Source organism: Zingiber officinale, chromosome 9A (assembly GCF_018446385.1).
Source record: "Zingiber officinale cultivar Zhangliang chromosome 9A, Zo_v1.1, whole genome shotgun sequence".
In the NCBI taxonomy this organism is placed as follows: domain Eukaryota; kingdom Viridiplantae; phylum Streptophyta; class Magnoliopsida; order Zingiberales; family Zingiberaceae; genus Zingiber; species Zingiber officinale.
The window spans coordinates 98,910,261-98,981,708 of record NC_056002.1 but is presented as its reverse complement, the minus strand read 5'-3'; the positions used below and the strand labels follow the sequence as shown (position 1 = coordinate 98,981,708).

At 37.4% G+C, this 71,448-nt stretch overlaps 4 protein-coding genes across 11 annotated transcripts; all 4 read left to right on the top strand.

Annotated features, from left to right (window-relative positions):
* The first annotated feature begins 13,513 nt into the window (after positions 1–13,513).
* On the top strand, positions 13,514–40,854 carry LOC122020164 (protein ALWAYS EARLY 2-like). Of its 3 annotated transcripts, none has more exons than XM_042577948.1 (20): positions 13,514–13,722; positions 15,072–15,188; positions 18,877–19,009; positions 19,138–19,200; positions 20,319–20,396; positions 21,622–21,811; positions 23,079–23,362; positions 23,442–23,793; positions 24,658–24,741; positions 26,296–26,582; positions 26,712–26,768; positions 27,155–27,472; positions 27,554–27,732; positions 27,798–28,080; positions 29,424–29,660; positions 29,742–29,906; positions 38,490–38,630; positions 38,716–38,931; positions 39,184–39,447; positions 40,469–40,854. In XM_042577948.1, the coding sequence occupies exons 2-20, from the start codon at positions 15,157–15,159 to the stop codon at positions 40,664–40,666; spliced, it is 3,561 nt and encodes a 1,186-aa protein (XP_042433882.1). In that variant the 5' UTR covers positions 13,514–13,722; positions 15,072–15,156; the 3' UTR covers positions 40,667–40,854. The 3 variants fall into 3 exon arrangements, with proteins under 3 accessions (XP_042433882.1, XP_042433881.1, XP_042433883.1); XM_042577947.1 differs by having other exon boundaries at positions 13,515–13,722; positions 18,911–19,009; XM_042577949.1 differs by lacking the exons at positions 13,514–13,722; positions 15,072–15,188; positions 18,877–19,009; ... (1 more) ...; positions 20,319–20,396; positions 21,622–21,811 and adding an exon at positions 22,093–22,164.
* Positions 40,855–43,169: 2,315 nt separating this feature from the next.
* LOC122020166 (fanconi-associated nuclease 1 homolog) lies at positions 43,170–45,879 on the top strand. Of its 2 annotated transcripts, none has more exons than XM_042577955.1 (4): positions 43,170–43,526; positions 43,614–43,800; positions 44,730–45,241; positions 45,313–45,878. In XM_042577955.1, exons 1-4 carry the CDS (start codon positions 43,311–43,313, stop codon positions 45,430–45,432), a joined length of 1,035 nt encoding a protein of 344 aa, XP_042433889.1. In that variant the 5' UTR covers positions 43,170–43,310; the 3' UTR covers positions 45,433–45,878. The 2 variants fall into 2 exon arrangements, with proteins under 2 accessions (XP_042433889.1, XP_042433890.1); XM_042577956.1 differs by having other exon boundaries at positions 43,174–43,526; positions 45,326–45,879.
* Positions 45,880–46,446: 567 nt separating this feature from the next.
* Positions 46,447–54,979, top strand: LOC122020165 (fanconi-associated nuclease 1 homolog). Of its 5 annotated transcripts, none has more exons than XM_042577952.1 (13): positions 46,447–46,983; positions 47,068–47,159; positions 47,847–48,117; positions 48,212–48,274; positions 48,886–48,960; positions 49,040–49,161; positions 52,002–52,072; positions 52,145–52,229; positions 52,355–52,495; positions 52,579–52,802; positions 53,667–53,940; positions 54,044–54,274; positions 54,354–54,979. In XM_042577952.1, the coding sequence occupies exons 2-13, from the start codon at positions 47,085–47,087 to the stop codon at positions 54,795–54,797; spliced, it is 2,076 nt and encodes a 691-aa protein (XP_042433886.1). In that variant the 5' UTR covers positions 46,447–46,983; positions 47,068–47,084; the 3' UTR covers positions 54,798–54,979. The 5 variants fall into 5 exon arrangements, with proteins under 5 accessions (XP_042433886.1, XP_042433885.1, XP_042433884.1 ...); XM_042577951.1 differs by having other exon boundaries at positions 47,055–47,159; positions 49,046–49,161; XM_042577950.1 differs by having other exon boundaries at positions 47,055–47,159.
* A 13,390-nt stretch (positions 54,980–68,369) lies between these two features.
* Positions 68,370–71,338, top strand: LOC122021961 (cation/H(+) antiporter 15-like). The gene is made up of 3 exons (XM_042580148.1): positions 68,370–68,864; positions 68,940–69,944; positions 70,017–71,338. The coding sequence occupies exons 1-3, from the start codon at positions 68,634–68,636 to the stop codon at positions 71,298–71,300; spliced, it is 2,520 nt and encodes an 839-aa protein (XP_042436082.1). The 5' UTR covers positions 68,370–68,633; the 3' UTR covers positions 71,301–71,338.
* The last annotated feature ends 110 nt before the right edge of the window (positions 71,339–71,448 follow it).

Below are 71,448 nucleotides of genomic sequence, written 5' to 3'. Positions count from 1 at the left end.
AAGATGTCTCAGGCTGAATGCAGGGCTAGCAAAGAATTTCTGGACAGAAACAGTTAATATGACATGTTATCTCATTAATATATCGCCAAGGGCAACACTAAAAGGCAAAGTATCAGAAGAAGTATGGATAGAGAATCAAGTAGATTACTCTTATCTTCGAATTTTTGGATATCCAACATATGTGCACATATCTAGTGAGGAAAGATCAAAGTTAGATGCAAAATCAAAGCAGTGCATTTTTTGGGGTATAAGAAAGGAGTTAAAGACTTTAAATTTTGGGATCCTAAAGCAAACAAAGTGATGATCAACAAAGATATGATGTTTAATGAGAAAGCTATGCTACAATATACTCAGGAAGAAGGAAAGAAAATACCACGGAATAACATGAAGTAAGATGTTGTGCAGGTGGAGCTAGTGTAAGATACAACAATTAAATAATAAGAGTAATTAGAGAAATAACCTTACAAAATTTTTTGAAAATTTTTAAAAATTTATTGAGAGTTCAACGGAGTTCGTATGATATGTTAAGAGGATGAATCAAATAGGCTTTGTGAAAGCTGTTTAGAATTTCAATTAAGTGGGAGCTGATTATAATTAATTAACTTAAGTTGGAATATAAAAACCCAACTTTACTTTCTTCCATTCTTATTTTTGCACTTATGCCCTAACATCAATCCACGCCGCCAACCCCTCTCCCTAGCTTCATTGTTGATCGTCGGTGCTGCATCCACAAAGTGTTGTCCATCATCGGAGCAGCCTTGGCGATCGCTGCCATCGCTAGATTACCGTCACACCACCACCCTTTTAGTGGGAATCCAGCGTAGCGACACTGCAATGCTACCCTCTTCGCCCGTTCCGTCTAGTAGCCATTGCTACGAGGTCGTAGCCACAGCCAGCTTCATGGTTACCACGGTTGGTCAATAACCTACCTGAACTTAGTTGCGAATAGTGCCTTCTTGATGCCAACCTCTTCATCGTCGGAAGCCCGATCGACCATCAAGAATCACCGTCATCAACCTTCCTCTGGTGCTAAGTCTAGCCGACTATCTTTGCGACCTTTCCCATTGTCATAACTAGTACAGTCGACTGTCTTGTGTCGAGTCTCGCCATAGTTGATGCCACACTCAACCAACCAGCGCTGCCCAACCTGCCAACGTTGCCCCACGCACATGCGACCACACTGGTTGGAGTTTCTGCCAACAGCTTAGCCACAACCTTATTTTTTCCTACTCAGCCATTGCCGATTGGAGTTTGCTCCGGTTACGTGTAGACACCGATAGCCCTCTCACCGTCGCTGACCACTTGCTGCCAAGAGATGTCGTAGGAATGGGAAGTTGTTTATTGGATCTCTTGGTTGATTTGGATTGATTAATCTATTGCTAAACTTCACTCAATTGAGTATCCGATGAGTTGAATCCCATTACTAATCAAATTTATGATCAAATTGAGCTAAGTACAGATTTATTAGATATGTAGAATGGTAAATGAAATAGTTGGATAATTGAGGCATGTTAACGGAAATGGTTAGTTAATTGGAATTGGATTGTTAAAATAGGTTGATCAACCTTCAAGTAATGGATAGATTGGGTGGATTAATTAGGGTTGATAATGTGGATAACTCTAATTTGATCAATGAAGTAGATTAATTGAAGTTAACCAATTATTAGGGTAAACTAATGATTATTTCGATTAAGGTTTCCTAATTAGATTTGGGATATTGGTTAGTTAATTAATGTATGATAGAAATAGCTAAATTGTACAATTTATTATAGGACTCTAATTCAAGATGAGCACTTCGACATGGAGATTATTTAGCTCGATTTACATTTAAGGCAAGTACTTCCTGCCTTGTTCCTTTAGTACTTTGACCTTAGTATATGATCTATATTTAGATAGTTGCTATATTTATCTTGACTCTATTCATTTTTACTTCTTGAGTTTGATAAAAATCTTGTATGTTGATTTATTTTGATATTCATGCAGTCTTATTGTTATCCATGCTATTTATGACCATTTATACTCGTACTATTATGCTACTGATACGATACCATAGAATAGCTGTAGAATATTGAACTAAGTTACCGGCTTAATATTTATTCATGCGTGTGTATTTGTAAGATCATATTGTAGTGTAGGATATCGAGTATCCTACTTGACCTTATCTGTTATTTAGGCTCATGCCTAAACACTAGTGAGGTTAGGCCCTTCTATGTACTGTTACATTGTTATACCTTGTCGACTATTGTCTCCCACTCTTGGTTGAGAGAGGCATCGACCATTGTTGTTATATCCTATCGACTATTGTTTCCCACTCTTGGTTGAGAGAGTCGTTAGCGATCTTTGGAATATCCTATCGACTATTGTCTCTCACTCTTGATTGCGAGAGTTGTTAGCGATTGTTGGAATATCCTGTCGACCATTATCTCTCACTTATGGTTGAGAGAGTTGTCAACAATCATGATATATAGGACTGCCCATGAGACCATTCGTGGTAGTGAGTTCGTGTGTGGTCCATAGCTAGACAACTACGTATATACCCTGTGTTGAAGCAATCCCAATAGTCCGTGTGACCATGTGTTTTGGTGTTTGGGCAAAGGGTTTAAGTTAGGTTCATCCTTATATTTGATATGTGTACTTGAGTTGTGTAGGACTGCAGGATACACATGAGACTCAGGTTGACGGCTTCGGGTCCGGTGAAGGATGTCATTGGGGATGAGCCGCGGGCTTGTATGCATTTGAGGGACCGTGGACAAGGCAGCAAGGACAAGGGCCGAGGGAAGCAACTTCGAGGTATATGCGAAGGATGACATTGGGGACGAGCCGTGGGCTTGCATGCATCCGAGGGATGAGAGTCAAAGAGGAAGTAGGCTTGAAGGCAAAAGGTCAAGGCTGCGAAGGAAGCGTCAAATGAGTCGTAAGGGTGAGGGTCTGAGTGCTGTGAGAGAATATACTCGGTACCAGTCGATTGCATGTCTCATCTATCAACTGGGCAGTCGACTGGGAGCGAACAAAATACTTCTGTTCGCTTAACCAGTGTGGAGCAGTCGACTGCTAGTTTTAGCAGTCGACTGGTATCGAGCCGTTGAGATGTAACGGTCGAATTTCCACAGAGGGCAGTTAACTGCATGTTTTGGAAGTCGACTGGTAGGCGGGGTTTTCAACCCGCGACCTATATAACCAAAGCTTGAAAGCTTGGTTATAGCTGACGAAATAGAGGTGGTTAATCTCTATTAGTAGTCTACCTGTGCCCTAGCTTGTAAAGAGTCCTTGGTGACGGTTGTGGTGAGGTTTCTCCACCCACAAGGAGCTACGTGAGCTAGCCGGAGGTCTTCCGGGGAGTAATCCACCGACGGATAGGGATCACCCACCTCAAGGACACGCCGTGGAGTAGGAGCTTTATCTCCTAACCACGTAAATAATCGTGTAGCTTGATTTGCATTCTTTCTTGTCTTTAGTTTAATTTCCTTTAGCTTGTTTGTTTTGTATATTCCGCTGCGCATACTAACAAGTGTAGGAAGATCAATCGATTTGGGGGCGCCGTCTATCCAACCCCCCTTCAAGCCGGCCATACGATCCCTTACAAGTGGTATCAGAGCTAAGGTCGCACTTCACCGGACTAATCGCTGAGAAGAGCAAATACAAGAAGATGACCGACTTGATTCAACCTTCAAAGTTTGAAGGAGGAAGCCTTGGGGGCATCACCTATTGAATGATGAAGATGGAGGTCTTCTTCGACACGGATTGGGACACCGTGATGGTGGTAAATGAACCGTTCGAAGTCCCGAAGGATAAGAAAGGAAAGAAACTCCGACCACGATATTGGATGGAAGAGCAAACCTCACGGTGAAAGGCAAATTTAAAGGTAATATCGATTTTAATTGATATTTTGCCTAATAACTTGATGAGTCCTGTATGTGACTATGAGAACACCCACGATTTGTGGAGCAAGATAAAGAAGGTTCCATGGGAAGAACCTTTGTCTACACAAGAGGAGGAAAAATCCGAAGAAACGGATGAAGAAGCTCAAGTAGAGAAGAACCAATCAGATGTGGAGACCAATTTAACATCAAAAGAAGAAGAGGAAGTGAATTTGGTCACATTTGAGGAAAAGGATAAAGAAAAGTCATCCACAAGTGTTGATGAGGAAGATATAGCATCTACATCCTCAAAGGTTGAAGAAGAATCCAAGACAAGTGAAGAAGAATCCAAGACAAGTGAAGAAGAAATCTTGGAAGAAGTCAACCTAGTGAGCACCTCCACCGAAGAAAAGTCAAAAAATCACATTGTGTGATTCAGATGTAATGAAAGGGGGCACTACAAAAGTAGATGTCCAATGGGTAAGAAGGTAACTCCTAAACCTACTCAAATTATTTTAGATACTAATTTGGGTTGTAGGAATGATGGTGACAAGAAGAAGAAGAAGAAGCACATTAGATGCTTCACGTGTGGTGAAATAGGCACTACCACACTAAATGCCCAAGGAAGAGAGAGCTCAAAAAGTTGGGGCATTTAAGGATGTGGGAAAAGAAGTGGAAGAAGAATAGAGGCTCATGTCAAGGGGGAGCTCCAAAGGTAAAGGGTAAGGTAAATCCTAATTTAAATTTGAAGCCAAATTTAAATTCTCCATGCATGTTAGGAAAAATGATGTTAATCATTATACGGCCATGCAAAAATTTTATTTCAAATATCATGATAGGAGTAGGGTAATTGTAGATCAAAACTCTAGGAGACTCATTCATGAAAAATCTAGAAATGGTAGACCTAAGGAGACCCAAGGCATTAATCCCAAGAAGGAGAGATATATGCCTAGAAAGGGTAGGTCTAGGAATGTCCAATTTGGATAAATTAACTCTAGGGTTAGGAACCTAGAGAAGGAGAATCAAGCCTTAAGGGGAAATCTTGATAAGTTAGAACAATTCCTTAAGAGATTCAATGTTTGATCTAAGGAATTAAATATGGTGTTGGGTAGCCAAAGACTCAACCATGATAAATCGGGCTTGGGATACTGATCTAGTCCCTCCAAGGCTAATGAGACATCATATGCTAGGGTGGCAAATGATCATGGCAAGGGAGAGTCCTCTAAAGCTAAGGGACAGTCTTATGCTAGGGTTGCATATGACTATAACAAGGAGAAGCCAATAAATGGCAAGGGAAAGTCATTTAAAGGTAAGAAAAAATTAACCAAGGACAAAGTGTCCAAGGTTAAGAAAGTTAGGTTTGTAGGCCAAGTGTCATCGGAGGTGCACCGATGTGGCCTAGCCATTATGGATGAGACACCTAGGGAGGTGGCTAAGGTTAAGAGCTCTAGGGGAGCTCTAAGAGTCAAGTTGGGACCCATGGAAAATGGATCTCAAGTGGATACTACTTGGGAGTCTAGATTGGGTCATGAAATGTGCCAAGTGATTTGGAGATGGACTTGAGTCTCAAACCTAGGGTTTTGGCACAATTGAGTTGTGTTTCATGCTTGAAAATATGACATTGGGATTATATAGCATGATAATTAGTTTTGGATGTATAGATGTCATATAAGTCAATGCTAGGGATGCATTATGGGTTATATGGGTAAATACATCAAGAGAAAGACAAAACTAGGACTTTAGGTCAAGATTCAATTGAATCATTTAGCTAATTTTAAATTTTGTGTCAATCTTGGGATTGGTAATAAATACATTTTTGAATGTATTTTTCCCAAGTAGAAATGGGTAAAACAGACCTCTCCACAAAATTTGAGGATTTTTGGAGGTCTCTGGATTTAATAGTGTATTTTTGAAATTGGGTCAAAAATGTTGAAAAGGGTCGGAACAGTGTGCCAATCGATTGGTACAGTTACCAGTCGACTGGTAACAGTGAAAATTGAGCACAGAATGGTTCTGTGTGCTGTTTCGATGAGGCCAGTCGACTGGGGCAGTCGATTGATACCAAGCTGATTCTGTTTTCAGCCTTGGTTTCTGACCGAGTCAGCTCATATATGTGTATAAGATTCATGGGGATGAATACACGAGTTTATGGTCAATTTGGATGACAAGTTTTCAACAATTGGGATATTATTAAAGAACCTTTTGGATGTTAGGCAAAAGGGGAGAAGTAAGGTTTAGTTGGGAAAACCTTAGTGCCTTTACGTAGGGGGAGCCTTATAGGTTCTTAAATAGCCCTGTGGTAAAATTCCTAGCTCAATGGGGAGCTTAGATGTAGGGGGAGCCTTGTGATATGTTCAAATACATGTTGCATTGTTTTTGATTCGGCGGTGTAAATCCAAATGTGTAGCCTTGGCAACGTAAGTCCATTCTGTGTTATAAGTCCAAGTGTGTAGCCCTGGCATCGTAAGTCCATTCGGCGTTGTAAGTCCAAGTGTGTAGCCTTGGCATCGTAAGTCCATTCGACAGTGTAAGTCCAAGTGTGTAGCCTTGGCAACGTAAGTCCATTTGCTGTAGCATGTTTATTTGCTATTATGTTTTCCCTAACTTAAACGTATTGCCAAACACCAAAAAGGGGGAGATTGTTGGAGCAATCCCAATGATCCGTGAGATCATGTGTTTTGGTGTTTGGGCAAAGGGTTTAAGTTAGGTTCATCCTTGTATTTGATATGTATACTTGAGTTGTGTAGGACTGCAGGATACACATGAGACTCAAGTTGACGGCTTCGGGTCCGGTGAATGATGACATTGGGGACGAGCCACGGGCTTGTATGCATCTGAGGGACCGTCGACAAGGCAGCAAGGACAAGGACCGAGGGAAGCAACTTCGAGGCATACGCGAAGGATGACATTGGGGACGAGCCGCGAGCTTGCATGCATCTGAGGGACGAGAGCTAAAGAGGAAGTAGGCTTGAAGGCAAAAGGTCAAGGCTGTGAAGGAAGCGTCAAAATGAGTCGTAAGGGTGAGGGTCCGAGTGTTGTGAGAGAATGTACTCGGTACCAGTCGACTGCATGTTTCATCAGTCGACTGGGCAGTCGATTGGGAGCGAACAGAATACTTCTGTTCGCTCAACCAGTGTGGAGTAGTCGACTGCTAGTTTTAGCAGCCAACTAGTATCGAGCCGTTGGGATGTAACGGTCTAATTTTCACAGAGGGCAGTCAACTGCATGTTTTGGCAGTCGACTGGTAGGCGAGGTTTTCAACTCATGGCCTATATAACCAAGCTTGGAAGCTTGGTTATAGTTGATGAAATAGAGGTGGTTAATCTCTATTAGTAGTCTACCTGTACCCTAGCTTGTAAAGAGTCCTTGGTGAGGGTTGTGGTGAGGTTTCTCCACCCACAAGGAGCTACGTAAGCTAGCCGGAGGTCTTCCGGGGAGTAATCCACCGACGGATAGGGATCGTCCACCTCAAGGACACGCCGTGGAGTAGGAGCTTTATCTCCGAACTACATAAATGATCGTGTAGCATGGTTTGCATTATTTCTTGTCTTTAGTTTAATTTCCTTTAGCTTGTTTGTTTTGTATATTCCGCTGCGCATACTAACAAGTGTAGGAAGATCAATCGATTTGGGGCGCCATCTATCCAACCCCCCTTCAAGTCGGCCGTGCGATCCCTTACACCTTGTCTACCCATAAGACCATTTGTGGTAGCGAGTTCACCCGTAGATAGTGACTATTTACTTACCATGTCTGCCCATGAGACTATTCGTGGTAGCGAGTTCGTCCGCAGATAGTGACTATTTACTTACCCTGTTTGCCCACGAGACCATTCGTGGTAGCGAGTTCGCAAGAAGACAGTGACTATTTGTTTACTTTGATTGCCCATGCGACCATCTGTGGTAGAGCATTCTCCTACAGTTAGTGCTTGTTATATACTTGTTATATGCCAATCATGTGTTTATTCATGCAAGTTGGGATGTATTGTATGTACTCCCGATTTATTAGTCACATCTTGCTGAGCAAGTTAGTGGAGGATTATTATTATTATTGGTTATACTTTAGTTAGCAGACGATTATTATAACACACTTACTTTTGTAATAAGTATTTTCCTGACATTGTATACCTTGTTTCTCCTTATATTATTATCATGCACTATCATCTATTACCTGTGGAGTCATTTGGACTCACTATCTGTTGTATTTTTCTTCTTTCAGGTTGCAAGTAGATGATATATGTATAGAGTTGCTTAGAGGATCTTGCCTGCCAGTCCCACATCGCATTGAGAGTTTTGGTTCTTACTTTTTCTCATATTTTGGTTTTTCGAACATGTTCATGTAATAATTAACTTAAGTACGAGTTTTTGTCTTGTGTTGGCCTTTTGTTTGGTTTGATGTTTGTCATGTCAAGCCGGGCTAGCTCGCAATCCGTTATTTTGTTCATATAGTTTACCTTATATCTTTCCTTATAGTTGTTTTCAGCCATCTAGGCTAATGTTATTATTCTTGTGTAGTCGTATGACTTTGTATCCAGATTTTATTTGTTATTGTTACAGGGGAGGTGTTGTCCAATTTTCTTCGGACAACCTTACCCTTGGGGCGTGACAGCTAGAGACTCATGACTCCAATGATTCTAGCTCAGAGCACACAGAGCATCACACTGTAACTAGTGGTAGAACGAGACGAGTCATAAAACCACCCACTAGATACGGATTTGAAGACTTGATATCTTATGTACTTATTACTAGTAGTAGATAGCCTATATTTTTAGAGAGGTGATACATAGTTTTGAGAATGACAAGTGGACGGGTGCTATGGCAGAGGAGATGGAGTCGTTGCATAAGAACCAAACGTGGGATCTAGTGGAACTTCATGAAGAAAAGAAAAGTTATAGGCTGTAAGTAGATATTTAAAAAGAAATAAGCAATGTCAGAGGGAGAAGAAGTGAAGTTCAAGGCTCGGTTAATAGCAAAGAGATATTCACATAAAAAGAGGATTGATTATAAAGAAATTTTCTCTCTAGTAGTAAGATATATATCAATTAGAGCGGTGTTGGCTTTTGTGGTACATCATGATTTATAACTTGAGCAAATGAATGTGAAGACTGTATTTCTTCATGAAAATTTGGAGGAGCAGATTTTTATGTCACAACCTAAGGGATTTAGTCAACCCGGATAAGAGCGGTTGGTTTACAAGTTGAAGAAATCATTCTATGGATTAAAACAATCTCCTAGACAATGGTACAAATGTTTTGATTCATACATGATTCAAAACGGATATAGGAGATGTGAGTAAGATTGTTGCATATATGTGAAGAGTCTTGAAGATAAATCACTAGTTTTCTTACTACCATAAGTAGATGGCATGCTCATTATTGCGAAGAAGATGAAAGAGGTCAACAAATTGAAGAGGCTACTGAGCAAGGAATTTGACATGAAAGATTTGGGAGAGACCAAAATGATTCTTGGGATGGAGATTCATAGAAATAGAACAACAGGGAGTGGTTGTCTCAACGTAGGTATGTGGAGAAAGTGTTGGATAGGTTCAACATGAAGAATACAAAGTCAGTGAGCACACTTTTGGCGCATCACTTAAAGTTATCCAGTACACAATGTCTAAAGATGGATGACGAGATCCAAGAGATGTCAAAGGTTCTTTATGCCAGTGTAGTTGATTGTCTGATATATGTCATGTTTTGCACAATACCAAATTTCGTGCAAGCAGTGAGTAAGTTTCTCCCAAATCCTGGTCGACCGCAATGGGATGCAGTGAAGTGAATTTTCAGATACTTGAGAAATACAACTGATTATGACATCATGTTCAGTAGGCAATCAGAAGATCCTTTAATTGTTGGGTACGTAGATGCAGACTATGGAAGAGATTTAGATGACAGGAGGTCTACTATAGGAGACGCTCTCACTATGAGAGGAGGACCTATTTAGTGGAATTCTATAATCCAATCTATTGTTCCATTGTCTACTACGGAGTCGGAGTACATGGCAGCAACTAAAGTAGCAAAGGAAACTTTATGACTTACAAGGTTGGTCAAAGAACTGGACATTCAGCAAGGTAGAGTCAAGTTGTTATGCAATAGTTAGAATGTTATCTATTTGACGAAGAATCAGGTATATGTGCGAGAACCAAGCACATTGATATTAGATTTCACAAGATCATTGAGCTGATTGTTTCGGGGAAATTCAACTTGAGAAAGTTCATACTATAGACAATGTTGTAGACATACTAATAAAGTCAGTGACCATAGAGAAGTTCAAGCATTGTTTGAATTTGATACATATCTCTAGATGCTAGAGGAAGGAAGCTCAAACCCAAAGATTCAGGTGGAGTTTTGTTTAGATACTCATATTCTTTGAAGGAGATTGTTTTATTAGATTGTTTAGATGAAGGTCAATGCGATGGATGTCATGGAAGAAAAATATGTTAAGATTTTTCGTAATAAAATTCTGTTACGATTTTATATAATAGAATTTTGTTACAGTTTTTCATAACAAAATTATGTTATGATTTTACCGGGTCTGGGGTTTATGTATTATTTATAGGGATTATTGTAAACCTATTATATAATCACAAGAATCATGGAATATAATTCAATTGTGTAGAGAGAATTCTAATAAAGCTTCCACCATTTTTATGGAGTAGGCAAGTTGTTGAACCACAATAACTCTTCTTCTTTTTCTTTTTATTCTCCTTCCTCGTGTTTGCCCTTTTTGTGTGTCTTTGTCTCGTTGCTCCGTGCGATCTCTTTCTCTCTTCCTTTTCTTCCGCATTAGAGGTTGAGAGGTGTAGCCCCCTCTTTGCGCAACAATATCCATCAAGAGGGTGAGGACTCCTAGGAAGAGGCCCAACTAGACATACAACAAGGCCACCGCCATCCATTCTGCCACATACCCCGTCGTCTTCTTTGTCGGCAAGACTACAAGGCCTTCCTTTTCCATCCCCACTAATCCATTCCATCATTTCTCAAAACCCCGCCATTGTTTCCAAGGATTCCACCAAGAGCCCAACGAGCAAAGTGTCTTGGAAGCTGAATTCATCGATGCACCACATCGGAGAGGAATTCGATGCAGAGTCCATTTCTCGAAGAAGAGCTAAAATGAGGCATTGATAGCATCGTTGGAACCCTGGCCTTCAACACTCCAATCACCAACGTCATCAATTCCTTGTTCCATAGCTTCGTTGAACGTAGAATCCCCAATAGTTTCGAAAGGAGAGGCCCTGATGAAATAGGACCCTAGGCATAAGTCTTATTGGCCTGCCTTGAGTGGGCTAACTTGAGCCCAACAAAATCTTCTTATTTAATTTAGAATAAAAAATAAATGACCACCTCTAGTTTTATCGGAATCATCATCAGAAACACATCCCTCTTTCATTTGTTATATATAAAAAAAAACACTCTATTCCATCATTGTATATTTTTATTTTGAGAAACTATCTTTATTTTTATATTTCTGTAACAATTAGTAGCTTTTTAATTATAATAACTATAATTTTTATAACTTGTGCAAGTAAATAGTTAATAGCTATAACATAATCAAATATTATTTGATTCAACTTAGGTAATATAATAAAAATTTATTTGTTTGAAAGTTTTAATGAATAATCTAATTTAATATTTTACTATATTACCCTTAGTTACAAAATCAATCATTTCTTTTCGTTTTTTATTTTTTTTCCATTTTATTATTTTTTAATTTTTTAAAAAGTTTTTTAGTTTTTTCTATTTTTATTTTTTGATGTTTTTCCTATTTTTTAATATATTTTTTTTTTACGTTTTTTTTTAAATTTTTTATGTTTTTTTTATTTTTTATTTTTTTATTTTATATTATATATATATTTTTTATAATTTCCTTTTTATCACATTTTTCTCTTATTCGAGAGTATTTCTGTTAAAAAATTTTGTTAATCCGAAATCAAGAAAAACGTCAATTTTCCAAGATTTTTCGGTTTCGAATTGCATGCCCCTTTTGCTGACATATAAATATTACTTGAGAATCATCGATTACCTATATAAATTAAACAAGATTTTAGTTGATAACCTTAGATAGATAACCAAGATTATTAAGGATAATCCTTAACCAAACGTACTCTAATAGATATGTAATTACTACATCATCATATTATTAGTGTGGATAAAAAATAAAATATTGATATAATATAATATTAATAAATGTTGATCAAAGATTAAATGTTTATATTGTAATAGATATATATTATAGTTGTTAAAACATAATGTTATTAGTATTGATTAGAATTAAAATATTTATATTATAGTAATTATGAAATCATAATTATTATAATTATATAATAGTTATTATGTCGTAGCTATAATTATATAACCGTTATTACATCGTAGTTGTTATAATACTATAATAATTACGAACTAGTAAGGGTAGTTTTGTAATAAGATATTATTTTAAAAATAATGTTTAATTTTTATACTTAAATTTTATAGTTTGATTAACACGTTCAAAAATTGGAATGTTTTTTTTTAATGTTTTTGTTATATATACATCATTTTAAATTTTATGTTTTTAAAAATATAATATGTAGAAACAATAATAGAAAATGAATGTTCCTTATTTTACTTACATGAAAAGGTATAAAAAATATCTATCATATTCTTTTATTCTTAAAATATTATCATTCAAACATTATTACAATAGTTTTAGTTAAAATTATTTTAATATAAAACTAATTTACGTTAAAATAGTTTTAAATAATATTTAAATAAGTTTGATTGATATTGAAATAATTTTATTTAAAATTAAATCAATATTTTTAATATGTATTTTGGTCAAAAGACCGTGGATGGTAAATTATAAGTCAACGAATGACCTAGCTCACGTATTCCCCAAAAAGTCCTCATTTTGGGAATCGATCGGCTAGGTTTATCACGAGGAAATAAAATCCTCAATTTTTATAGGTAAAAAAAGTCTAAAAGGAGATATAATTCTTCCTAAATCTAGGACATTTAAATTAAAATGTAATATATTTTTAAATTGAGCATGATTTTTTTTATAGTCTAAGGGCTTTTAATTGATTTGTTTAGTGTAAAAAATGATCGTGCTCAATTTGATAGAAAATATATTAAATTTTAATTTATATGATGTTGAATTTAAGAAAAATTATACTTCAATTTAAATTTTTTATATCTATAAAATTGATGGTAATTAAGTAAATTATAGAATATTAGGAGTTAAAATAAAGAAATATATTTTGTTAGGGACTATGGAGTGAGAATAAAGAAAATGATGGAGGAGAAACTCGAGTGTGCGGTTACGAATTTTAGGGTAATTTTGAAATATATATCTATTTTGTAAATCCCCGAAGGAGTCAGGGAGTTACCATTCAAATTGCTACCGCTTTGATTTAAATTTCATTGTAATTCGTCAGGGCCCCGTGTCTTTATACCCAGTCTGAAATAGCTGCGACCATCGGATTAAAAAAGGCCTCGTCTCACCGTCCGTAAAGGCCAAGCCAAGGCGGGTAAATTAGTGGGTGGATAAGACAGTATCAAAAAGAAATCCCACTTGTTTGAACCAGTTGTGAGTGCAGCGGAAGCAGCAGCAGCAGATCTTTTGAAATACACAAATCTCTTTGCTCGAATCTTAAAGTCCTCTCACACCATCCGTCCGCTCCCATTCTCCTTCCCCCTCCTTCCCTCCCCATCGCCCCTCTCCCACCCGCCGATTCCACGGAACAGAAACGAATCGAAAGAGAAGGAAAAAGGAGGCGCTTCTCCCCTCCCGCATCCTCCTCGCCGTCGCGGCTGCCCCGCCCGGCGGTCGGAGAAGGCGCTTCGTTGGGCCACCGATCCCTCGGAAGCTCCCTGCGCCGCCTCTCTTTCCAGGTGCGTCCAACGGTTTTCTCGAATTTGGCCGTCTCTCGATCTCGTGACTGCTGTCGAAGTAGTTGGAAGTGTAGGCAGAGGTGCCTCCGCCGATCTCATCCTTCGTACGCCCTCACTTCTGATCGCATCGCTGAGGTCCTAATTGGTGCCCTACTCGTCTGTTGTTCCTTTCCCCAAACTTCGTTCGATGTTCTTGCTCGCCACTAGTGACCCAAAATTTTGTTTTAATTTGAAAAATATTCTATTTCTCGTAGTGGCTATTTTCGTTTTATACGATTCTAATTTCTCTGGAAATTGTTCTGATAGATCAACGTGACGAAGTTTTGCTCTGAGGTTTTGGATGTTTCGGTTAGAGGAACTGAAGTAGCCGAACCCTTTTCATATGTTCCATACAACCTTGTCTAATTTCTGTTGATGGTGTTCCCGAGCTATTCTTGTGGCATTGCTGGTATTTTAGTTTGATTATGGTTCTCGATGTTGTCGGTGGCATAGTTTGTCGATGTCCTGAAATTTTATTTTTTTCTCTATTTTATCACATTTACCTTGATGGCCCAAATACATCTATCATTTCTTTTCGCTCTTCAATCAGTCTTGGATTGATGAATCCGATTCTATTCATATGTTAAACTGGCCTCTTTAGACATCCTTGACAAAAGGTTTTTGGTTATTGTCACATAGGTAAGTTGACCTACTCCTCCAATTATTCACCTCATTATCCAGCAGTTTCCTTAATCTGAGCCCAGTTTAATTAGAAGCTGTTTTCAGTTTAAAATGCCAGCCTGATATTTTAAATGGAACTTTGTCTACTCTTGGATTATGTACATAAAAATGAACAGGATGTTGTGAATAAGGTTCGGTACTTGCCCGATATGAGTTTGTTTATTATTTTTTTTATAAGTATAAAGTGTACAAAATAAACAAGTTTGAACACCAGGGAACTCATTTCATCAGTATTCATTAACAAAGCTCGTGAGCACTTTATAAGCTTATGTATAACTTGTCTAAATCTTAATTATGACCTTTTTTATTTTTTTTCAAACAAATAAAATGCTCTATAAATTTCTATCAATTTTAATTTATTTATAATATGTTAAAAGTGTAAAAAGATATAAGTGTCTTGAACGAGATCTATATTTTAACAAAATTATGAGGTTAATAATCTCTTCTTAAGCTCAATAGAGAGCTTGAGCTTGGCTCAAGCTTGGTAAAGTTTTTAATGAAGAAGCTTGAACAAGCTCGATAAGAAAATGAATAAGCTTGAATACATATAAGCTCTTGACTTGACTTATTTACCCCCTAATAAAAGCATGTTAGATGAACCTGATTGAATTATCCACTGTGATGCTCAGGCACAATTTTCAATGGCTTCAACTAGAAAATCGAGAAATGTGAACCGACGGTTTAGTAAAGATTTTGAAGAGTGGCCTGAGAAGGATGAGACACTTCTTAAGCAAAGCCGACCACGGGTAAGTTCTTTCCCTTTTTTTGTTCGACAACTCATTGTTTGGTTCAAAAAAACTTTGCTTCATCAAGCCAACTGCTGCGATACTATCTTTTCAAATGATTGCACTCAAAATGCTACTTCGGATGCTTTTGTAAATATAAAAGAAAAACTGGAGCAAGTTATAGAAATGGAATGTGAAGTTGTGAACCAATATGATTAGCCTAATATCATGGCAATTACTGAAAAATCTTATTTCATTTACAAAGTCACTGAAAAATCTTATTTTATCCCTTTATTTGAGTTACATGGTTCTTATTTTACTTGCAAGTGCCAAGTGCATATCTCTTTAGGGAACCTACTCCAAGGGACTTCAAAATTACTTCTTTCACATGTTAAGAGCAACTGAGCAAGACTAGTTCGTTCTCTTCTAGACAGTCTCTTGGAAAGCTTTCCTATATTTTCATGTCCTGTAAATAAAATGGTTCCTGATAATTGTATCATTTTGTGTGAAAAATCATCATGGATCACTGGATTTCATGTTAGAGTTGGAAAACTTAATTTTAACATATAGGAGGCATTCATGTTGCTTGAATCTGAGACCAATTAGTTGAAATTATAGTATTACAATTTAGATTAATGACATTAGCGAAACTGAGTCGATGCAATTGAATGGACACATTTTGCAACCAGAGCATATGAGGAAGCACTTGAATTCTACCAACTCCCACAATATCACCCCTCATCCCTTCAAGTTGGTTGTGGTGGGTGTTGGAGTGTATACTGAAAGCCTAAGCTTTGTAAACATTCATTATGAATAAAGAATCACATTTGGTCAAATTGTCTACATTTAGTTGTAGTTGTTCAATTAATTTATACTGTAGATAACATAGTATGTGGTGCCACATGCAGAAGATGATGTTATTAGTACCTTATAAATTATAAACAGTAGCTCACGACCAAAATGGAAAGGAACAAATCATTAGAAGGTCGTAGTGTAATTAAGTATCAGTTTATCTTGACTGTATAATTACACTAGTACACTTAGAGTGTAATGAGTAGGACCATTTGAGGTCGTTTCTTTTATACTGACTTTATAAAGAAACAAAGATCTCGGTTATTATGGAAGTGTGTGCTCTTAATCCTAATATAATAACAAGCACATATATTTGATATTTATTTCTTTAATTTATCAATGGGTGAGATTTAGTTCGATGAATCAATAAGCCCGATAAGTTGGGAAATGATATCACTTATAGTGTGTTGTTGATTATAGAAGGAAACGTGTCTAGAGATACTAGGTTGATAATGTCCTCAAGAGGAGCTCGTGAGGATTGTTATGTTAAACCCTGCAGTGGATTCGACACGATGATAAGGTTGAGTGGTACTACTCTTGACTAAGATATTAATTAAACGAGTTGTGAACTCACTTAATTAGTGGACATTCGATATCTTAAACACGGAGACTAGACACTCATAATAAGAAGGAGCCCAAAATGTAATTTGGGATTGGTGCGGTAGTTCAATAATAGTTCTCTAGTGGAATGAATTATTATCGATAAAATTAAGTTGTGTGTTCGGGGCGAACACGGGATGCTTAATTTTATCGGGAGACCAAAACCAATTCCTCCTCTCGGTCCCTATCGTAGCCTCTTATTTATAGAGTTCTATACCCACCTATACCCACTTTCTATACCCACCTAATAGGGTCAAGCTAGCTTGGGAACCAAGCTAGGGCCTACCTAGGTATAAAATTTGAACCCAAGCTAGAGGGGCCGGCCATATTAAATTAAAAGGATTTTAATTTTAATTTTATTATGGAAGATATAATTTATTAAAGAGAATTAAAATTAAAATATCTCTCTTGAAAAGATCTAAAAGATTAAAGAAAGAGATTAGATCTCTTTCCTTATTTAGATCGGTGAGATATTTTATTTTCTCTTTAAAAATTATTCACATGTTGTTAAATTAAAATTATAGAAATTTCTTTTATCAACCATGAAGAGATTTTCAAGAGAATTTTATTTTAAAATTTCCGGAAACAAATTAGGAAGTTTTAATTTGTTGATTAAAACTTGTCTAATTTATTTCTTTTGATGTGGCCGGCCAATATTGTTTTAATTGGAAATTTTATTTTATTTTTCTCAATTAAATCATGTCAAGGAAATTAAGGAAATTTTATTGTAATTAAATTTCCTAATTTGCTAAGCTAAGGAATATAAAAGAATGGGTGAGGGTGCCTTCATGAGACACAACCTCTATTATTTCTCTCCCTCTTTTGTTCCTTGTTGTGCGGGCCATCATCCTCTCCCTCTCTTCCTCTTGTGGTGGCCGAACCTCTCTCTCCCCTTGGAGCTCTTGTGGTGGCCGGATACTACTTGGAGAAGAAGAAGAAGGAGAGAAAGCTAGCATCTCTTGGAGCTTGGTTGATGTTTTGATCTTCTTCCTTGGTGAAGCTTCCTTGTTGTGGCCGAATCTAGCCAGGAGGAGAAGAAGGTGGTTGGTGGTTTCTCATCTCGGAAGATCGTTGCCCACACAACGTCCGAGGTTAGAAGAGGAATACGGTAGAAGATCAAGAGGTCTTTCTAGAAGGTATAACTAGTAGTTTTTCCTTTTCCGCATCATACTAGTTATTTATGGAAATAATACCAAATACAAGAGGCTTACGTTCTAGTATTTCGAATATGTTTTTCGAAGTTGTGTTCTTTTGTTTTATTTTTCCTTGTGATTTGATTGTTCTTTTCGGTTAACCTAAAGTTATTTTAGGAAATTAAATATTAGATTTCTATAAAAGGTTTTGTCTAGTCGGTAGTGGTTGCTCCCATATCCAAGAAGGCCATGTGCCTCGCCACGTCAGTACTGGGAACCAATTATGGAAATTAATATTTAATGGAATTAATAACTTAAGGTGATTTGGGTCGAACGTGTTAAGTTCCGTAGGAGATCCAAGTCAAAACCTAAAAGAACAAATAGATTAAGTTTTGGATCAAACGTGATAAGTTCCGCAGGCGATCCAAAATTTAATTTAAAAGAACACATGGTAGCTAGGAAAAGGTTCAGACCTTTGTACAAAATTTTTGTACAGTGGAACCTCTAGGCTTTCCGAGTAGCAACCAACAGTGGGCAAATAAATTAGGTTTGTGCTGATGAAGTTTTTATACTATCCTTCTCAGTGAATATTATAGCCTTTAGTTTCCTCTTGCTATCACTTCAGGCATCAAAGATACCATTGGCCACCCATTTCTAGGAAGGTGCTTGAGTTGAGAGTGTTCTATGTTATGGAGGAATCAAAATCAAAGTTGAGAGGCACTGTTGGAAGTGGAAACAAATTTTCATGGGTCAGGCTTCCCTGCCAGATCTATGTTGCATGAAATAGCAAAGGCGTCAGTGGGTTACAATTATGAATGTTATGGGAAATGGAGAAGGCTACTAAGTAATTGAGGAATATTCTATTCATCCCGTACGAGTCTCAGTTGTAGACTGTAATTTCTAGCAAAACATCAACTATTTCTATTTTTTTAAATAATAATGTTATGGGAAATGGAGATTTCTATTACAAATTTCAGAAATGCTGAATTTTTTGGCAACTCTGTTTGCAATTAATATAATTAGGCACAATTGTTTTAATATCAGTTTTTGTTTTTTGTTTTTTTTGCTTACATGAGTAATATGTAATGCAAAAAATGAAATGTGCTCCTCAAAATTTATGCCAGTTATCAATATTATCATCTGGCATCTGAAATGCAGAAGAGGAAGTTGTCTGATATGCTTGGTTCTCGGTGGAGCAAAGATGAACTTGAACATTTCTATGAAAATTACCGCAAGTATGGGAAAGATTGGAAAAAGGTATGCTTTTTTCCCCTCTCTGAAAAAAAAGTAGAATTGTAATATCATGGGATTGTGATTATCTGAGTTATGATCTCCTTAGATAGTTAAAGTGTGAATGGTTTATATCTCATTTTTTTGATTTCCAGGTCGCTGGCACCTTACGTAACAGAACATCAGATATGACAGAAGCTCTTTACAACATGAACAAAGTAATGCTTCTTGATTTCCTCTTGCTAAAATTGAAAATCCATCTCAATTTTGCACTTCTGTACAATATTTTGCATGCTGAATTTTTCCAACCCCTTAGTCTGTTGGTGTCATTTTTCGTCTATTGTAATTGATTTTCTTGATTTAAGGCACCATTCAGGGGAGAACCAACATAGTATATTTAGGGCTTGCTTTGGTTTCCTAATTTACTCCCTTCCAATAGTGTGGGGCAGTTTTGGGGCGCATCAGGTGATGAATTTCCCCATTTTGCAGAACATAGTATATTTAGGGTGTAGTCTCATTGTTATTGTCTTCTTCACATCCATCTAAACATGAAATTTGGTGTCACACAAGATAAACAAGTTTCTGTTTATCTATCTCAGGCAGCCAAGAGAATTTGGATCCATTTTGACTTCAGTACTGAACTTTCTTTAAGGGACAAAGATCTAAAAAATTATTTTTATTTGTTTTACTAAAATCTAATTATTAGAATTCTTGTCAGTTTAAGAAAAAGAAAAATCAAGTTGTATGGTTGTGCAGAGCAAGATTAAGTACATTGAATCCAACTCTTGTATTTGTTTTTCTAATCTGCTCATGCTTTTGAGGTTCCTTGACACACTGATCTTTTAGTTTTCTGCAATAACTGTGAAAGAAAAAAAACTTAACATCACTCTTATCAGATTTAAAATTTAATAATAAAACTGGTGGAAATTGACCTGAGTATGAAGTTGAAACTAAATTCATTTCAGTGGGCATCTTCCATGCCTGTATCCGTTTTTTCTAGATATTCGACAACTTTTCAGGTTGGTTAGACCTCATAGCACAATTTATCTCTATTGTTCTTATTGAAAACTCAATGCACAAGATGCTTCTGCTCTCTCCATCAATTTTTGCAGGAGAATGCAGGCTATAAACAGCCAATTTTTCAGAAAAAGTGTTTTCTCTTCTTTTTTGTTTAAAAATATTAAGCAGCCAATGCCTTTTGCTGGAGTCAACTACTTATTTATTTTGTTGAAGAGCAATTGATATTCATTTTTGCTATTGTATTTTTTTGATTATGTGTAAAGACAGTGCACAACATGGTTATGCTGGTGAATCTTTAACATTTATTATGGATCAGGCATATTTGTCACTTCCAGAAGGAACAGCAACTGCAGCTGGATTAATTGCAATGATGATTGATCACTACAACAATCTGGTAAGATTCAAAAATTGGTCATGTAATCTTAAATTTGCTGGTAAATTGAGACTGATTTTGTAGGTGATGCTCCCTGGAATTTGTAAACCTGACTGAAGAAGTAACATAACATCCTATTATATTTCAACGTGATGACTAGATACAGAATCTTTAGAATTAAATGTTTTGATCATTCTCTTTCTTAATGTAATGACTGTTAACATTGATCATTTAACTAATTAGCTAATCATCCACAATCTTTCTTGAAATAAAAAAGGCGTAGCTGGTGTACAAAGCTCCTGCCAATGCGGGGTCCCGGGGAAGGGTTGGACCACATTGGGTCAATTGTACGCAGCCTTACCTTGCATTTTGCAAAAGGCTGATTCCGCCATTCGAACCCGTGATCTCAAGGTCACATGGAAACAACTTTACCGTTGCGCTAAGACCCCCATTCGAACTATCTTACTTGAAATATAATCAACAAATTGGTAAAGAACTATTATCTACATTCTTTTATTCATCAGCAGTTGCTTTCATGGGTCAATGTCTAGAAGTGGTATGCTTCTAGCTAAACTCTAGAATCATTGTTCATCCTGGAATACCAGTGATTTTGTTTTTTCAACGACAGATTTTATTTCCTAAAAGATAAGACTGCAATCCTTTCCTGCAACCAGACTACACATAGATGGTTTTCTCCTTTTTCCCTACATAAGACTTTTGAATCATATTCTTGGATTTTTAATAGCCTTATAATTCTTCAATGATAAAACAGTGATCTTGAAAGTGATTTTCTATAGAAATTTTGTTCATAATTGTCATCTTTATCTCCTAACTATTCTCTCTTGAAAGTTGGAACACCTTATATTATTATTATTATTTTGATTTGTAAAGGTGGAAAAGTGGGACCTGGAGGATGTGAGATTCATAATATATATATATATATATATCTCTGTGTCTCGAGTTTTGTTACTTTTTTCTTGTTGCTTAATGAAATATGCTTTGTATTCTTCTTGTCCTGTTTTCTTGTTCGCTATGCAATTAGAATATTGTTATCCTTCCTGTTTGGTTGCTTCCATGATTTTCTTAACTTATAAGTCGTTCTTACTGCTAAGAATCAGTTAATCATTTGTGGATTCTGACAGCTTTTCTTATGACTTCTAAGTTCTTGAAGTTTGCTCTTTTGAACCCACCCACATTCAGTTTGTTGGTATCTAATTATCTAAAGCTGATAATCATCAATGAGCAGGAAGGAAGCCATAGTGATCGGGAAAGTAATGATGTAGCAAGAACATCTCAAAAGCCTCAGAAGCGTGGCCGGGGGAAATTTCAGCTTAGCTCCAAAGGTTCTGATGGATACTCTCCTGATAGGTTGCAAAATCAATCAGGGTCATCAAGATACGGATGCCTATCTTTGCTGAAGAAGAAACGTTCTGGAGGTAAATGTCATGCTTTTGAAATGGTTATATATTATCTCACTGTGCTTTTTTTTCCCACCATGTGGCCAGAAGCAATTTAATTGAATTGAAGTTTCAGCATGCTGCTTTCCCCTCAAAAAGATAGTTGAGTGAGTAAATATTTGCCAAGGTTTTCCTAACCAGGAATTTTACTCCCTCCAGTCATCTCTGAAATTCTTATCCACTGACTGAGTGGTTGTTGCTTTCATTTTTCTTTAAACTTTAATGGTGTTGTTGTTCTTCCTTTTCTTCTGTTGCAAGAATTCACAAGCACTCAGGCGGTGATGAGTGTTTCTTATTTGCTTTATTGGTGGTGCAATACCAAACTCTCAGGGGTTGGTCTCTACCTTGCATTCATTTTTCTGTTGCAAGAACCTTGGATGCTAGCACCTAGGGCGTTAATTATCTGATTTATTTTATCTGAGGGCTGTGTGAGAGTAGGTATTTAGTGTCAAGTATAACCCTTCTTCAAATTGAGATAGGAGGGGGAGTGGGGTGGGGGGGATCTTTGTTTAACTTGGCTTGTGCTTCTTGTTTGTCAATGCATTTTGTAGAAGATAGAGTTGTGAAGGAAGAAGAGTGGAGGACTGGGGTTCTCGAGTGTTCAATGGAGATTTTCTATATAGAGACTGGCATGCTGAATAGCGTTGTCTTGCACCCTTGATAGCGGTCTTTCTTACTTTTTTCATTTTAATAAATTTGGAAAAAAATTGAAGCCAAATGTTCTTGTTCTTAGTATACATTTTCTCCATCTGTGAGCTAGAACATAACTGAAATTCATAATAAATTCAAAAATTGACACATTATGGATTGAAACTTGTCTAACCTAAACTTATCAAGTATAATGTAATTGAATAATTTGGCTTTGCTTAATGTTCCAAAATTTTTGCTCTTATGTTTCTTTTATTAAATTTACCACTATCACAAATAGGTGTTTTGGGGTCTCAGCGCTTTCTTCATAAATATGGGCATATCAGAAATTATCCTTCTGAACGTACTAAATAAGGTTTTCTTTATTATATCCCATGGATTATGGCACCCAAAACAAATGTTTCTATCATGGAACACTTGATGAAAATTGTACCCTTGAGGAAGCTTCTATAAACAGAAACTCACTTGTGATGCAGCAGCTTTCTTGTTTTCTACCTTGTGCTTGATTTTTCATGTCATTATGTGTGGTTGATTCCTTTCAATATTCATATGGTCTTTTTTCCCATCTGATGAATTAAATTGATTTGAAATATTGTAGATCTGTTTTCTGCAAATCAGCCTCGAGCTGTTGGAAAAAGGACTCCTCGTTTCCCTGTTTCAAATCTGTACAACAAAGATGATAAGGAAAGACCAACATATATGAGTAAACAGTCTTCGATGACAGCAGTTGATTCTGTTGATGATGAAGGTGCTCATGTTGCAGCCATGGCTTTGACAGAGGTTCTGCAAAGAGGAGGCTATGGCTCACCACAAGTTTCTCTAACACCTGGAAGGAGGATCAACCATTCAAATTGTTCTATTATTAAAAGTAGTGAACAAAGGGTAGTTGTGTGTGCTTGTATTATCCATCTTGTTGCTTTAGTTTCTATGTATGTTGAACCGTTTTCCTTTATGATTCTAGAGTGCTGAAATGGAGACAGACAGGTCAAAATTAATCAATGCTCAAACGGATGGTGATTTTCATGAAGCTAGTTTAGGTAGTAGGGAAGCTGAGAATTTGTATTTTACTAGAGACGAAAAAGAAGGTGAAGGAGCAGTTGAAGCTCCAAGAAGGTTGAAGAAGCATCAAGGAAAAGGACCGAGAAACCTAGACACTGAAAACTTTCAAATCGATGATGATAGGGAAGCGTGCAGTGGTACTGAAGAAGGATCAAGTGTCAAAAAAATTAAAAATGAACAAGACATTGAGATTAGAGACAGTAAATCCAGTCATGGATCTTCGAAGAAAAGAAGCCGGCAACTCTTTTTTGGAGGTTTGGTTCAAACTACCCTTGTTTATCTCTCTATTCTGTGATTATTGTTAGATACAGTTGTTATTTTCTTTAGTTGGGCTCATGAGTCTGAGCATTTTTGAAATTAACATCGACATGGGCATTTTCTAGGTTGACATAGTAGAAATTGGAACCAATATGTTGTACTTTGTATTTTGATTATTGTTGTACTGATGCACTTGCTAAAATAAAGTGAATATTAAGATATATATGTTGATATGATTAAATTGGTTTGAATATGAATGGTAAAATAGTTTTGCAAATAGCTCACCAAATGAACAAGATTTGTGTAACCAACCCCAAAATGTTGGAACAAACACGGTATCATGATAGTGATGAATCAAAATGGTGCTGATGATTATGATACATGCATGGCTACCTTCCTCACCCAAGAATGTCTTTAATGTTTGCTTGATACTTCTTCCATGCATGGAAGTCTGGGTCCATTCCTGACTTAAATGTATGCCATTTACTGATTAGAACCCATGTTGAGTGATAGTGTTAAATCAATAGTACGAGAGTTCTTGCATTTTTTATGACAATTTCCTCTGGATGGGTCAGCAGCAGAGAGTATTACATGGTCTTTTCTAAATGAAGCTGACAGAATATTGAGAAAATACATTTTTTCCATATTGCAAACTCGATCAATTTTTTTTTGGTTTGAATGTTTATTTTTAAAGTAAACCTAGATTTCATGCTACAAAGTCATCAAGTAAAATCCTTTTGTTGCTATGGGTATGGTAGCCATCCCATTATTTCAGTTCCTGTTTTTTCTCCAAATTTCTTATCATTTGATGCTTTGCTAATTAGACGTGGAAAATTCACCCAAATGGTTTTTGTTAGCAGATGAGAACACTGCCCTCGATGCTTTGCAGACACTAGCAGATTTGTCTGTTAACATTTTGCTGCCATCATCTGTTGTTCAGGCTGGTTAGTTTCGAAACTTTCTCACCCTCTTTATTTTCTCTCTATCAAACTGCATGATCACCTTAACAATTTAATATACTATGCTCAAATTAGTTGAAAATAATTATCTATAGAATGAATTGAACAAGGTTCAAACTCTTGAGTCATGCCGGTGTTTCTTTGATTGGAGCAATACTGTTTTGGTACCGCGCTGGTGATTTTGATACCATGCCAGTGTTCCGACATTCAAATCTAGACTGCTGTGTGCTTCTAGGGATATGGGATATGGGCAAATATTTAAGTTATCCAATAGTAGTATTTGACAATCCATTCAAAGAAAGATGGAGGACATGATTCGTTTTAGGTAGGCTGGCTGTGTCTCTAGGTCCAAGTGGTCCGTGGCCAAAAGGCACTTCATAATGCTATAAGGCATCTTCTCTATGGAAGATATAGAAGGGGAAAAGAATAATATAAGTGCACCTTCTGTTATATCTTGGTGGTCTTGTGAGTTATGAAAGAGGCCAGGGCATGTAGATGGGAAGTTTTCCATGAATTGGGTCAAGGTTTGAAATTTTGTTCCTAACTAGGCTCTCAGTTTCCAACTAAAACTAGATGTTTCAATGTTGTGCTGACACACAATGTTAAAGACACCAACTAGAGGAAGGAATTGGTTCAGAGGAAAGAGGAAGAAGATTGGAGGAGAAAAAAGAAAGAACTCTAACCTCATTGTGTGGTTGTCACAGAGCTTGTGTCATCATCTCGTGTTGTAGTGGTTATCATCGTCGCACCTGCCCAATGGTTGAGTGGCTTTGTCACTTGGACAACAAAAGCCTTAAGTGGCTTCATCTCAGATATTGAAAGCTTCGAACAGCTTCATCTTCAATAGAAGAAGCCTTGAGTGGCTTCATATTTGCTGTGGTTCATCTTGTAAAGTGGAAGCATCGAGCAACTTTGTCTTCTCAGACAATGAAAGCCTCATGTGGCTTTATCGTCTCACAATGCTTGTAGAAGCTTCATTAGATGAGTCTACTCTTCTTTAAAGTTTATGCATAATCCATTAATATAGAAAAAAGGGGTAGGCAATTTTGAATCACCCAATTCAATCCAAATGGTCTTAGTAGAAGATGATGCCCAAACAGCTATATTGGATGGATTAGATACCATTAGGGATGGTGTCATCCACAATGTCATGAAGTAGGGTCCATTTAGGTAAATGTTAACACTGAGCTGACATGGGACGATAACAACTTTTAGTCCTTGCTCATTCGGTTCTTACCAATTCTTGATTTCTGATATTATAAGCTTTCTAAGTATAATATTAAACATGGTGACCCATCCTTTTAGTGTCCTGCTTTGCACACACATGAAATCTTGCATCTGGCCCATACTGAATTAGTCTAATCTAATCCAAATGTATGTATACCTATATATCTAGGAGGATTCATCTGTTCTATGTTTCTTGTGTGTTGTCTTTGATTTCATTTTCATTACCGGAGCATTATGTTTCTTGTGTGTTGTCTTTGATTTCATTTCCATTACCGGAGCATTATGCTTCTTGTGCTATCTTGTCATGTGTAGAATCATCAGCCAGGGTCAAAGAAGAACAAAAAAATATGGATATGGATGTGAAGCCTAATATATCTGAATCATTATCCTTAAATTGCCCTAGAGATAAGACTAAAGTTTTGGGAAAAAGGGAGCGACGGAATCCTTCAAGTGTTGGTTCTGATATGCTTTCCAGGAAAAGCTCTAAAGCTGTGAAGGGCTCACAGCTTGATGCAAAAGCTATTGCTGACATGAATCTTCAAGCCCAACAATGCATAGATCTGACAGAGAAAAGAAAAACAAAAATGTTTTCTTCAAAAGTATGAGATCTGTCATCATTTAAGTATTTTCAGCTTCATCTGATATATGCAGTTATAGTAGTTTTTTTTAAAGTTCCAATTTGATGCAGAAGTTGTTATTCTCTTCCCCTGTTTATTTATTGTTCACAGATTCTACGCATGGACTTCTTCAATGATCCTCATAAAAGTGAATCACAGAGGATGGAGGTAATTTATGTTTTGTCAGTTTTTATATTTTATTTGAGGCAAAAGATTATCCAATAATTATAAATTAAGCAATATATGCACACAAGGGCAGCCTTTCCTTGAAATTCTAATATTTTGGCCGTTGATACCATTTTACTAAAGCTTTAAAGATTTCATATTTTGTGGCTTCAGCAACATACGTTATATATCACCTGTATAATCATTATCATTGTCATCATCCTTCATCAAAAAAAAAAAAAAAAAATCATTGTCATCATCAAAGAGCCATGTTTTTCACAATTATTTGAGGTTGACTACATGGATCTTATCTCTTCCCTGACTCCCCTGACATATTTTTGTTGAAATTGTATGATTTTTATTCATACTGTTATATTCATGTTCATTAGGCTTCTGCTGAAGAAGGAAAAAGATTCACTGCTAAGGGTAAACGAGCAAGTCAAGTTACTCCATTGGTTAGGCAAGACAAGTTTGTTAAAGCACCAGAGAATTCTTCTCCTGTTGATGCTGGAAGAACAGCTATACACTCAAGTGAAACAACTGTTCATGTTGGCACTGAAAATCAAGGTAAACTGCTTGCCTCAAATAGAAATCGTCGCAAAATAAGCCTGATAAAGGCATTGGACTGGAAGGACTTTAAACCTAGCAGCGTATCTGATCATCCTGATAGACTCTCTCATTCGATCAGCAGCACATTTGAGCTTAAGGTGCTTGTATACTCGTGTGGTCAATATTTTCTTTAGAAAAATATCACAACTACTAATAATGTTCTATTCACTTCATTTCAGGGAAAACTTTCTCATTGTCTGTCATCTAAACTGCTTCGTAGATGGTGTATGTTTGAGTGGTTTTACAGTGCCATTGACTATCCATGGTTTGCTAAAAGTGAGTTTGTGGAGTATTTGAATCATGTGAGGTTAGGACACATACCTAGGCTAACTCGTGTGGAGTGGGGTGTCATACGAAGGTATGTCTTAAACTAAAACTCTTAATTTGACTTGCAGTCTATAACCTTGTTGGTTCCAATTTCAGTTCTCTTGGAAAACCACGGCGATTCTCTAAACAATTTTTGAAGGAAGAAAGAGAGAAGGTTGAGCAGTATAGAGAATCAGTTAGGACACACTATGCTGAACTTCGTGCTGGCCTTAGAGAAGGTCTTCCACCAGACCTAGCTCGCCCTTTATCAGTCGGCCAAAGGGTCATCGCTTGTCACCCTAAAACAAGAGAACTTCATGATGGAAGTGTTTTGACTGCTGACCGTAGTAGATGCAGGGTTCAATTTGATCGTCCTGAATTAGGGGTTGAGTTTGTTATGGTAATCCTTTACTTCACTGTATTTTCTATTGGTTAATTAATATTGATTATCTAGTCTGTTTTGACAGATTGTCAAATTGTTTTCTTTACTTTTACTGTGATTGGCTTGCATTATGAACTATATAAATTGTAAAATTATTTATTGATTACTGCAAAATAACTTTCCAGTTTCCTGTTTTGACAGCTTAAACTGATGGATAAGGTTCTTTTGCTTCTGAAAACTATTGCGTTGAGTCTTTTCATCCTGTTATTAAACATTCTCGAAGTTGGTAGTAGGTGAATTAATATAACTATACATACATTATTATTTACAACTATTTGCTATTTACTCACAAATCTCAAATAAAGATGTCAATTCACTATCTTGCTGTATCAGAGCATCATAGAACATCATATGTTTGTGATTTGTATTGTTCCAGTCAAGCACTATATGGCATTTACCACTCTAGTGTAACCTGTGGTTAATTCATTGCAAGTGACTATCAGCCACATTTCATCTACGTCTAGCTCAACATCAGTTTCAAGGCAATACTCACCAGTTGACCTCATCTTTTATCCCTTTCAATTGTCTTAATTGAATGAATTTTCTCCCTTGTACATGTTAATTCTTTTTCCTCTCAATTTCTTTTTTTTCCCATTGGTTCTGTCATTATTTATCTAATTGTTTCATTAAGAATATTCTGTGCGATATAGCTGTTAGATCTGTACCTTTTCCTCACACAAGTTGATATATGTTTTCAATGAGAATTATTATTTTTTAGAACTTTATTTGAGATGGCTGTGTGATTTGTGCTTGGTATCAGAAATTGGTTGCTTCACTAACCTCAGGCTCATAGTCTACTGCTCAACCATTACAGCACCAAATTATTAGCTATGAGTTTCTGAGAAGTTTAATTATTAGCTACAACATTCACTAGCTGATAACAGTTATAAGAATCGATCCTGTATAGGAGATGTATAGGAGATAATTATATAATTATCTATCAATAACTCATCATTACAAATCATTAAATCACTCATCACTAGAATTCTTGCTTTCCTTATTCTTCATTGTATTGGGCTACATGCTAGTTTGATCAAATCACTTTTGTGACTAATATTAACTCAAGCTATTTGATTTGGGTACATATCTGAATATTATTGACCTGCCTAGATGCCTTATGTGGTTAGATACCGAGCATTATTTTATATCGAGTATGCAACATGGTCTTTTCATCCATATATTTAATTGGCTGCATGCTGTTTTTATTTAAAATTTTCTTCTCAAATGATTTGACTCTTTATCCACAATAGGGATAATCCTGACTCTTGAATGTCATGCATTTATTATTACTTATTTTTCAGGATATTGACTGCATGCCACTGAATCCCTTTGAAAACATTCCTGAAGCATTGAGAAGGAATATTGGTCTCGGCAGACACAGCAACAGTTTGAAGGATTTAAAACTAGAAGATTGCACCAAGGATTGGCGAATTGGAAATTCTATGAGACTTACTCCGAATGAGAGTTTTGACATTGGTGGTGGGAGTTCCCCTACTACTACTAGTTATCAAATGAATACATTAATGAAACATGCCAAGGTTACTCCTTTTCACTGTATAGTATAATCTGAAGCATTCTAGGAGGCTAGTGAGTCATGTGATACAATGAACTTTTGGCAGGGGGACACATTAGATGCCATTGTGCAAGCTAAAGCTACGGTAAATCAAGCTGCTGTTGCAGCACAGCAGGCAATGTATAATCAACCCTGTTCTCTATCACAAATTCAGGAGAGAGAAGCTGATATAAGAGCTCTTGCTGAGTTATCACGTGCTCTTGATAAAAAGGTAATGTTTGCATGTTTGTCCAGTCCAATAATATAATTTCTATAATGACCTCTCATTATATTCTAAATGTGAAGACACTGTTGAGTACTTTGAGTCATCACCAAGCAACTAATTTTGGTTGAATCAAACATAGTTTTATAGTTTGCATCAAGGTTTAAAATTTCGAACCGTGCCGAGGTTTCGGTCTCAAACCGGAACGATACAGTTTTGATATCGTATCGTACCGTGCCGATACAGTTTCGGTATTTTTTTATTTATCTATAGTAATTGTAAGATAAATATGTTTATGGTGTATATAAAAATAAATTGTATATTGATTTATTATAAGTTCTCAACTATTGAATAATTTAATATTGTTAGAAAAAATAATTAAAAATAGTTTTATTTAAATAGAATTGATATATCAATAATTTAAATTAAAATGGAAGTATCTATAATAATAATAATAATAATAATAAGTATATAAATTAATACAAGATATTACTTTATATTAATAATAATTATATAAATTAATTATTTATTCATTTAATTAATTATTAATTAAATAATATATATTTTAAATAGCAAAAAAATATCAAGTAAAAAAATCTAAAAAAAATATCAGAATATAAATATAATTTATGAGAATTCTTTTAAAAAAAATTAGATTTTTAAAATTTTTTTTAGAATTTTTAATTTTTTTAAAAAAATTTAAATGAAATTTAAAATAATAAAGAAAATATTAGAATATAAATAAGAATTATTATATTTTTTAAAAATTTTTAATTAAATTTACAATATTATTTTTTTCAGAATATTAATTAATAAAATTTATTAAATTTATTTTAATTTTAAATACATTTTTTATATATTTTATTAGGATAATTTAATTAGGGTTTATAAAAGTCTCTTCGAAATAACCCACGCCCTCCTTAGGAATTGTTTAATTTAATTAATTAAATAAAATAAATATTAAAAAAAAAAGAAAAAAAATCGTGCGTACGCGAGATTGCCCGCGATCTTGTGGGCGGTGTCCGGCGGCGCCAGAAGGGTCGCCGGAAGAGTCCGGCGACGCCGAGACGCCACCGGAGGCGTCCCGCGTCTCCTCCGGCGCCGACGGAGGCGTCCCGCGTCTCCTCCGACGCTGCCGAGACGGGGACACCTCCCGTGCCGGTTTCGGCCGCTCGGCGGAACGGTAAAAACCGCCCGTGCCGGGTGGCATGGAACGACATTTCATACACTGGTTTGCATGTTTTTTGCTGCAATCAATGATTCCTTAGATGCTAAGATGCATTGAAGTAGGGATGATGTTGTATGTGTTGCTTGGCCTATATGAGGTTCCTGTCCAGTAATCACTGCAGTAGCAATGATTATTTCTCCTCCCAACACTTGTCTTGGGCATTTTTCTGCATTGTCCATCTCTAATCAAAACACACCAGGCTCCTCTCGTCTCCATTCATCCTTCCTTTCATTCTAATACCTCTAAACTCTCTAAACGATGACATGAAGAGTTCAGTTAATGAGATTTTGAAGCATCTTGCTATTTTGCTATGTTGAATTTGAAGGTTGTCGCAATAATACAAAAATGGTCCAGAAATTGTGGGACGATATATCTTGTAGTCGTGACATGACTGGTGCTAATGAAGTGGCTCGACTATTGTACCAACATTGGGTAAAGGTGTGAGTGTTTGAGTTGTCTCATCACAAGGTAATCTTTGTTTCTTTCCTTTCATGGGACAAAGGTATCTTATAAATATTGTTGTTGACATCAACATGATAGGCTTTCCAAACCATGCTAGTGACGTTGGACAAGATAACGATTATCCTGCGGACTACCGAGAAAGGAAGATTGAGGAGAAAATAAGAAGAAGATCCTCCTAAAACGAAGAGAAATACACTATTCTCTGAGATTTACCACAATAAGAAATTTTTATTATGAATAAAGGACAATTCCTTAATATCTAAATACGACTCTTATATAAACCACAACCTAAGATCCAAATAAAGGAAAGAAATTATAATTAACATATTTTAATTTCAATCTAGTAAAGAAAGGAAATAAATTTTTTACTCGAAAAGGAAAACGCATAACTGAACGATCTTAATTCAAAACAGAATGCGGATCAAGACAAATCCTCTCCTACAAATACCTGAAATACTAAAATTATCCTAAATACCCTAAAAACAAAAATTACCAAAAATAGCAAAAAGGCTCTGAAAAGGTTTTAAACGGTGAAATTTGGAGCCAAAATTTGGTGGTTACGATTTTATCGGTAACAAACGTAGGTTTTTCAAATTTTGTACGTCTGATAGAGCCCTATTTCGAGTCCCGAGTCAAAATTTATGTCCTTTTAAAATTTAAAGGGTTATATTGGGCTTCATCATGGGTTGGGCTTGCATCAGTCTCGCCGGGTTGAAAATAACTCACCCTCGAGTTCATATTAGCTTCATTAGCATCCGTTGAATAAGGAGTTAAGTGCTTCATATTGAAGACATCGAAAGTCTTCAGATGACTAGAAAGGCGTAACTTGTAGATATTGTCGTTAATCTTTTGTAATATCTCACATGATCCGATTTTCCGATCCTTTAGCTTGTTATACTCTACAGGGAAAGATTGCGAGTAAATACAACCCAGATAAAATTTCCAGTCTCAAAAAATATATGTCGACGATGACTATCGACCCGAGCCGTATACTTGGTATTTTCACCTGCTCATGAATACCTTAAAGATGCTCTGCCATTTCATTCGCTTTAGGACTAATTCGCCCTACATGTGGAATAGGGGCTAAGTCCAGAACCCCCAATGAATTCCGCCTATAGATAATCTCAAAAGGACTTAATCTTGTGGTCCTGTTTCTCAATCTGTTGTAGGCAAATTCTGCTTGAGGTAATACCAATTGACTTTGATTTGGTTCAGGCATCTCAAAAGATTGCCCAAACTCTGATTCACCATCTCAGTTTGTCCATTTGTTTGAGGGTGGTAGGCATTGCTAAAGTTCAACCGTGTGTCCAATTTTCCCCATAAGCTCTTCCAGAAGTGACTAATGAACTTGATATCTCGATCTAAAGTCATGAACTGAGGAACACCATGTAAACACACGATCTCCTTGAAATAAAGATGGGCAATCTGGGAAGCATCCATAGTCTTCCTGCAAGCTACGAAATGTGCCATCTTTGAGAATCTGTCAACCACAACAAGAACTGAATCTGAGGTTCATTGGGTGCGGGGTAATCCCAACACAAAATCCATACTGACATCGAATTAAGGAATTTCAGGAACAGGTAGGGGAGTGTACAAGCCTGCATTTGTGAGAACCCCTTCGACCTCTAGCATATAGAACATCGGTCAACCAAGTGAGCCATATTGTTGGTCAACTTGGGCCAATAGAAATTGGCAGAGATGAGGGTCAACGTCTTATCACGTTTGAAGTTCCCCTCATTATGAAGCTCGCTCATAATCTGTTGCCTTAAAGAGCAGTCTGAAATGCACAATTGCAACCCACGAAACAGATAACCATTATGCAAAATAAAATTATGTCAGTGACCATCATGTACCTCCTGGAATATTCTTCCGAATGATGGGTTAGTTGTATACATATTTGGAAAAATCTCAAAGCCTGCAATACTAGTACTTATGGTGGTGAGTAATGAAGAATGCCGACTCAGGGCATCTGTGACATGGTTCAGACTTCCAGCTTGGTGCCTTAGCGTAAAAGTAAACTCTTGTAAGTAAGCCATCCACTTGGCATGTCGCCTGCTCAGCTTGTGTTGACCATTAATGTACTTTAATGCTTTATGATCATTGAACAGGATGAACTCCTTCTATATTAGGTAGTGTCACCAATGCTTTAAGGATTGCACAATGACATAAAACTCCAAGTCGTAGGTAGAATAATTTTTTTAGATCCGGAGAGCTTCTAAGAAAACAACTGGTCGCCCAAATTGACTCAGAATACCTCCTATACCTATGTCGGATGTGCATTATAGTTGACCTCGAATAATTTGTCAAAATCATGAAGGGCCAGAACTGGTGCTTTGGTCATCCTCTGTTTGACCAATTGAAAGTTAGCCTCTACTTCTTAAGATCAATTGAAATCCCTTCCCTTGAGACACTCAGTGATAGGAGCAATCAGAGTGCTGAAATTGCTGATAAATCGATGGTAGAAAGAAGCCAAGGCATGAAAACTTCTCATATCATGCAAAGTCCTCTGTTGAGGCCACTCCAAGACTGCATCTATCTTTGTTTGATCTGCGTGTACACCATCAGTAGATACAATAAAGCTGAGAAAGTTACAGATGTAGTAAAGAAATAACACTCCTTGTTTACAAATAAGCACTCTGTTTCAGCTTTTCGCACATGTTAGACCGTAAACAAGGATGTCGTCAAAGTATACCACCACAAACTTTCCATAACGGCCCGCAAGATCTGATGCATAAACCTCATGAAGGTGTTGGGCGCATTGGACAGTCCAAAAGATATGACCATCTACTTATATATCCCATGTTGAGTCTTGCATGTTGTCTTTCATTCATCACCAGACCTTATTCTGATCCGATATTTGCTTTTAAGGTCAATTTTTGAGAAAACCTTAGAACTGAATAGTTGATCTAACATGTCGTCAAAGTGGGGAATTGGAAACCGGTACTTCACTATAATCTTGTAATCATGTTAATGATGCTACTATCAACACATATACGCCACAAGCTATCCTTTTTCAACACTAGTAGGGCAGGAACTATATAGGGGCTCATGCTCTCTCAGATGTTTCCTTTTTCCGGCAACTCCACCTAATGTTGTAATTCTTTAGCTTCCTTAGGGCTAAGGCGATAAGTTGGCCGATTAGGCAAACTCGACCTCGGAATAAGGTCAATCTGATGTTGGACATCTCGCATAAGTGGTAGCCTAGAAGGAAGATCCTCTAGCATCAACTCATCAAAATCCACTAGTAGCTGTTGTACTTCGGCTGGTATGCATCCATGGAAGGAGCAACGCTCTGGCATGTAGCAAAGCATATACAACTCTATGCTCCACTTCATCTAAAAACTTGGTTATAGAAAACAGATTAGTATTTTTAGCTATCGGAATTGGAGTAGTTCCTTTACACCGCGGCGCCAACAAATTTTGTTTTTCCGTTGATGTGAAAGGTATATGTATTCTTCCACCCATCATGAACAACATTATGATTATACTGCCAAGGTCGCCTCAACAATACATGACACATATCCATGGCCACCACATCACACCTTTAAAAAGCACTATTAAAATATTTGTCAATGGAAAAGGAAACGTGCTATCATCGGTCTACTATTACCTCTCTTTATTCATCCAGGATAAAGGCATCGATGGTCTACTATTACCTCACTTTCATTATTAAGCCAGGATAACTTGTAGGGTTTAGGATGACAATCTATCTTCATTTGTAATTTCCGAACAGCCTCAGCGGATATTATGTTCTCACAACTGCTGTTGTCGATGATCATCTTGCAGATTTTATCTGTGATGGTGCAGGTAGTGTGAAAAATATTAGTTCTCAACCAATCATCTCCCGAATCATCTTTGGGAGTTAGCAAACTCTTACAAATGACCAAAGTCTTATGACCATCACTATAAATCACTTCGTCAGATGCATCATACATTGGATCGCCAATTGTTGTTGTATCTTCTATCACATCTTCCTCGATCGACAAGTTTTTTTCCCTTCGGATCAGTAAAAGAGGCTTCCAACATTGGTGCTCCATATGTCACTATTCACTATATTGATAACATTTGATAGGGGTCTTAAAGTAAATTTGTGGCGACCACTGCAGTGGCCGTTGCGATGGCTGTTGTGATGGTTGCTGCTATGAAGGACGAGAATTTTGAGAGCGAGCTGGCCGATTGTTCTGGTCGCTTCTCCCTGCTTGTTTCCAATTTTGTTTCTTTTCAGTCACCAATGCACGCTGAAAGGCCTCTAACACCGTCGAAAATAAATGAAGTTTGAGGCATCTTGCAAGGCTAAGCGCAGACCCCCCAAGTAATGTGCCACCTTCTGCTCCTCCGTTTTGGATAGATCGTTTCGGTCCACCAGCTGGAAAAACTCATCTGTATATTCATCGACTGATCTTGCACCCGTCTCAATGAGTGAAGTCACTAGAATAGAGTTTGGGTGTAAGCGAAAGGAAGGAAGTGTTCTTTAATTTTTTCCTTTATATTCTCCCAGTCTGTTATTTGGGATTTACCTTGTTTGTCTTGAGAGCACCGCATCTGTTTCCACCATGCTGATGCTCCCCTGTTGAGTCTGATGACAATTAACTTCACCTTCATTCGATCTAGAACTTGCTTGTAGTCGAAGATCCGCTCTACTTCGTTGATCTAGTCAATCAAGTCCTCTGCTCGCAACGAACCAGAAAATTCGGGGAGATCTTGAAATCCGAAGTCTTCGGCAGGCTCCTCTTGCCCATGGCATTCCTAAGGTGTATTCTGTCGATGATATTGGTTCTCGAAGAAAGACTCGGATCCATGATTAGAAATCTCACGATCACCGAAATCCTATGCCGCTAGACGCTGGGTTAACTCTATAACTTGCCTCCGTAAATCCTTAATCACCATTATGTTCTGGACATTATGACCACTGTGCTTGGCTTCCTCCATCGAAGCCTGCGACCGCGACTACGACCATGACGACCCGCCATTGGATCTGACGATGACCTTCACATGACTCTGATAACAATGACGCGGGGTAGGATAGCGATTATCCCACGGGCTGCTGAGAAAGGAAGATTGAGGAGAAAACCTAAAACGAAGAGAAATATGTCGTTCTCTAAGTTTTACCACAATAAGAATTTTTTATTATGAATAAAGGATAATTTCTCAACATCTAAGCATGACTCGTATATAGACTATAACCTATGACCCAAAATAAGGAAAGAATTACAATTAACAGATCTTAATTCTAATCATGTAAAGAAAGGAAAAAGATCTTTTACCCGAAAAGGAAAGTACATAACTGAACGATCTTAACTCAAAATAGGACGTGGATCAAGACAAATTATCTCCTACAAATATAAGGAATACCAAAATTATCCTAAATCCTCTAAAAACGAAAATTACCAAAAATAGAAAAAAAAACTCTAAAAAGGGTTTAAACGATGGAATTTGGGGCCAAAACTTGACGGTTACCGTTTCACTAGTAACAAACGTAGGTTTTCGAATTCTACACGCGTCGCCACCGACAGAGTTTGATTCCGAGACCCAAGTCAAATGTTATGCCCTTTTGAAATTTGAAGTGTCATATTGGGCTTCATCATAGGTTGGGTCTGCATCAGCTAGCAAGCAATCCTCTTCATTGAAACCCTGCCTAATAGTAAATAGTATAATAGTGTAGCAAGCTATTCAATATTCAAAAATCCATTCATGGTTTCCTACACCCAATTTTGTTTTGTATGAAGTCGTTGGTATGTATCTAGACAAACAAGTATTAGAGATCAAGATATATCTTTTTTGTGCAAGAAGTAATAAGACTATATAGGTTTCATCATTCAAAAGTCCAGTCATGGTATCCTACCCCCAATTTTGTTTTATAAAATATTTGGTAATGTATCTAGACAAACGAGTAGAAGTGATGGATCTTTTTTGTGCAAAAAGCAATAGGGACTATATAGGTTGCATCATTCTACAATAGCCAGCCAATATCAATACGGATAAGCTTCATCAACTTTCTACTTTAGTATAATAGTAAGGTGAAATTTCACAAGCTTATAGGTTCAATTGCAGAATATGCTGATGCTTACATATAGGGCTTAATAAATAGTTTAGTGTGAGAATTGGTGAAGAACACAGTGCATAGTACAAACAGTCACTGACAATGATGCTAAGTGCCAACTTCAAGAAAGCTTAGAAGCTACTAGAGTAAGAGCATCACACAACATTGATCTAATGCTGATGAAGTTTGAGAAATTTGATATTGTAAAGAAGGTAGTGAAAATGAGACAATTGTTGACTAATTCCTCTATAACCTTATGGATTAATGGGAAAACTGGTTTGATGGGGGATCCTACGACCTTGAGGTATTGGGTTTCTAAATTTTCTCTTATTAAAGTCATTGTCCTAGAAAAGGTCATATTAAAGGCATATTTACTTCAAAGGATTGGGATACTTCTTGATATGTTAGCATCATTTTAGTGTACGGATACCAAAAAGATTGTTTATCTATTGGTTGAAATTTCATGCCATGCCACTCAATGTGGCAGAAAATTTCTATTCTGGTATTGAAACCCAATATTGGTTTGGATTAGTCATTTTTTCTGTGTTGTGTGTCTCATATTGTGCCAACAATAGACATGCTTTGACAAACCACAGTGTGAAGATGAATTGAAATGAATTTAATGGTAATTTAGATGTTTGTTATATTTTTATATTTATTTCTTCAATTAGAGAGTATTAATTCAAATTATATACATCTAACAACAGTGAAGTTGAATAATTACATTGGATTGCAAAGTTTCAATGCGATTCTGGCTTGTAAGCTTTCACCATTCCTGTACTAGAAGGTCATCAAGTCCATGTTCTTAATGTATCCTAGCTTTTAGTAATTATGTAGTTAATGTGTTCTGATGCATTTACAGGAAGCTCTTTTGAAGGAATTGAGGAATATGAACGAAGAAGTATCTGAAAAGCAACAGGATGGTGATACCATAAAAGATCTGGAGCATTTCAGAAGGCAGTATGCCATGGTGCTTGTTCAGCTACGTGATGCTAATGATCAGGTCTGATTTTTGCAAAATTTTAACCAATTAGCATGTTGATTCAGGGAATTTCTTCAAACTAAATCCTGGCAGTTTTGGGCTTTAGGTTGCTGCTGCTCTGCTCTCTCTAAGACAGCGTAACACGTACCATGGTAACTCAACACCTTCATGGAATAGGCCATCAGAAAATTTTGAAGTTCTTGGACTTCCAGAAACGTTCAACTCATCTGCTCTTCTCAATCTGGAATTTGGATCTAATGTAGTGGAAATTGTTGAAACTTCAAAGCGAAAAGCAAGGGCAATGGTTGATGCAGCAGTCAAGGTATTTTGATGCTTTAACATGTCAATGTTCCTTCATTACTCCTTTTACTGCCAAATAACATGGCTTCATTACATACATTATTATCCACTGTCCAACTTCATTGGAAGTATTTATCTGTGGCCTAGTACTAGTTTCCCCTTTCAAGTTTCTATTGATAGCTGCTAGTTTCCCCTCTCAAGTTTCAATTTCTTCTTTTATGTTCTGTGTATTTGACTATAGACCAATTCTTCTTATTTTTGATTTGTTTGTCAGGCAATGTGCACACTTAAGGAAGGAGAAGATGCCTTTAATAAAATTGGGGTGGCTTTAGATTTAGCAAATAATTCTGTTTCTAGTAAAGGAGTGGCACAAGGGCCTCCTAATTCTGGACATGGCAATACAGCAAATCCAGAGCACACAGGAAGGATATTTGATTCAGCAACAGTTAGTCCAAAGTCTAATAATCCATCTGATGCTGATCTTCAAATTCCTTCTGAGCTAATATCATCATGTGTATCTACCTTGCTTATGATTCAGGTAAATTTTGTTGGCAGTATCTAAAAGATATTGCCTTTTTAGTATTACCACTTGTTCACCTAGATTGTAGAATATATCGTGTTCACCTTATGCAAGCAAAGCGAAAAAAAATATACCCTTTTTGAAAGAATAAATCTGCATGATACAATTTTCAAGTTTCTTTCATTTCTAGTTTAGGATAATTTTATTATTCTTACTTTGATTGTTTCTAGCAAATTCAGTTGATTTTAAAACAAGTTCTGGGAGATTGGTTTATTTTAAGATATCTAAAAGATCACCTCCCGTTGTTTTATTCATTGAATCTTTAATGATAAATTTTCCTCCCCTACTATTCTATTCTTTCTTGAGAAGTCACTGATTGAGGTATGCACTCATTTGATATTGCTGACAAATGTACTTGGTTCCTGCTCGTATTGAATTAAGTTATATCAGTGCCCAACTTCAATCTTCCACCTCACAACCACACTCCATCCTTCTCTCCACTCAAACTCATCTAACTGTAAAACTGTTACTCCTCTCACTTCTCCCATTTCACTCATGACATTGTTTGCCTCGTCTCCCACTGTGTGCGTTGACTCGGTCCATCATTCTTTCCTCCCTTAAACTGTGATTCTCCCTTCCATATGACCCAGTTGGAGCCTTTTTCTGCCCTACCTCTCGACACATCTGAATAAACAAAAAACTCATCTAATCCTGCCCTCGTAATTTTGAGAATATTTAACCCTCAGTTGATCATATGATCACTCATTTATGCAACAATCATATGACAATCCACACCGTCATCAAAATATTTCCTTGTATTAAACTTGATAGCACCACCCTCAACATTAATATTTCACAGACCTAGCAAAATTGTGTAGACAATTGATAAGAAACACAACAGTGAACACTTTTTGAAGCAAACCCATAGTTTTTGCTAAATTTTCATACCACACTCAACTATTAAATATTTTCTTCTCCCCTTCAAAATAAACATTCTCCTATTGATTTTCATAATGCTTAATCTGGATCGATTGTGCAGGTCTGCACAGAGAGACAGTATCCACCTTCTGAGATTACGCAGATTCTTGATTCTGCTCTCGCAAGTTTGCAACCATGTTCTCCACATAACCTTCCAATCTACAGGGAAATTGAGACTTGCATGGGTATTATTAAAAACCAAATGTTGGCTTTGATACCAACCCCAAGTAATATTGCCCCAGAAATTTCCACAGCTTAGAAGTTTCTCACTTCTGCCTGTTTCCCATTTGTGTAGCTAAGCAAAATGATTTAATTTTTGCTTGTTCATGTTTCTCATTTCCTTTTTTCTTCTTAATTGTTTCTCAAGCAAACAAATTTTCTTTACCTGATTGGTTGGGTACTCAAGTTGATTCATCTTATTTATAAATATGCTTCATAATTTTCTTCTGTCTAAACTAGCAAATAATCCAGTTTTCCAATTTATTGTATATCAATTTTTTTTTTGTTGTCAATTGATCATGAATTATATATTTTATTGTGATTTATGAAAGATTAGGTCAGGAGGGTTTAAATCTTCTGAGCTTACATTTGATTAACACACATAATTAATTATCTTTAAGAAAATTAAATCTCAAGTGATCTAATGCTTAATGTACAAAGGAGGTTTAGATTATTGGATGTTGGTTTAATATGTAGATCCGTTAATTTGATTCATTACTGTTAATGGACGATTAATGATGAATGAATTTTAAGGTAGAAGCTAATGGGTTTGGTCTTGTATGATGGACTTGTATATAAGGAAGAAGTTTCCTATGATTTGGACATCTTGAATCAAAAGGGTTTTGGAAAGTTTATTTTTTGTTAGACCCTTTCCGATTGAGATCATGCTTTGGTTATCACCCAATTTTATAGAAAATCATTTCGTGCTTATAGAAATTCTAACAAGTAAGAAATAATGACTTTGCGATGCATTCAGGTTAGTTTTTATTTGTCGTTGTATTCGGATTTCAATTTTACCTTATTCATTGATTGATAGTTTTTATTTGTCATTGTATTTGGATTTTAATTTTACCTTATTCATGGATGATAATTACATTATGTATTCTTTAATTTATTATTGATATTATAGATGTATCTTTCAATTTAATCCAACAAAAAAGGGAACATATTAATTGAATCTTTAATTTCATGCAGATTTAATTACATTTCTTAAAATGCTTTTACATTTTTGTAATGTATAAATTACCAAAAAAGTCTTAAAAACTAAGGTTAGGGTTTGTTTGTCTCTTAAAAACTAAGTTATCTGTTGAATCGATTCATTTATCATAGATAAATATGTTAGGGTATGTTTGGTTGAGAGTTATCTTTGATAATCTTGATCATTCATCCAAGGTTATCAACGAAAATCTTGTTTGGTTTAGGTAATCGATGATTCCGAAGTAATATTCTATGCTCGACACGTCAGCAAAAGGAACATGCAATTCAGAATCAGACAATTTCAAAAAACTAAGGGTGCGTTTGGTTTGTCCCATTTTTATTTTCATTTTCTGAAAAACGTGCGTTTTTTGTTTTTTTAGAAAATGACTTTTCTGCGTTTTTTATTTTCTTAGAAAACACTCTCTCATTTCTTAAAAATGAACGTGGAAAACGCAAACCAAACGCATTTCCCATTTTCTCAGAAAATGAAAATAGAAAACAGCGTGGAAAACGCAAACCAAACACCCCTAAGATTTTTTTTGATTCTCAAGTTAATAAAATTTTTTTATCTAAAATACTCTCAAATAAGAAAAAAATGTAAAAAATAAAAATAAAAAAACTTTTTAAAAATAAAAAAAATTAAAAAAAAATATTAAAAAAATATAAAATATAAAAATATAAAAAATTAGAAAAAACATTAAAAAATAGAAACATAGAAAAAACGTAAATTTTTTTAAAAAAATAATAAAAAAACGTAAAAATATATATAAAAATAAAAAATTAGAAAAAAAATACATTAAAAGTTAAAAAACATAAAAAATGGAAAATAGAAAAAAACGTTAAAAAATTAAAAAACATAAAAAAATTAAAAAACTTTAAAAAATAAAAAAAAATTAAAAAAATGGAAAAATGAAAAATGAAAAATGATAAAAATAAAAATAAAAAAAATAAAAAATAAAAAATAAAAAATAAAAAATAAAGCAAACTGTGAAAAATAAAAAAAATAAAAAAAGTAGAGTTAAAATAATAATAATATATATATATATATATATATATATAGTTGGTTTTATAAGTAAGGGTAATATGGTAAATATATTAAACTAGGTTATTCATTAAAATCTTCAAACAAATAAATTTTTGTTGCATTCTCTACGTTAAACAAAATAACATTTGTTTATATTTTATTCTCCATAATTTTGATTATGTGATTATTAGGTTATAAATAATAACTTGAATTAAACACATCTTTATTGTCATGTAAATCTAATTAAAATTTTATTTTATTTTAGTTGCTATAGATATCTAATTTAGATAATAAAAATTTCCCATTTATTATGGGGATAAATAAAAAAATATTTACAACGGAATGATTTATAGTTCAATACAAGGGTAGATCTAGGGGTGGCATCGACGATCGCCCCCCTTCTTTACCGGCGGAGATTTTACCGGTGGAGATAGAGGATATCATCTCTTATTTCACGTAAAAATTATTCCTCCATATTTGAATTGCTGGATCCGTCACTTAGTTCAATATTTTTATGTCAATTATTTATTAACAAAAATTTATTATTAATTTGTTAAAATTCAAATTCGATTCTTAGAAAAAGGTAATAGCTGCTGCATTATTATTCCGAGGCAATGAGGTTGAGATTTTGAAAAAACCGAGAGCTTTTGGGACGAGTCGTCCAAATGGAAACCAAACTGAGATGACCGTAATGCCCTCTTGCATCACAGAAATGGCGGGAGAGCCATCCTCTATAAAAGCTGATCCATCCGATTCCAGTCGACGCCTTCGATCGATTAGGGCGCGGGAGCCCATCGAATCGGCCATGCATCTCCACGGGTGGGAATCGCTCAAACGCCTCATCGGGAAGCGGCGGAGAACCATCTCCCTTGATCTCTCTCGCCTCCTTTCTCCGTCGGTCAGGCTCCTTCCGAATCTAGTGTTCATTTCTCGCCTTCCGATTGTTTCAGGTTCTGAAAAGGTATCTGCTTGTCTGTGCTCTCAGAACTCTCAGAGCAACTCGACGCATGACGGTATTCACCACGGAGAGACGCAAGCCTCCACGTCGTCGGATGAGAAAGACTGGGCACCGAAATCAGAACTACATGGAGCATTTGACAAGGAGTGGGTTTCTTGTCCGGTCTGTGGTAGATTGATTCGTGGAATTGATTACAATGTGAACTCCCATCTAGGTAGGTTTTGTTTTGTTTTGCTTTTATTTTCCTCCAGTCGTCGGAACAGTTCCTTATCTGTGAGGTCTAACACCAGCTCGTTCTGCCTAATAGCGATTTTTTCAACTCAAATTTGAGTTTTTCCCCCCGCAATCAAGTCCTGCCATTTTTAAAGCACAGGGAATTTAAAGTTTCTAAAAGGTTAGACCGGTTGTTGGTGCAAGTGTTAGTATTTCTAAATGGCAGTGAGCGTGAATGAGCTGTAGTCAACTCAATACCTGAGTTTTTTTTTTTTTTTTTGCAGGCAAAGCCTGCCAGTTTAGAAAGGCAAAAATATTAGATTGGTTATCATTGCAAGTGTTAGACCCTAGATTTGTTGTTTTGACTTTAAATAAGGAACACCAAGGAGTCAGAGTGGATGGGAGAGTTTTCTTTAAGCTCCTAGTCATCTAGTATAGTCATTAAATTGAATTGTATACAATGTACTAGTAACTACAAGTGATGATCTGTCAGTATTATACTGTACGTCAGTGAGGCCTCAGGCCAGTAAATCATCAATTCACCCAAGTATCCTCTAAGTGGCTGCTTTTAGCTTGATGCATGGGTTTAACTCATTTCACACATTGAGATGCTCACCAAATGTGAAGACACTCATTCAGCTTGCTAGTTGATAACTAATCTGTTCCCTAGAAAAATAGGAAGTTAGGCTAAAATGTTACGTTATTGATTAAAATATATTTATTTTATAGAACTACTTGTCCTTTATGCCCAACCCTGTCTGAGTATGCTATTGGTTTATAAGGGTATTTGAGGTTTCTTGTACTTGGTCACTTTTTATTGTGTATGTATATGCTAAAGTACTTTGAACTTTTGAGCCATATGTTATAACAATGTAAATCAGATAAATACTTGTAAAACTTGAGATATTTATAAATCTACATGGCTTACAGATGCCTGCCTAACAAGAGGAACAAAGAGGAAACTAACACAAAGCAATCTTCTTCAGTTTCAGTTCTCAAAAAGAAATAGAACAGAACCAATTCTGGATGATATATACAGTGAGGAAGCAGATAATGCATGTACAGAATATAATCATGAAAACGAATGTGGTAATGCTTTTGCATTGCCAAAAGATCTCTCTGGAATTAGACATGGGAACATATGTGAATCAGATCCCTCTGACAATTTTCCAAGCCATCTAGGAAACTTTACAAAGACTCTTCCTCCAGAGAACACTTTCCTTGGTGATTCCATTAATCAGGTGGTGGATTCATGTGATCCCTATATATGTCCTCATTTAAATAAGGATGAGTTGGATGAAACTAAAGATGCTAACTGTGTGATGACGTTCGTAAGTTATATTGTGGGCCGGAGATTCCATGCAAGTGTTGAATTGCAACAAGGTGCAAGAATTTTGTTGGCTAGAAACTCCAAAAATGTTAAGGACAGGAACGCTATCATGGTAATAGATTAGCATTACTTGATTTTCAGTATTTTTTGTTTTTCCAAACATGTTTTGATTTCTTCCAATAGGTACTCGGTGCAGATTCTGATTGTAGGGTGATGCTTGGATATCTGCCTCGGGAGCTATCAAAGTATTTGTCTCCATTAATTGATAACCATTACATAGAATGTGAGGCAAGGCTTATATGATCAGAAGTTTTTTCTGTCTTTCTCCTGAAAGCAAATGCATTGTACATGGCTTTGTAGTAAAGAGTGACAGCAACCATGCTCCATTGTCATTCATAGCCTTGTTAAAACAATATAAATTTGATTTAACTGTATTATACCTTGTAAAGGTTAACTTGATTAATGATATATTCCACGTATCAAATCTCTTATATGTTTCTCTCACTAGTGGGGAGTGGGGATGAAGTATTTGCATTCTCTAGTTCTCAGTTTATTGTAGCTAGAACATGTTTCTTTCACTTCATCACCTAGATCTGTCTTTGGTTCTTGTGCAACTTCATTTCTTTCTATGCCTCTTTATATTCTTCTTCTGATGCCATCTTATGCATTCTAAAGCATGGTGAAGTATTTTTGGTATGACATTATTAATGCCTAGGTAGATGTTTCTCCAGGACAGGTCGTATGAATCTTTTTCTGTTTTAGCATTCTTTTTTGGAACACCAAGGAGTCAGAGTGGATGGGAGAGTTTTCTTTAAGCTCCTAGTCATCTAGTATAGTCATTAAATTGAATTGTATACAATGTACTAGTAACTACAAGTGATGATCTGTCAGTATTATACTGTAGGTCAGTGAGGCATGTAAAGCATCAATTCACCCAAGTATCCTCCTTAAAGTGGCTGCTTTTAGCTTGATCTGATGCATGAGTTTAACTCGTTTCACACACTGAGATGCTCACCAAATGCAAAGACACTCATTCAGCTTGCTAATTGATAACTAATCTGTTCCCTAGAAAAATAGGAAATTAGGCTAAAATGTTACGTTATTGATTAAAATATATTTATTTTATAGAACTATTTGTCCTTTATGCCCAACCCTGTCTGAGTATGCTATTGGTTTATAGGGGTATTTGAGGTTTCTTGTACTTGGTCACTTTTTATTGTGTATATAGTATATACATGCTAAAGTACTTTGAATTTTTGAGCCATATGTTATAACAATGTAAATCAGATAAATACTTGTAAAACTTGAGATATTTATAAATCTACATGGCTTACAGATGCCTGCCTAACAAGAGGAACAAAGAGGAAACTAACACAAAGCAATCTTCTTCAGTTTCAGTTCTCAAAAAGAAATAGAACAGAACCAATTCTGGATGATATATACAGTGAGGAAGCAGATAATGCATGTACAGAATATAATCATGAAAACGAATGTGGTACTGCTTTTGCATTGCCAAAAGATCTCTCTGGAATTAGAAATGGGAACATATGTGAATCAGATCACTCTGACAATTTTCCAAGCCATCTAGGAAACTTTACAAAGACTCTTCCTCCAGAGAACACTTTCCTTGGTGATTCCATTAATCAGGTGGTGGATTCATGTGATCCCTATATATGTCCTCATTTAAATAAGGATGAGTTGGATGAACAAGGTACTAAAGATGCTAACTGTGTGATGACGTTCGTAAGTTATATTGTGGGCCGGAGATTCCATGCAAGTGTTGAGTTGCAACAAGGTGCAAGAATTTTGTTGGCTAGAGACTCCAAAAATGTTAAGGACAGGAACGCTATCATGGTAATAGATTAGCATTACTTGATTTTCAGTATTTTTTGTTTTTCCAAACATGTTTTGATTTCTTCCAATAGGTACTCGGTGCAGATTCTGATTGTAGGGTGATGCTTGGATATCTGCCTCGGGAGCTATCAAAGTATTTGTCTCCATTAATTGATAACCATTACATAGAATGTGAGGCAAGGCTTATATGATCAGAAGTTTTTTCTGTCTTTCTCCTGAAAGCAAATGCATTGTACATGGCTTTGTAGTAAAGAGTGACAGCAACCATGCTCCATTGTCATTCATAGCCTTGTTAAAACAATATAAATTTGATTTAACTGTATTATACCTTGTAAAGGTTAACTTGATAAATGATATATTCCACGTATCAAATCTCTTATATGTTTCTCTCACTAGTGGGGAGTGGGGATGAAGTATTTGCATTCTCTAGTTCTCAGTTTATTGTAGCTAGAACATGTTTCTTTCACTTCATCACCTAGATCTGTCTTTGGTTCTTGTGCAACTTCATTTCTTTCTATGCCTCTTTATATTCTTCTTCTGATGCCATCTTATGCATTCTAAAGCATGGTGAAGTATTTTTGGTATGACATTATTAATGCCTAGGTAGATGTTTCTCCAGGACAGGTCGTATGAATCTTTTTCTGTTTTAGCATTCTTTTTTCTGTAAAAAGAATATTTCAAGTTATTCTTGTGCCTTGGTGGATATTTTTTGATATGTTTGTTTGACTTTTGCTCAATTCAAAAGTAATAAGCGGAACTGGGAAGTAAACCTTGTTTTTCATCTAGGTTATAGGCAGTGTTTGTACTTTTTCAGCCTATTCATTGAAAGTGATCTTAGCGAATGCTTGCTTTAACATTTTCAGGGGTTTGTAGACTCTCTTCCTCATCGCGCTCATGATCATGTTCCCATTAAACTGGTTTGCCGAAAAAGTTTAGATTGCGCCGAAAGCAAGGAAACATGTACTGATTGTGATTTTCCTGAATCCCTATGGGACAATCTGGTGGTTGCTATTGAAAATATTAAGGTGCATCAACCTAAAATGATAAAGTACCAGAATAACTTTTCTTTGATGATTGAAGAGGTTATAAGCCATCATTCACACCTTTTTACTATCGAAGAAAAAACATTTATAGGTACTTGTTAGTATTTTGTACTTGATTAGTTGCCAGTTTTTATTTCTTTATTTCATTTTCAATTAGAGTTTCATGTGATGTAAATTGCAAGCAGGGTATTTTACATCACTATCAGATGAAGGTCAAAGGCTTTTTATACGAATATACACTCGTAAAGGTTCTTCCATATCTTAAGACTTATGTTTCAAGTTTTTGATTCATTAAATGTCTAAATTACTTGGTATGATTTATCATTTATGTACCAAGAATTTAACAATATTTTGCTACATTTCTTTTTGATGTCAATATATGTCTTTTTATGTTAGATTTTAGTTATGATATTTGTTTCATGCTTGTGACAACTAATAAGTGATTTGTAAGTCTATGTTTACCAAATTATGATCTTGAAAAGAGATTTGAAAAATGTTGACGAAATTTTTATCAAACAAATAGTTGTTTTGAAGTTATGCACTTAATTTCCAAGTGTTGGAGCTTAATGCACTTTGTAATGCTAAAGCAACATGGAACTCACTCTTCATATGTATCTAATGCGGGGAATATTTTACTAGCGCTTGGAGGAACCTTGCCTGAATTCTCAGGACTAAGAATCATGCCCTTGAAGGAGTTTTATTAGTTGCCTGATATTTTGTTCTCCATTTTGTTGGGTGGGTATATATATATATTTTTAACTAAAATACAGTTGTGGAGATTAGTGGCCATGAGTATGAACTTTCCATGCCACTCCCTTTTCAAGTTGCAATTTTATTAATCGCTTTACGTTTGTAATAGGACCATGGTTCAGGGTAAGCAACATCTCCTACTCTGAGATTCAAGATGTACAAAAAGCCATTGCGGAACTACAGTGTATATCTCGAACCCTCTTAGTTAATGTTTTCCACTTTATTTTTCTAAAGGTAATGACTAAAGTCTACTGACCATGAAGTGGCAGGTTTCATTTACTCATTTCATTCATGTGATGATTCGTTTACATACAACATGAAAGAGGTTCTTGACTTGCTAAATGTTTCTGAAATGCGTCAAATCATAAGTTCAGAAGTTCATAAGGTTTGGTTGGAAACTCATTTAAGTTTTTCTATATTGCTAACCCAATTTCACTCTCTCTCTAGATATTTGTGTTTGCTTGAATATGTTCTGAATAACAAATTCCATCCTAATTCTCTGATATATTGAATTGCTTGCAACTATTGTGCTGAAAAATGCCAGTCATTACTTGTAATTGAACTTGCAGTTTGGGCAAAACATAGGAGGGACAAAGGTTTTCAATCATCCAATAGAATGAGGATGATGTTGCTGGAACACAATTATGTTTGCTAGCTGATCTGAACCAGTAGTGCATGCACAAGGACATTGTTTGACATGATTGCTGGATGTGATCCATTAGTTACATGTAGCACAATACATTTGCACCACCTTATTGCTTAACATTGATTTATTAATTGACATGTGCTAATTCTAGTACCATTGATCAATAGATTATTGTTCTCTGATTAAATATTACACTGCATAATCAGTTTTTACTTAGAAGAACACGGTTATCATCATCTATTGGTGCTAGGAATGCTTATAAATGTTAAGGCCTACTTGGAGCAGAGTATTAGGCCCGTTGGGAAATTATGAGGAAATTTTGCAGAAGAATAGTCATGTACACGTAATAGGAAAAAAAGACAACTGATGAACTTGTGGGTTTAGCAGGCATGGAGATTGCTGGTAAATATGATTGTATGTTACCTAATTTTTTTTCTCTTCCTAGCAGATAACCACCTATATCCAACATTTCTTGACTATTACTTCAAAAAAATCTTGATCAGTCACTGTAATCTATGAGCTCCAGTATTTGTCCAGGACAGTCTATCTTACGTAAAGGCTGGAGTACTGTTGGATGGTTTTTCCTAATTATGGATTTTACCATAGTTGTGCTCCTAAATTAACACATGGGCTTCTGGTGACTACGTACTAAGAGTTAGTATGTGGACAGATACGGGTCCGACATATGTACATTTTTGCAACTTACATATTCCTTTTCTCACTTCATTTTGCAAGCTAGTTTATTTCGTGATAGTATCTTTTGATTTTTCCCATTGCCAATTTACATATACTTCCGTATTGATATATTTCAAAATATAACCTCAGCAATCTCTCTCAACAATAATGTAAGATCCTTCTAATAAAAGAAGCATTACAAACTAATAAGAGAAGCAATCATTTTTTGGCCTATACTTTTTCCCTGATGTACTGGTAATTTTACTGTCTTTTCAATAACATTGGATTAAAATCAATATGTATGACAACTTAATTGTCACAGCAGAAGTTCTACCAAATTTGTCATCAATTGTTAATCAAATAGGAACACGTGCCTTGAACTGTGACCTTGCATTTTGCCTTAGCACTTGTTCTGGCCATTATAATTTGATTGTTGTTCTTTAAACATATCAGATCACCTCCTAGAAGAATGTAATAAATTAATGTGGATGGATCCCTTATTGCTGGGACTACAAGTCTAATCCAATAGGTGGTTATAGTCATGATAGGAAATCTTTTCTTGGACTATTCTTGAAGTATAGCTCCCTTTAAAACCGCCTCTTAATAATCTTAAGATAGGGTTAGAAGTTGACTCTTGATACTACTAAAAAATAAGATGACAACAATAATATAGTTCAAATTTGCAACTAATCTCCAATATTTCCTTCAACGAATAATGACTCGTTGTTTTATGATCTATCTGTCATTTTTATCTAGCGGAGCATCAACAGGCTTAGCTCCTAGCATACCGACTTCCTTCAACCATACCAAGAATTATTTTAATTATAAAAATATAAATGTCTTCCCCTAATTAAGCAATCTCTATGCCAAAATATTATTTAGAGCACCTAAGTCTTTTTATCTGACAAGGTTAATGGAAATATGATTTTTAGTCTTGTCTAAACACTAAGGGAATCATAGATGGAGATAGTGCATTCTAAGTAAACTACCACGGGAGAAGATGGTAGCTGCTACTGAAGGAAAAACAGTAGCAAAATATGGGAAACCAAGTCATCTAAACACCAAAAGAACTTCCTGATTTCACTAGTTGGAGTGCTTAATGGAAGATGCAGGAGATGATGAGGTTAGAACTTGATCTTCCACACAGGTTTTATGATGTTGGACCTGAGGAGCACACAAGGAGAAAGAGATCCTAGGAAGCTCTGATGTTGAGGAAAGCACAACAACTAAGAAGATGCAGATTGGACACAAGAGTTTCATGAAGAGAGGCTTCAGCTATCTTGTGAATTTGGGAACTCAAGCAGAATTGAGACTACCTTGTGATAAGTTTGAAAACGAGTCCAGTGCATGATCACTGAGTGGTTGGACCTTTGCGAACGAGTTCAGCGATAGGAAGATGAAGATGTCTTTTCTTTGAGCCTAGTGAGTGTGCATGTTTGTTCTTGAGATAATGAAGGGTGGAGTGAATGATGAGTCCAAGAATAGGATTTGGTTACTCCTATGATAAAATGTTGATATCGAGGAAACTATTAGGCTACTAAATTCAATTGAAGTTTAACTTGCATAAAAGTGCTTTCAGAATGCAAAGAATGTTTGTTTTTGTATCCACTGTATGATATATGCGAAAGACTCCAATGTTTAGGCTTTAAAGGCTTGTGCTTATGGCTTATATGTGTATGTATGTTAGTGTCATGTGTATTTGTTTATACTCCACACTGTGTATGTAATAAGATGCAAATAAAATGCTGCTAAAGTACAGGAAAATTCCCTTGTACTTTAGCAGATACCCATTCTGCATTCAACTTTGTTTTGCTTCTTCAAAAATATTGACTCTTTGGCAATTACTCTAGCTAAATATCCTTTTTTATTTTTTGGTTATGTTTCCTGTTTCGGTTGTTCTTCAGAAAGGAATCAACTGCAGTCGCCGAAATGAACTTGTAAATATCCTCTGCTCTGCTTATGCCAGTGGAGCATGGTATCATCACTTCAACTGTTGTGGTTTTTAGATTTATTCTTGTTTATAGGTTTAACTGTTAGCATACAACAGCCCACTGCTACCAAAGATGATTCTCGAACAAACAGGAACCTGCATCAGAATTTCTTCTTTAGCTGATGTTTTCTGGCGCATTCAGGTTACTCAACCATTTAATTGTGCTGCATTTAGCTTCTTAATATTTCCCCCCCTAATAGAATGTTATTTCATTAGGAATTTGGATTTGCCATCTGACTTCAGTACTATCTGTTGTTGTTTATCCAGAGGCTCTTTTTCCTTAATGGTGATCAGGACCTTTCAGAATTTCTTTTAGTTGATCTTGGGATTATCAAATTTCCAGATTATGTCTGCAATGTTTCTCACCAAATTTTTGAAGATCGTTCTGATCTTACTGATTATGAAGAGGTAAGCTTTTTGTCTACTTTTCAATTGAAGAGGTAATAAGTTTGTCCTTTCATCTGCCTATTGAAAACCTCTTTTCAAAATAGGCCATTGAAGTGGCTCAGATAGTGGATGAATCTCTTGAAGCAAATAATGTGGAAATGGTGACAAGATGCATTGACATAGCTGATGTCCGTATGTGCACTGGCTTCACAAGAAAACATGACTTCACCACTGATCCTCCGCCGCATTTTTATTCATGTTTTTCAGCATCATTTGTATACTCAAAGGTGCTATCATTGGGTGTTTCCTTCTTTGAGCGCGAGCATAGGTAAAATCAATTCTCTCTTTCACAAAATAATGCATAGATACAAAAACAATAATTCTGTAAATGCTTTTTGGGCTCTTCAATCAAATCAAATTTACTTTGTTTTTCAATGTTGCCTTTTCACGATTGGTCTAACCATCTACAGGTGTAGCCACTAGACATGTACCATCTCACAGATCAGTTGGTCTAGAATGGGTAAACAGAACCTTAATCATTGTACTTGTTTTCTTGGCCATAGAAGCTTGTGATCTACTTGCAAACTCAAAGCCTTCTTTCCAGAATAGAGTGTATTCAGATTAAATCTAAAGCTTAAGTTATAGAAACTTTAGAAACCATAAGTTTTTAAGTTAAATAGAGTTAAGAGTTTTAGATTCTTTAAGATTTACTATTCAACAAAATGTTGTATTCTATCATTAATAGGATAAAGAGAATGACTGAAATGAAGAGAAACTTCTAGAGTTGTGTGATGTTATGTGCTCCTTAGGCTAAAAAATTTGTAAAACTATCCTACAATTTTCCATACTTTATGGATAAGAGCTATAGGCATTTTAGAAGTGCCAAATGGATCAGTGCTGTAGACATTTGGAAATTAGAATGCTTAGATGAATGTTTGACATTACTAAAATAGAAAATAAAATATATTACTAACCTGGAGTAACTAGGTGGAATTTTAGAAGATGGTAAAATTACAAAAAAAAAAAAAAAAGATTAAGATGTGAGCATGCTAAAGAATGACCAATACATTTTGTAGTTAGATAAATTGAATATTTGAAAGATAGTGAGAGAACAAAAAAAATTCCAATAAAGTAATTAAAATGAACCAAGAGATTTGAATATTCTGAATTGAGGACATTTTGAATTTCCCAGGTATGAAGATGCAATAAGGATTCTGAAGGGACTCCTCACAAGAGTCACTCGTGACAGTAGGAGAGGATACTGGACCTTGAGGCTTTCTGTTAATTTGGAACACATGAATTATTTCAATGAGAGTCTCTCTGTGGCTGAAGAAGGAATTTTAGATCCCTGGGTTCGTGCTGGTTCAAAAATGGCATTGCAAAGGCGCGTTCTCCGTTTAGGCAAACCACCTCGCCGGTGGAGGGTACCTGATTATGCCGATTCTGTTAAGCGAAAAATCAAAGAGGTGGGTTATAAACTTTGCACGCTGATAAATTATGTAAAATTTCTAAAAAAATAGTCTGCATCCTCCTGCGTTCTCTTAAAGGTTTTGTTCCTGACATGACTAGATTTGCATAACTGGAAGACCTTTGACTAATGAGACAGCATCCAAGAATATGTATTATGGGTATGATGATGAACTGTGTGGAGTCGAGCAGCTGGCCTTGCAATACTATGCAGAAGAAGGTGGATGGAGCGGCATCCACTCGGAAGGCGGGATCTGGATGACGATCTATGGCCTTCTCATGTGGGACGTTATATTCAGCAATGTCCCGGACGTTTTCATATCAAGATTTCAGGTACGTCGTTTACTTGAGCAGTTGTGCAGTGAGACAATGGATCCACTTTTGTCATTTGACTGTTTGTTCTTTGAAACAGACTGCTCCGCTAGATTTCGATACGGACGACTTTTACACGAGCAGGGAGCATCTCATAGAATGCCAGTTGCAGAAGATTGAAGATGGCATGGCTGAGGAGATTTTGATCTGCTCCTGGGAGTCCCACATGGGGGTGGCTTGCCGCGGCGTGAACTGGGAACGGCATTCACTTCCAGATCTACGAGCTGCTGTCTCATGCATCGGAGGCTGCCCGTTGGCTTCGCTCTGCCGGCATCTGGCAGTCGATTACCGGAGTTGGTCCAGCGGCATGCCGGATCTGTTGCTGTGGCGCTTCCATGGAGATAGCAGTCGAGGCGAAGCAAAGCTTGTAGAAGTAAAAGGCCCGAGCGATAGGCTTTCGGAGCAGCAACGAGCATGGCTGCTCATCCTCATGGATTGTGGGTTTGATGCTGAAGTGTGCAAAGTCAGGCCATTATCCAAATGAAACGACCGTGATAAGATTCTCATGTGTTTAAGCAAATTTCATTAGCTTGTTGGCTTTGTGCTACGGCCAAAATCTTCTCATTCAATGCAATTTGATGTTTAAATTTAATTTCATCCTGCACGCACGATTTGGAGAAACACAATTCGACATGATTTTAACAAAAACCTTTATTACAGCTCGAAGGTAAAGAAAGCATCATGAAATGTCTTTGGTTAAAATTGTTTTAAAATAATTGTGGTAGATCATGAGATAGTTACTATACAATTTATAATTAAATTTTAAAATTTAAAATCTTAAATTTTAAATTTAATATTATTATATTATTTAAAAAAAATAATTTAATTAAAAATGTTTTAGATTATCATGATTATCATTTTTTCATAGGTCTTGAAACATAAGGTTGTAAATAAATCGAACCTTTATGAATGAGCTACGTGTTTGTTTTGATAAAAATTTATTTATGAATGAGCTAGGTGTTTGTCTTAATAAAAATTTATTTATGTTCCTTCAATATATGCAAGATTAATTAAATGAACAACTTAACAATTCATTTAACTAAATGAACAAGTTTTAATATATATGTGCTCAGTTTGTGAATAATGTCAATAAACTACGTTCATCTATAAAACTCTTATCAACTTGCTAAATAAATAAATAAATAATTTAAATGAAAAAATAAATTTATATTATTAAGCTCAAAAACTAATTAGGCTTAAGCTAAGCTCAAACTAAACTATCTCATAAAAAAGAAATCAAATCAAGCTTGCACAATAATTTTAACAGCTTGATTCATTTTAGACTCGATTTGACTTGACTCTTTACCTTATCAAAGAAAATTAAAAACCTCAAAGCTTAACTCGGCTTAACTTATTTACAATCCTATTGAAATGGACCATAGAAGAATACTTAAAATGAAGATTATCATCTTTTGTAATACATCATACATGATAAAGATATTTTGATGATTTTTAAAAAAAGAATACCCATTTAATTAATTAAATAGAAACGTCTTTTGATTTTTGTTTGTTATTACAGGAGGGAAGGCCGATATATATTCTTAATTTAAAAAGTGATTGATTGTGTCTATAAATTTTTTTTATCGATCATCAGAGTAAATCAAAAAGTACAGATGAATCTTTACAGATGATCCAGTATCATAAATTTTTCAAACTCATTGCTCTGAGTGTAATATGTCCTAGTTGAGATTTAAATTTCATCGTAAGGAAAACATGTCTCATTTTTTATCATCATTGTAGTAAAAGGATGATTACGCTCATTTCAGGTGTCCCTTACTGTAACGCCCACCCTTCAGGTATGACGGGGTTACGGGAACATACATGCATATTAATCTATTTCTAAGCAGCGGAAGTATTTATTTCTATATTCTTTTATGTTTTTAATTTACTTTCCTTTTTAAACACCAATAACTAATTATCTAAACATTTATAATCATATGAGCATGTTAAACATAATTTTAAATTTAAAAAGTCATGATATCAATTTCCAACATAAGCATGAATAAGTATTAAGTAATCATGCAAAACATTAACATAAAATAGGCATAGTTCATATCAAGCATAAATTAACATAAGCAGGTCTTTTTCCTTAGCCGAGCCACCACCACACACATCTCTTGCCCCTCCTGCTGCTCCCTTAGTTTATCCATCCTTTATCTTTATCTGCGGTACAAGGAAAGTAAACTATAAGCACACAGGCTTAGTAAGATCCTTTCCTACTCACAAAAATCATATATCATAGCATAATCACATAAGCATATAGCATGGAGACATAATCATCTAAAACATCATATCATGTAAAAGAGCATCATAACATATCATATCATATCATTCTATATAAAAGCATCATGTCATATCATATCATAAAGAGAGCATCACGTCATATCATATCATATCATAAAAGAACATCATGTCATATCATATCATAAAAAGAGCATCATGTCATATCATATCATATCATAACCTATCATATCATAAAAGTATATGCAAGATGTCTTTCAAAAACATGCGTCATGTCATGTGTAAGATGTCTTTTAAAAAAAAATCATATAATACTTAAATATAATCTCAACATGAGGGTCTGACTATGTACCACATAACATAAATACGTGCAATCCCTAGGACGGGGTAGCTAGTCCCGAACCTACTAGGGAACTAGGTCTGTACTACGTCCGTCGACCTAGGGGCGAACTAAGGAGCCCATCCCTTGGACACTAAGGTCCGGTACAAGCCACATAAAAAGTAAAGTAACATGTTATATTTACTTATCATATCATGAAGAGTGCTCTTAGTCCCAACTAATAGGGAAGCAACTCTTAGGCCTTTACTTGTCATTGTTAGGACCAAAAGTAGCTAGAGGGGGGGGGGGGGTGAATAGCTCGTCGCGTTCGCTCGGTGCTCGGCGGTGCTTGTTCCTTCAAAGATGTGCAGCGGAAATACAAAGAAACAATCACACAACGCTAACACGGTTGGTTTACTTGGTATCCACGTCACAAGAGGTGACTAATCCAAGGATCCACACCAACACACACACCCTCTACTATGAATAACACTCCTTTATGGTAACTACCAAAGGCGGAGAAGCCCTACAACCCTCTCAATACAAGAAGAAGAAAGGGAAATACAAGATAAGCAAAAGCTTACAAGATGTGCAATAAAAACCTTAACCCTAACTTCTTCCTCTTGCAATAGATCCGCCTCTTGACTTGGAGAACTTCCAAGATCCTTCAAGAACTGGTGATCTCGAGCTTGGAGAGAGCTGTGGAGGAGCTGGTGAAGATCTGAGTTGAATCGGTGAAGAGGTCATCAAAGAAATGAACGCCTGCGGCCTTTATCGACGCCAACGGTCGGATCCCGATCGATTCGAATGTTCCCAATCGATCGGGGAGGCTTCGGATCGATCCACGGATCGATCCAGAGTGCCTCTGTGCTCTGGGAAAAACGCCTGGATCGATCCACGGATCGATCCAGCACTTATCGCGCAAAGCAGTCGCGTCCCAATCGATCCACTGATCGATCCACGGATCGATCCAGAGGCTCTCTGTTCGCTTAGGAGAAGCCTGGATCGATCCACTGATCGATCTAGATCCTGGATCGATCCACTGATCGATCCAACACTTGATTTTTGCCCAAAACCAAGTTCCAAGCCTCTCAAACCAACATCCGGTCAACCTTGACCTGTTGGTACATCATGCCTAGCATCTGGTCACTCCTTTGACCTGCTAGGACTTCCCACCAAGTGTCTGGTCAATCCCTTTGACCCACTTGGACTTTTCTATTCATGCCAAGTATCTGGTCACTCCCTTGACCTACTTGGACTTCCATCAGATGTCTGGTCAATCCCTTTGACCTATCTGTATTTCCTCGTGCCAAGTATCCAGTCAATCCTTTGACCTACTTGGACTTCCCAACACCAGATGTCCGATCATCCTTGATCCATCTGGATTTTCCCTTGTCTGGCTTCACTCACCAGGACTTTCACCTAGCTTCACTCACTAGGGTTTTCCATCTGCCTAGCTTCACTCACTAGGGCTTTCACCTGGCTTCACTCATCAGGACTTTCACCTAGCTTCACTCACTAGGGTTTTCCATCCGCCTAGCTTCACTCACTAGGGCTTTCCTTCTGCCTGGCTTCACTCACCAGGACTTTCACCTGGCTTCACTCACCAAGACTTTCATTCTGCCTGGCTTCACTCACCAGGACTTTCATTCTACCTAACATCCCAGTTAGGACTTCCCTGTCAAGTATCCGGTCAACCTTGACCTACTTGACTCTTCTTCAATCAATTTCTTATTGTCAAACATCTAAACTCAAACCAAGACTCAAGCTTGGTCAACCAGGTCAACCTTGACCTGAGGGATGTTGCACCAACAATCTCCCCCTTTTTGATGTTTGACAATACCAACACTATCACTTACAATACCACATGTAAGTTAGGCTAATCCCATAGCCTAAACCTTCTTCATGCCACTAGGTAATGAATACATAAGTTAAGCCCTTCATTCTCCCCCTAAGAGGGCAAACTCCCTCTAGGTAATGAAAGCCTAACTTACTCCCTTTCATTCTCCCCCTATTGGCACACATCAAACCATCTTTGAGCACACATCAACCCGTGACTCAATTTTGGGCACTCTTCAACAAATGCCCCATTGTTGAAAACTCTCCCCCTGAAGAGTTGCTCATCGTTGTTCACAACTTCACTCGTTGTGACCAACACGATAATAAAGGTCCCATACCCTTCATTAACCTTAACCCTACATTCTCCCCCAATGTAGGCCAATGCCCATCCTTGAGCATTATCCACTTGAAGCCACTTGAACAATGAGGATATCCACTCCCCATTAAAGTTCAAACGCTCAACCTTGAGCATGTTCTTAACGGAAGGTTGACCACCTTCCAAGATTCATGAAGAATAATTTTCATGTCTTTAAAGAGTCCCTCCCCCTAAAGACATGGTGGTAACTTCTGTCATTGCACCAACAATGACTTGGAATCCCCAAAACTTTAGGAAACCTAAATTTAGAAGTTTTGAGGTTCAAATATTCAAAATTTGAAACAAACCTCAACCTAAACTTCAACTTAGCCTTCCTTAACCAATCCATCCTTGTTTTCCACACGAAAACACCCTTTGTATGTATACAAATGTATTCTCAGGGGTTTAGAATGGTTACCTAGACTAAAATAGGTTTAGAGTGCTGAAATCAGGCCTTCCCAGTCAAAATCAGCATCCTGGATCGATTGGAGTTGGGTTCCAATCGATTCAACCTATTTGAATCGATCCACTGATCGATTCAGGATGTGTGGATCAATCGGCTGATCGATCCAGCGAGCTTCTGCTCGCGAGAATTGCCTTATGAATCGATCCACGGATCGATTCTGGCACTCCAATCGATTCATGGATCGATTGGAGCTCTGATAGTTGCTGAATTTCAAATTCAGCCAACTTCAGAAATCCCTAGAAAATTCTACAAAAATCTAAAAATCATGAAATTTCATGTAGACATTATTTAGGGCATACTTTATCATGGAAAAATAGTTTTCTATGAAAATACTTCATATTTTCAAATATTGACACAAACTTGAAAACATGCTAAAACTTTAGCGTTTTCTTCAAGTTTGTGTCTAACTATTCAATGGTGATTACTATCAAAAGATAGCCTTCACCAAGGTTTTCCAAAAGTCTTTTAAAATAATTTTCAAAACCAATATCCCATCACATTCCTTGGGCTTAATGCACATGACTTGTACATTAGCTTTCCCAATGATGGGAAACACATAACTATGTGTTTTGATGAAACTAAAACTCAAAAGAATGCACTAAATCAACATGTTGAGTTTTGTTCATCATCCTAACATCTCACTTGTATCTATTGTGGACAAAACACATACAAGTCATCTTATAGGTCTTTGTGAGATGTGAGATTTTGGTTTTGTCCTATTCTAGGAATCATGCATATCTATCTAGGCATTTTAGAGATATTAGACATCCACCTAGGATGTCACTTGTTAACAAGTGTTGTTAAATGCCATTTGTCCTTAATTACAAGGAATTAAACTAATGCATGATAATGTTATGGCATACATCAAAATAAAATAACTTTCAAAGGAAAGATTCCTATAACTACATGATGTATGAATGTCATGACATGGAATTTTTGGATTTTGCATAATAAAACATGAATGCAAAAATAGACATGATGTCATGGCATATGATGGGCAAACAATCATGGCAAGATTTAGCATAAATAAAATATACCTAGATTAATTATCTAAGTACCCTTAAGATCTTAGCTAAACTTACAACTTAAACCTAGATTGCCCTAAAGTGCTTCAAGAAAATGCCAAAACCTAAATTGGCATTTCTAATTCCCTTGATTAATGCATGCCAATTGAAAATAAGCATATCCTCAAATGTTGACATATTTCATTTTTCCACAAGAGTAGCACCTTTAAATTAAGGCCTGGATCGCCTTAAATTTCCTAAGAACATACCAAAATCCCAACTTGGTAGTTCTTATGAATTTCCCAATATGTGCTATTTAAGATTAAAATCAACTCTTCCACCATTAGGCACATTTTACTCTTTCAAGGAGTAAATAATAATTCCATTTCATTTTCAAAGGTTAACAAAACCTTGAAAATACTCCTTGAGTGTCAATTTCCTCAAAGTTGGGTTAACTACCCTTCTAATCGGAGTTGACACTCTCTAACCCATTTATGGGGTAGAGAAAATGCTCCTAGGAACCCAACACCTATTGGTGCTCCTTGGATGTTCTAGGTACTCACTAGGAATAACTTCCCTAGATACCTTCCTAGTGACCTTGTTGGGCTTCTTAGAAGCCTTGGTCACATTTTCTAGGTCAACTCTAGGGATAGCCTCCCTTGTGACCTTGTTAGTGACTTTCTTAGACTTCTTAGAAGTCTTAGTCACTTTGGTTGCAAAGATACTTCTAGAGATATCTTCCCTTGTATCTTTGACTTGACCTCTAGACTTAGGGTTTGTTCCATAGCTATATGGAACCCTGTGATAACTAGGCATATCCCTTTTAGCTTTGGGTTTGTATCCCAAACCTCTATGGCCATTGGATGGCTGTTGTACCCCTAAACCTAGGTTCTGCTCATTTTGTCTTTTTAGGATATTTTCCATCCTTTTTAGGGTCTTTTCCATTTTATCAAGTCTTGATTTCAAGACTTGATTTTCTATTATTAAATCCTTAGATTTTGATTTTTCATTACTCCCATGAACATTTTTGTTTTTGGGTTTGTATCTATTATCCTTAGTGTTCTTGCCCAAGTGTCCATCTACCTTCCTAACCTTAGGTTGGGTAGTTTTGGCATGTAGGGCCACATGCTTTTCTTTAAAGCCCTCATGCTTCCTATTCTTATGGTAAATCGCATTAAAATGATAAAAATTAGAACTATCATGTTTTTTACCATAATGTAAAGGGGTAGGCTCAATAAAAGATACCTTCTTCTTTACCTTGGAGGCTCCCCCTTGACTAGTGCCTCCTTGAACCTTGACCATCTTCTTCCCCTTAGGGCATTGACTTCGGTAATGCCCCTTTTGATTGCAAGAGAAGCATATAATATGCTCCTTGCTCTTCTTTGTGTTGGGGATAATCTCCTTGGGCTTCACTTTGCCTTTGAGTGCCACTTGGCCCTTCTTCCTGGCCAATTTAGAGCACTTGCTCTTGTAGTGCCCATGTTCCATACACTCAAAGCATATAATATGATTTTTATTATTAATTGAAATATTTATACCTTTGCTTGTAGGGGTGGCAGCTTTTCCTTTGGATCCGGAGGTAGAAGCTTCCTCTTGATCGAACCTTGATTCCCCTCCATTTGATTTTTCTTGACTTGTGGAGGTAGAAGCTTCTTCCTCCCCTTCTTCTCTTGACCCGGATGTAGAAGCTTCTCCTTCTTCTTGATCCGGTGTCACCAAGAATTGCTCCCCCTCAATCCTAGAGGTGGAGGCTTCATCATCTTGAATATGAAACAAGGAGTATGCTCTCTCCTTGTTCCCTTCGTTGCATTCCCTTGAGGATGAAGCTTCTTGGATTTCTTCTTCTTCGGAGGTTGAGCATCTCTCAACCTTGGAGTCCTCCTCTTGATCTTGCTCCAAAGAGTCACCCTCTCCGGATTCTTCATGATCTTGTACAGTGGAGGGGATCTCTTCATGAAACTTGGCCAATTTGCTCCATAGTTCCTTTGCATCTTCAAATTCTCCAATTTTGCAAAGGATGGTGCTTGGCAATAAATTGACCAAAAGCTTGGTCACTTTGTCATTTGCCTCGCACCTTTGGACTTGCTCCGAGCTCCATTTGCTTTTCTTGAGAAGCTTGCCCTTGGAGTTTGTTGGCGCTTCAAATCCTTCCATTAGAGCAAACCATTGCTCTATCTCCATCATAAGAAAATTTTCGATTCTTGATTTCCAAGAATCGAAGCTCGTGGAAGTGTATGGTGGAGCCACCCTTGTGTCAAATCCAAGTCCATCTTGGAATTGCATCTTGAAGTTGAGCTTCTTGAAATCTTTAACTTTTGATGAATTTGCTTCAACTTCTTCACCCTCTAGCTTTTCTTGTTATGCTTGACCCTTCCGGCGATGATTCCGGTGAAGAGCGGCCTCGCTCTGATACCACTTGTTAGGACCAAAAGTAGCTAGAGGGGGGGGGGGTGAATAGCTCGTCGCGTTCGCTCGGTGCTCGGCGGTGCTTGTTCCTTCAAAGATGTACAGCGGAAATACAAAGAAACAATCACACAACGCTAACACGGTTGGTTTACTTGGTATCCACGTCACAAGAGGTGACTAATCCAAGGATCCACACCAACACACACACCCTCTACTATGAATAACACTCCTTTATGGTAACTACCAAAGGCGGAGAAGCCCTACAACCCTCTCAATACAAGAAGAAGAAAGGGAAATACAAGATAAGCAAAAGCTTACAAGATGTGCAATAAAAACCTTAACCCTAACTTCTTCCTCTTGCAATAGATCCGCCTCTTGACTTGGAGAACTTCCAAGATCCTTCAAGAACTGGTGATATCGAGCTTGGAGAGAGCTGTGGAGGAGCTGGTGAAGATCTGAGTTGAATCGGTGAAGAGGTCATCAAAGAAATGAACGTCTGCGGCCTTTATCGACGCCAACGGTCGGATCCCGATCGATTCGAATGTTCCCAATCGATCGGGGAGGCTTCGGATCGATCCACGGATCGATCCAGAGTGCCTCTGTGCTCTGGGAAAAACGCCTGGATCGATCCACGGATTGATCCAGCGCTTATCGCGCAAAGCAACCGCATCCCAATCGATCCACTGATCGATTGGAACATCTGGATCGATCCACGGATCGATCCAGAGGCTCCCTGTTCGCTTAGGAGAAGCCTGGATCGATCCACTGATCGATCTAGATCCTGGATCGATCCACTGATCGATCCAACACTTGGTTTTTGCCCAAAACCAAGTTCCAAGCCTCTCAAACCAACATCCGGTCAACCTTGACCTGTTGGTATATCATGCCTAGCATCTGGTCACTCCTTTGACCTGCTAGGACTTCCCACCAAGTGTCTGGTCAATCCCTTTAACCCACTTGGACTTTTCTATTAATGCCAAGTATCTGGTCACTCCCTTGACCTACTTGGACTTCCATTAGATGTCTGGTCAATCCCTTTGACCTATCTGTATTTCTTCGTGCCAAGTATCCAGTCAATCCTTTGACCTACTTGGACTTCCCAACACCAGATGTCCGATCATCCTTGATCCATCTGGATTTTCCCTTGCCTGGCTTCACTCACCAGGACTTTCACCTAGCTTTACTCACTAGGGTTTTCCATCTGCCTAGCTTCACTCACTAGGGCTTTCACCTGGCTTCACTCACCAGGACTTTCACCTAGCTTCACTCACTAGGGTTTTCCATCCGCCTAGCTTCACTCACTAGGACTTTCCTTCTGCCTGGCTTCACTCACCAGGACTTTCACCTGGCTTCACTCACCAGGACTTTCATTCTGCCTGGCTTCACTCACCAGGACTTTCATTCTACCTAACATCCCAGTTAGGGCTTCCCTGTCAAGTATCCGGTCAACCTTGACCTACTTGACTTTTCTTCAATCAATTTCTTATTGTCAAACATCTAAACTCAAACCAAGACTCAAGCTTGGTCAACCAGGTCAACCTTGACCTGAGGGATGTTGCACCAACAGTCATATCATAAAGAGTGCTCTTAGTCCCAACTAATAGGGAAGCATCTCTTAGGCCTTTACTTGTTATATCATAAAGCATGCATACTTGAGCATATAGCCCATCATAAGAGTAATTATCATGCATGGTTCATAAGCATACATAAATGAGCATATGACATATCATAGGGAAACATAATCATGCATGGAAAACATTAACTAGCATCTCCTAATTCATACCATAGCATGTGAAACACATAGTAAATCATAATTGGGTCTCTAACCCTAATTCCATGGAGTGGTCGAAACATGCAAGGTATTGTCCTAGGTTACAAGTAACATAAAATTATTTGAACCCTAAACCAACTTCATAACACTTATCATAAAGAACATCATGAGCATGGTTAGTTTAGGTTCTAAGCTTCCTAGGTCTTTTAATCTTGTTATGGCCGAAACATGCAATGTATGAATCTAGGTTACAAGCAACATAAAAACATGTGAACCCTAAACCAATTTCATATCATATATCATAAGGAACATTATGAGCATTTAGTTTAGGTTCCAAGCTTCCTAGGTCCTTTAATCTTGTTATGGCCGAAACTTGTCAAGCATGAATCTAGGTTACAAGCAACATAAAAACATGTGAACCCTAAATCAATTTCATATCATATATCATAAGGAACATTATGAGCATGTTTAGTTTAGGTTCCAAGCTTCCTAGGTCCTTTAATCTTGTTATGGCCGAAACTTGCCAAGCATGAATCTAGGTTACAAGCAACATAAAAACATGTGAACCCTAAACCAATTTCATATCATATATCACAGGGAACATTATGAGCATGTTTAGTTTAGGTTCTAAGCTTCCTAGGTGTTTTAATTTTGTTATGGCCAAATGTTTAAGGAGCATGAAACTAAGTCTAAGCAACATACAAGCATAAGAATATCAAGCTAACTTCATATCATATCATAAGGAAAATCATGAGCATGTTAGATTTGATTTTTAAGCTTTCTTAGACCCTTAATCTCATCATGGCCGAAACCCTAAAGTGGGATGCATCTAGGTTCCAAGCAACATGCAAGCATGAAAACACTAAGAAATCTTCATACCATATCATAAGGAAAGTCATGAGCATGATAGATTAAATTTTACACTCTCCTAGGCCTTCATTTATATCATGGTCGAAACCCTAAAACCCTAAAGTGGCATGGATTTAGGTTTCAAGCAACATGCAAGCATGAAAACACTAAGAAATCTTCATACCATATCATAAAGAAAGTCATGAGCATGATAGATTTTAAACTCTCCTAGGCCTTTATTTCTATCATGCCCGAAACCTACTAGGCACAGATCTAGGTTACAAGCAACATAAAGAAGGAAAAAAAATATTAGAATTCTAAACAGAACTCATATCGTAAGTTACATATCATAAGGGACATCGTGATCATGTTTAGTTAGGTCTTAAGCTTTCCTAGGTCTTCTTTTCATACCTTGGCCGAAAGTTTAAATAACATAAATCTAAGTTCTAAGCAAGGTACAAGCATAAGAATACTAAACTAATCTCCTATCATAGGGTATATATCATAAGAAACATAGTGAGCATGTTTAGTTTAGGTCTTAAGCTTCCTTAAGTTTTTTTTTTGTACTTTGGTGGCCGAAAGTTTCAAGAAGCAACCCTAGATTTTTAAGCAATCTAAACTCATGGAAAAACACATAAACTACTTGTACCACAGGTGAGGGGATACTTACTTCTTCTTGCTCGGTTTTTTTTTCTTAAAAGAAGGTACCCTTGTAAAGAGGAAGAAGGAAGCTTCTCCTTCTAATTTTCCCTTTTGCTTCTCTTGCTTGTAAGAAGTAGATCTTAAGGACTCCTTCTTCTGAATTAGTTTTCTTAGGGAGAAAACCTTAGCTTGGATTCGGAAATGGGAGAGGGAAGAGTTTTAGATCTCGGTGGAGGAGGAAAAAGGAGAAAGAAGGATGAGGAAGAAGAAGGAGGAAGAAGTAGTCAACCTTTCTTTCCCTTCTCTTCTCTCATTCCTATTTATTCTCAATGAGGAAAAATGTCCCAATTCATCCCCTTGATTCCTCTATTCCCTCACCCCCATTCATTCCCACGAAAATAGAAAGAAGAAAGAAGAAAAAAAATAACTTGTCTTTGTCTTTTGCTTGCTTCTTCTCTTAACCAAGAGAAAGAGGAGGAAAGCTACTTGACATTTTCTTGCTTCCTTACTTAATCATACTCTTACTTTTAACTACAATTTCCATTCCTTGCTAATCATATATCATTCATGACTCTATTGGTTATCATACACCAATTTAGCTTTATCTTTTGTAAGGGGTTCAAGGTTCAAGCCTTAACTTCTCTCTCTTTTTATTTTTTATTTTTTGTTCTATTTCCTTTTTCCCTTTTTATTCTAAAAGAGAATACCCATATGTATAGCTAAAAATTTTGCCGGTGTTACACTTACATCCCGTCCCAGGTTATGTGGAAGGAGATAAATCATGGGGTAGACTTATAGCCGACCTTCAAGTGGCTAGGGGTGGAAGGAGTTCTTTCTTCAAGGGCATCTGCCTATCGAGAATTAATCAACTCATTTTTTATACTTGCACTGTAGTCCCGGGGCATGATGCTACTGTTGTTTTTTTTTTTAATTCAGCTATCCAACTATTTGAATTGATTAATCCTGTTGTTGACTGACCTAACTTAATCTATAGAAATTTTTCATCGGTCATCAAACTAAATCAAGAAACACTAATGAAGATCCATCTAAATGACCAAGATTCTTAGACTCAAATTTTAAATTCCATGATTGTTCATTTAACCATATCATTACCCCGCAACGATGCTACTCTTGTTGTTTGTGCATCGGAAGTGAAATTGAGATCCCACCGAAACAATGTGAATATTATTAGTCATTATAATTCTGCAGGGCTTATATTGAAAATTAGATTACACAATCCTCATTAATTCAACTAGTATGGGATCCACATGTCATATACTCATTATATCACCACTTTTTTTCCCCTTGGGAGGGTACGATGATTAAAACATGGAGTGTTACACATGAGGACTTGGGGTCGAAACTAAGTGTGTCCGAGCTTACCTTCCCCCATACATTGTCACCTGCACTAATGGCTAGTAGTCACCTCCTCCATGTTACCATAGGGATGGGTTGGTGGGGGCGCTGGGGCGAGGGAATCGCCTATGCCACATTATATCAACACTTTTCCATTAGTAATGAACACCCATATTCATTTAATAACAATAATTATTTATAGGTGACGCTCAAGAATTCCAACAACAAACTACTGTAACAAACTCACCCTTTAATAAAAGAAATTTAATATATCATACTTGATCTTAGTTAAAAAGATAAGAAAAGTATGTTTTTTTAAAAAATTAGATCAAGGTAATTATAGAAGATTCTCTACTCACTGGGTTATCAATCTTAAGATGTGGGGCTAAGAAACTCTAAATTACTATTTAATTAATGATAAAATTTCTCAATAATGAGCCGTAACTAAGTCTCGAATTCTAGATCCTGATTGATTAATGAAAAAAATTCTCAATAATATATCACAATTGAATCTTGAACAATAGATCCCTAATTATGTGAAAATTACTAATAAACTTTAAAATTATCTTTTATACGAATAAAAAAAATGAGTAATTTCATTTAAATTTCATCAAAGTTAAAGGGTTTAGAATTTTAATAAAATAGTAAGATTAAATAAATATTTTTAAACTTTAATTTTTTATTTTAAAATTAATATTATTTAAAGTAAATAATAATATTTTTAAAATTAATTTAATTTAATTTTTGTTTAAAATATTATTTAAAAAATTTAAAATTATAAAAGGCACGAATTGATGTTATGGAAATATACGCATCCATATTGGTGCACACATATTATTTAGTGTTATAAATCATCCAATAATGCGGTGATATATATATATATATATATATATTCCTAAATATGGTAAAATCTAACCGTAATGAACCTGAAATCAGTGTCTCGGTGAGATCGTTCCGCTCCACCAATGGAGTCTTGGAGCCGATCCACATTCCTGTACTCTTCCTTCTTCCTTCCTCGTCTCCTATGGCAGAAGTAGCGCGATCGACATGCAAGTAGATGATCTGATCGGAGATGGCGACGGCGGCGACGACGACGACGACGACGTCCGAAAGCACTCCGAAGCTGATCATGTGCTTCGAACCCATGGTGATCTCCAATAGCACGATCTGGCAGGGCATCAGCCCCCTCTCCTTCGGCCTCCCTGTCTTCCTCCTCCAGCTCGTCCTTGTCGTCCTCACCACCCGCGCCCTCGTCCTCCTCCTCCGCCCCCTCAACCAACCTCGCGTGCTCGCCGAGATCCTCGTAATTTTTTTTCCCCCTCCAATTTGATATATATTATATATATCCTTCTTTGATGATCTGCATGCGCTGCTGCAGGGTGGCATCGTTCTTGGGCCGTCGGTGATGGGTCGGATGGAGATCTTCGGCGTCTATATCTTCCCGGCGCGGAGCCTGTTGGTCATGGAGACGATCGCCCACTTCGGGCTCCTCTGTTTCCTCTTCCTCGTCGGCGTGGAGATGGACGTGACGATGGTGCGGCAGACGGGGCGGAAGGCGTTGGCCGTGGCGGCGGCCGGCATGATCCTGCCTTTCGCCACCGGCGCCGTCGCCTCCTTCATGCTCCAGAGCTTCGCCGGCAAGAACATCCACCAGAGCGAGTTCCTCGTCTTCCTCGGCCTCGCGCTCTCCGTCACCGCCTTCCCTGTCCTCGCCCGCATCCTCGCCGAGATCAAGTTGCTCAACTCCGACATCGGCCGCCTCTCCATGTCCGCCGCCATCATCAGCGACACCTTCACGTGGGTAATCCTGGCCTTGACCATCGCGGTGACGCAGAGCAGAGGCACCGCGTGGGCCTCCCTCTGGATCCTCGCGTGGGGCGTCGCCTTCGTCCTCCTATGCTTCTACGGCGCCCGACGGGGCATGCGGTGGCTCATGCGGCGGCGGATTTCGGAGGGCCAGTCCGTGGGTGACTTCCACGTCTGCCTCATGATAACCGGCATGATGGCGGCGGCCACTGTCACCGACGCCATCGGCCTCCACTCCGCCTTCGGGGCATTCATGTTCGGCCTCGCCGTGCCCAACAAAGGCCCCCTCGGGGTGGCGCTGCTGGAGAAGCTGGAGGACCTCGTCACCGGACTGCTGCTGCCGCTCTACTTCGCCAACAGCGGCCTCAGAACCAATCTGTCCACCGTCACAGAAGGCCGGACGGCGGCGCTCCTCTTCGTAGTGTTCGTGATCGCCAGCATCGGCAAAGTCGCCGGTACCGTTATTATTTCCCTCTTCTACTTGATCCCATTGCGCGAGGGCCTCTCTCTTGGCTTCTTGATGAACACCAGAGGCGTGGTGGAGATGATCATTCTTGAGATCGGAAGAGATCGAAGGGTAAGAATCAATCAAGAACAGAGCAAACAATTTGTGATTTAGTTATTACGTTGATCACTCCGCCGCGCTCAGGTTCTGGACGATGAAGCCTTTGCGGTGATTGTGATGACCTCGTTGGTGTTAACGTCGCTGGTGACGCCGGCGGTGAGGTACCTCCACCGTCCGGTGCGGCGGCGCTTGGGGTACAAGCGCCGGACCTTGCAACGCTCGAGCGCCGACGCCGAGCTCCGGGTGCTGGCCTGCGTCCACAACACCCGCAACGTCCCGTCCATCCTCAGCCTCCTCAGGCTCTCCAGCCCCACCAAGCGCTCCCCCATCTTCGTCTACGCCCTCCACCTCATCGAGCTCACCGGCCGCGCTTCCTCCCTGCTCATCGTCCACAACGCCGCCACGAGCGGCGGCAGCCGCAAGCACGCCGCCGCAGCGAACGAGCATCCTTCCGACCACATCTCCCACGCCTTCCAGAGCTACGAGCAGCAGGCCACCAGCATCTCTGTTCAAACCCTCACCATCATCTCGCCCTACGCCACGATGCACGAGGACGTGTGCGGCCTCGCCGAGGAGAAGCACGTCGTCCTCATCCTCCTCCCCTTCCACAAGCAGCAAACCGTCGACGGCGGCATGGAGCCTATCGATCCCTCCATCAAAGCCCTAAACGAGAACATGCTCTTGGGTTCGCCTTGCTCCGTCGGCGTCCTCGTCGACCGCGGCCTCAGCAGCAAAAGCCGCTCTGGTCGCAACTCCTACAGCGTCGCCCAGCTCTTCTTCGGCGGGCCCGACGATCGCGAGGCGCTGGCCTACACAGCGCGCATGGCGGAGAACACCTGCGTCAATCTCACCGTCGTGCGGTTCGTCCACGGCGAGGCGGCGGCCTCCGCTGCAAGATCAGCCGAGGGCCTCCAAGACGAGCAACTGGACAACTCGTTCCTGACCGAGTTCCGGCTGAGAAAGGTGGGCGAAGAGTTGGCGACCTACTCCGAGAACGCGGTGAACAACGCGGAGGAGATGATGGAGGTGATCCGGACGATTGATAGCGGGAGGTACGACTTGATCGTGGTGGGGCGGAGGCAGTGCGAGGCGGCGCTGGAGCTGATGGCCGGGTTGGCGGATTGGACAGAGTGCCCGGAGCTCGGGACGCTGGGGGACTTTCTGGCGTCGGCCGACTCCGCCACGACGACGGCGTCGGTGCTGGTTGTGCAACAATACTTGGGGGAACCGGTGGGGGGATGCGGGCCGAGCATGACGGAGGAGGAGTTGGAACGGGGGTTGCGGCATCACCTGAACAAAGGGGACCGTCGAACGGCGGACGGTAACGGCGCGGCGGCGCAACCGCTCAACGCCGTCCACTGGTATTGAAAGCAAATTACGGTTTTAATTCTTTTCTTTATTTTTTTTTTAATTTTAAGATAGAAAAAAATTACACTGTTTACAGAGATTAGAAATTTTCACTCCACCCCCCTTAATTTATCTTTTTTTGTACATTTTACAGTTCACTACTTAAAAA

Bases quoted from the DNA above. Each gene is read 5' to 3' on its own strand.
- LOC122020164 (XM_042577947.1), top strand. From the start codon at position 15,084: ATGGCTTCAACTAGAAAATCGAGAAATGTGAACCGACGGTTTAGTAAA. The intron at 15,189-18,910 runs GTAAGTTCTTTC...TCTGAAATGCAG, and splicing joins TTAAGCAAAGCCGACCACGG to AAGAGGAAGTTGTCTGATAT. The intron at 24,742-26,295 runs GTTAGTTTCGAA...TGTCATGTGTAG, and splicing joins ATCATCTGTTGTTCAGGCTG to AATCATCAGCCAGGGTCAAA.
- LOC122020166 (XM_042577955.1), top strand. From the start codon at position 43,311: ATGACCGTAATGCCCTCTTGCATCACAGAAATGGCGGGAGAGCCATCC. The intron at 43,801-44,729 runs GTAGGTTTTGTT...CATGGCTTACAG, and splicing joins CAATGTGAACTCCCATCTAG to ATGCCTGCCTAACAAGAGGA. The intron at 45,242-45,312 runs GTAATAGATTAG...TTCTTCCAATAG, and splicing joins AGGACAGGAACGCTATCATG to GTACTCGGTGCAGATTCTGA.
- LOC122020165 (XM_042577950.1), top strand. From the start codon at position 46,864: ATGACGTTCGTAAGTTATATTGTGGGCCGGAGATTCCATGCAAGTGTT. The intron at 48,961-49,039 runs GTATATCTCGAA...CTGACCATGAAG, and splicing joins AGCCATTGCGGAACTACAGT to TGGCAGGTTTCATTTACTCA. The intron at 54,275-54,353 runs GTACGTCGTTTA...TCTTTGAAACAG, and splicing joins TTTTCATATCAAGATTTCAG to ACTGCTCCGCTAGATTTCGA.
- LOC122021961 (XM_042580148.1), top strand. From the start codon at position 68,634: ATGGCGACGGCGGCGACGACGACGACGACGACGTCCGAAAGCACTCCG. The intron at 68,865-68,939 runs GTAATTTTTTTT...GCGCTGCTGCAG, and splicing joins GCGTGCTCGCCGAGATCCTC to GGTGGCATCGTTCTTGGGCC. The intron at 69,945-70,016 runs GTAAGAATCAAT...CGCCGCGCTCAG, and splicing joins AGATCGGAAGAGATCGAAGG to GTTCTGGACGATGAAGCCTT.